This window comes from Helianthus annuus, chromosome 4 (genome assembly GCF_002127325.2).
Source record: "Helianthus annuus cultivar XRQ/B chromosome 4, HanXRQr2.0-SUNRISE, whole genome shotgun sequence".
Lineage (NCBI taxonomy): Eukaryota > Viridiplantae > Streptophyta > Magnoliopsida > Asterales > Asteraceae > Helianthus > Helianthus annuus.
In genome coordinates, this window is record NC_035436.2 from 138,262,985 (window position 1) to 138,335,073 (window position 72,089).

Consider the following 72,089-nt stretch of genomic DNA (forward strand, 5'->3'; position numbering starts at 1 on the left):
TTTTTAAGAGATTATCTTGATTATAGTGGCATGTCCCTCTTTTGGAGGCAACGCTACACTCGGCCATATTGGTCTGTGTCAGCAGCGATATAGTCCCGCAAGGCCGGAATATTGAAAGATAATTAATTTAGTTATTAATGCAAAATGTGGCATTTCCCTCTTTTGGAGGAAATGCTACCCTCGGCCATATTGGTCTGATTTAGCAAGGATACAGCCCGCAAGGCCGGTTTACAGTTTAATAGTAGTTTATTTATAAGGGATTCAAGTTGTTCTTACTTCCCCCGATTTGATGCTATCTGCCTCAAAGGAAGTCCTAATAAGCTTGAATGAAGTCCTCGCATAATCTATACAATGAACGAGACAAGAACTTTACCCAAACCACCCTTCTAACCCCCTTCCAGGCAGTTAACATGCTTTATATAGACCGTAAAGACACGAATGAGTGAACCAACAAAGCATGAAAAGATAATAGAATAAAGTTCATTTTCAATATAAAAAACTAGATATTAAAGTCATTAATACAAACTCAATTAAAAAGTTAACCAAAGCTTGGAAATCAAAAGTAATACATAAAAGATTTTCTCTTCACCAAGTGATGTAAGAGATTTGTCAGTCATGGCCTTTGTTTGACAAAAACTTTTACGAACAATCTTGGATCCCGAGACTACTACACACTCTAAAGATGGATGATGGATGAAGTGGTGGATGATGGTGGTATTGTGGTGGTGAAGTGGTGGCAGGTGTGAGATAAGTGGTTTGTCAAGGGATGGATTGCAATTGAAGCAAACACCCTTATTTATAGTTGGAAACATACTGTTTACACGGCTCCATGCCCCCCTCTTCTTTGTCTTTATTTAATGAGTTGTGTCAGTTCGTACGCTTGCACGGCCCCGTGTGTCAACGGCACGGCCCCGTGGCCATTCTATTTGTTGTACTATCCAAGATTCGCAAATCTGGGAGTTGACAACGGCCTGTGTCCATGGGACACGACCCCGTGTCTCTTGTCTGCTTCTGTTTGTCATTTTTTTTCTGGAATTTTGAGTGGGGCACGGCCCTATGATTCGTTGTTTTTGGTCTTAGGGTGAAGCTCGGGGGTTCGGTATGATGTATCAACTTCTCTTCTTTTGTATTTATGCTGCCATTAATTTGTTCTTTTTGTACATTTAAACTCTTTTAATCCTGAAATTCAAAAGTATACAAATAAACACACTTTTCCAACATTAGTACTAAAAATGTTGATTTTATATCTTATTTGATATAATTTATATGTTGGATTTGGTGCATATCATGTAACATGTTGCTACCCTGCCAGACTGGATCACCAGCTATTTAAACGACGATCAGTTTAAATTTAATATTCATTTTTCTTTTGTTTTTTTTCTAATTAATAAAAGTTCTGTATTTTTGTTTTTATAATTAATAAAAGTGTGTTTTAATTTATTTAGATGTTTAGTTTTTGTAGTTAAAAAAGTAGTGAGTACTTGGACTCCTCCAAATCTTATGGGGAGTTTGGTTTGCGGAATGATTTGGAATTGAAATTGGAATTTGTATAGGAATTAGAATTTGAAGAAATTGGATTTGGAATTTAAAAATTCCAATTGGAATTGGAAACTGTTGGAATTGGAATCTCACTTCCATTTTTGTTGCGTTTGGTTGTCAAATGAATTGGAATCCATCACCCTGGCATCCACAACCACCAGTTCAGGTCGAAACAGTACCGGTCAAAACGGTTCGCGTCGAAAAGGTTGGTGTCGAAACGGTACGGGTCGAAACGGTTCGATTCGAAATGGTGCGGGTCGAAACGGTTCGCTTCGAAACGGTACGATTCGAAATGGTACGGGTCGAAATGGTATGTGTCGAAACGGTACGCGTCCAAACGTTACGGTTCGAAACTGTTCGCGTTGAAACGGCCCGAGTCGAAATTGTTCGCGTCGAAATTGTTCGCGTCGAAACGGTTCGGATTGAAAAGGTACGGGTCGAAACGGTTCGGATCGAAACGGTACGGGTTGAAACGGTGCAGGTCGAAACGGTCGAAGATTCCAATGAATTTACTTTAATTACTTCACATATAGGAAGGATTTTGAATTCCTTTAGTTAAAGAATTTGAAGGAATTCATGTCTAATTCTAATTCAAATTCCATTGTCAACCAAACACATGAAGATTGGAATTGGGATTCCAATTACATCAAATTCTGCGAACCAAACATCTTAAGAGATGGAATTCAAATTCCAATTCCCTTAAATTCTATTGAATTCCTTCAAACCAAACACCCCCTTAGTACTTTGAGTAGTTTTGAGGTGACAAAATCGAAAATTCTTTGAAGTAATTTGTACTTTAAAGTGTCTTAAAGATAGATGAAGAAAACCTACATACAGGTTGGAGCACATGAGCACGAGTGGACCGAGGAGTGAGGAGGGTTGTTGCGCTAGATAGAGCAGCCGTTCAGGAGGAGCAAACAAAGGTGGAGAGGCGCAATGATCAATTTGTGTTAGGAAATGAGTATTACCGATTAAAATAGAGGTTTTAGAGAAAATGGGATTGTTAGGTAACTGGATTAACAACCGGGTTATCAAATATTCTAATTTTGAGTACGTGATCTTTTTTAATAAAAAGCTAACCTATTTTTAAATACTTCGATTTTGTTTACAACTACTATTAAGTCCCTGCGTTGAGGTGGGGGCGTAAAACCATGACAAATAGCAGCAAGGCCACAGCACCGCTAGCGACCACCAACACTGAAGTTGCGAGGTGTTAATGCGGAGAAATTAGACCGAAACATAAAACATAAAAAATAATAACTAACTCGATTTAGGACCCGTGTTTCACGATGAACCTATCAAACGGGAAAAAATAGACGACCATAAAAACGTTGAACCACACACGCACATTGTGTAATGTTCACTGGCAAAATCTAGAACGAAGTGTAAAACAAAACGTAAAACCGTTGAAACACACATGAACGTTGAGTCGTGTTAACTTGCAAAATTTAGAACAAAACGTAAAACGAATTTTTGCGAAATATGAAAAGTATAGGGTACCAAAGTTGAAAATAAAAAAGTTCTTAGGTTAAATTGAAAAAGATAAAAAGCTTTGGGGTTAAAAGTAACAAACCAAAATAGCTTTTGGTTAAAAGTGTAATTATATCAATTTTTTTAAATCTCCCTAAATATAGAGTACAACTACTCTATACATCAACATGTTGATAATTTATAAGGGTGAACGGAGTGGTGCGGTAAACACAGCGGCAAAGCGGTTTACCAAGCGGTAACACCACCACCGTCTGTGTTTACCACTCGGCGAACATGGATGATCGGTGAACCTTTACCGACTCGGTGAGCGGGAGGGAAAGGGGGAGAGAGAGCGTGTGTGGTGGGGCCCATTTCTTGTCAACCAATCACACATTTTTCCTTTTTTTTAATAGTCTACCTAAACTCCATTAGGTAAGCCACTGCCAACGTTTTTGAGCGTTAGATAACAATTTAGGTGAATTGACGTGACACTGTCTGATTGGGTGAATGAGGAGTTTACTTATTCTAAATAGGTAACCACTCCCTTCACTCTAATGGATAAATGAAAGCATTCACATCCAATCCATCAAATTGTGTGTGTGAAGTTTTTATAATGTAAAGAGTATAAAAAGTGGTTGTGAGTGGAGGAGAGAGAAAATGTTAGTGTTCATCTGTATATTTGGGGGGACACTGTTCACCCCCTATAATTTTTTAATATATTTTGAAAGTGATTGTGAGTGAAGGAGAGAGAAAAGGTAATGATAAAGGTATAAAAAATATTATTTAATTAAAAAGGAGAGAGAAAATATAGTGTGTTTTAGTGTAATTTAGGGTGAAGATATGGTGGAATGGATGTGAATGCTCTGAGACTTAAACCCATCAGGCCATCATCACTGATGAGAGATTACACCTTAACAAACATCATGGTACCATTAGCTTGTAAGCTCATCTTATAATTTTGGGTTATTTAATTTTGTCTGTTTAAAAAACAAATATATTATTTGTTCTTATACTTAAAATTTTAATTGCTCCTAATCTTAATTTTTGTGTCCATCTTTTAATTTTAATTTGTTAAACATTTATATTACAAAGATTGGGTTTAGAGGCTACAAAAAATTTCAGCAAGACTAAGGGGGTATGGAGAGCCTCATCCTCAAGGGGATGGGCCGCCACATCGGCGTCACGTAGGAGTGGCTTGGAGAGGATGGACCTAGGAGGTGGGGGATGAACCCCTTTGTGTATATATATGTATGTATGTATGTATAGGTATATGTGAGAGAAGGAAGGAGGAGGGAGGACTGGCTACCCCGGCTGTGGGGTGCCAGTTATGCCGAGCCAAGCCCCAGGGAGGCGGTGTGGAGGACCGGCGCCGATCCTAGCCGAGCCTCAGCCGGCCCCCATACCCTCTAAGGGTCACCATCCCAAAATGTCCGAGTCAATTAATTTTCATCATCATATGAGAAAACGTACAATCAATTACACCTAGACATGATAGGATTGGTCCATTCTTGGGTGCAGGTTTTCTAGTACTTAATAATGAAGTAGGGTCCTTGCGTGAAAGATGATGATGGTAAGGTTGGAGGGTGTGGTATAAAGTCATTAGGGGCTTTATTACGCCATCTCAATGTCATCTTATCGCCAAATCACACATGCCCCATCCTTTAACTTTCATGGTGTCGTTTAAAGCCCCTGTTTTAACTATAGCGCCCCCATCAACTTCGAAAAACCTCAAATGTCCTTGTTAACGTGCTGGCAGAAGGGCTATGGTGCCCCCTTTAACCGCGGCATGTGGACGATGGCGCCCCAGGGCGCTATGGAGGGTGATGTGGCGGGGTGGCGCCATGGCCCAGTGACGCCCCCAAACACCATTTCACCGGGGTTGACGTCGTCTTGTCCGGCTTCTGCAAGACGTTGAGGACGGGCGCTGCAGGACAAAAAATCATGCCGTTGACAACGACTATAATTAGAAAAAAAATCAATTTCCTAAACAATCAAAAAACCAACGGCCATATTTTTTAAAAATAAAAAAAATAATAATTTTACCTATAAATACACCAAAATCACCCCATTTTTTACATACTTCAACCAATTCTCTCTCTCAACTTTATAAAATTCTTCTACCTTTTATAAAATTCTTCTACTTTTGCCATGGATCCATACAACCCGAAAAATCCGAACCCAAACGCTAACCCAAACCCAAACCAAAACGTTTATTCGGTACCCGACTACTATCCTACGATGGAACCGAGTTGGTCATCCTCGCAATTTTCTCTCTACGCTCTCTCGGGTTTCCAACAAACCCCCAACGCTTTCTCGCAAATGAGCCAACTCCAATCAATGCAAAAAATGCAATCGTTACAACAAATAATGATGCGAAACCCGTTCAACTCGCAACTTCAATCTTAACCACAACCTTCGCCAACATCGGTAGAATCGTCTCCCCAACCACAACCCGTAGAAGATGATGTTGAAAAATGTGTTTCGGAGACACAACCGTAATCCTTGAAATGGAAAAAAGGGAAGCAAGTGGCGGGTGACAAAGATCAACCTTCGAAATCCAAGGCAAAACCTTGGACAAAGATCGATGAGGAGACATTAGCGAAGGCGTGGGTTAGCACATCAAAAAGCCCCATTGTCGGTATATTGTCGGTATGTAAAAATATATAAATTTTATAATAAAAATATAGAAAACCTCGGAGACTGTTAGTTATAGTGCGGGGGGCTCTGACGCACGATGCCAAATAAATATAAACGACGAGCCCGAATTTTACGAAGAAGAGTATGAGGTTCGAGAGGAGGAACGTCCCCCAGGCAAGGACCAATCCAAAAAGGCGGTGGCTGCAAAAAAAAACAAGCCACAATGGTGGATGGTTCCAAAATGGACGAGTTTATGGCCCAGTTCAAAGCGTACACCGTGGTCACGGCCCAAAAGGCAAAAGCGAAGGAACGTGAGATGGAAGAAGGGGTTCGGTTGAAAAATGAAAAGAATGAATATAAAGATTGGGAGATAATGACAACAGATATAAACTCGTATCCGGAAGAAGACCGAGCGATTTTACGTAAAATGAAGGAAAAGATCGCGAAAAAGTGGAGTGCTTAGGATTTTTATTTTTTTATATTATGTTTTTTTTAAACTTATGTAATGTTTGGTTTTTAATATTAATGATTTTATTATATATCTTGTTAAATGTTAAAAAAGACTAGATGAATTAAAAAAAAAAAAATTAACTAGGTGGGGTAGGGCCATCAAACATTTCCTTGGGTGGAGGATCCTCCAAGGACTATAACGTGGCGCTGAGGTGGAGGGTCATCCTCCAAGGACTAACTTCCTCCCATACTGAGTAGCCTTAAATTCGTTCAGACTACGTTAAATATGTCATGTGATAACTAGGGCTCGGAGGCGTCTCTGAGAATTCACATACCCTGTTCGAGCTCGAAAAAATGTGCCCTTTGGTAATGTTTTATTATTATTATTATTATTTTTTTTAAAGAAAATCAAATTGGCATTAGGCTCAATAAACCTAATGCCAAGTGGGCTAATATCTAAACCATAAAAATGATTCATAAATGGGCCTATATTGGAATTGGTATTTATTTACTATTAAAAAAAGAGTAAATTGTCATTTTTGTCCCTGAGGTTTGACCAAAATTGCCACTTTAGCTCATAGTTTTTTTTCTTGCCATTTTAGTCCAAATAGTTTTGTTTTCTGCCATTTTAGTCCCTGACTTTTGTCATTTTTGCCATTTTTGTCACGGCCCCCGACCTGGTTTGACCCGTTTCAGGAGCCGCGGGATAGAAATCCCGTGGTATTTATTTAAGTGACAGCGGAAGTCTTTTTAAGCAGGATCGTTTAATATTAAAACTGCTCGTTTATATATAATATAGGGATAAATCCCATAATTTACAATAAGGTGATTTCACTGGGAAATCTTTTATTTCTCAAAACATGTTTATTTATTTACATTGAGCCACTTTTCTAAGCTTGTAGTGCTCCACGGCACTTTTTCTTTGCTCACAACAGATCACCTGAAACATGTTTGAAAACGGTTTTGTCAGCAGGGAAATACTGAGTGAATCATTCATTTTACTGAAAACGATACATTTGTTATAATTCACAGTATTAAGGGTGATTACAATGTTTCTGATATCAAACCAACTACCCACAGTATTTGTCACTCGACTACCCTTTGGCTATCTCGTTGTCCAAATGGTGTCTGTGACTATGGTCAGATCACCCCTTGGCTAACTCGTTGTCCAATGGTGACGGGAAATAAGTAATGTATACAAAACCCCACATACCGGCTGTAATTTGGTGATTACATAGACTTAATCCCTGTAATTATAACTTTGAAAATAATTTGGAGTTTTGTAAAACAGTTTGATAAAAAGAGAATGACTCACATTGCAGATTTAACGAGCAGAGTATAAGCCTACTAATTAGCCTTGATTAACCTAATTTAAATAACAATGCACACAAACGGGGTTAGTAACTAATACAGCAGTTACGTCAATTCACGAGATTAAACCTTCACAACGATTAACAAAGTGCAATACTTATAAATTCAACGGATTCACAACGAATGACAGAGTATAGTCCGAGTTCGAATAGCACTCAAACATTCAAGTCGAAATCATGATGAACAACAAAGTATAAACTCAATTTGAGCAGCACTTAAACAATCATTGGATAGTTACAATCGATCGGACGTTGAATCGTAATAGCGATCAAGTTATTACCCTGATTACGGCAGCGATTCGTGAATCGTGTGTGTTTGTGCAGTATACAGGCGATATCTCCGTGTGTATTTTGAGTTTTAACGTTGTTTTTGTGCCAGAAATCAAGTGCCAATTCCTTCTATTTATACCCGAATTTTGACCCCCCTCGCGTGACGCGAGGGGTACCCTTATGGGCGTCGCGTGACGTGAGGGGTCACCTATGTTCATAGGGTAGCCCTTCGTGCATGTAGCTTTGCTGAGTCGACGGTTTCTTAAAATTCGAATTCGACAGATAGTTATTAAGATAATCGTAACTAGGGTTTTACCCCCCCTGAGTTTTAGGGGCCCTGATCCTGATTCTGATGATTCTGAAAATTTTAGGGTTTATGCAGAATTACTTGGGTTTCTCAATTAGGGTTTTCTTAAGAGACAATTAACATATTAAGTATTGGTTCTAGTGAGAGTTGTTACATCCTTCCCACCTTAAGAAAAATCTCGTCCTCGAGATTTACTGGAATAGATGAGGATATTTCCGCTTCATTTCTGATTCCAGCTCCCAAGTGTATTCTGGTCCTCTCTTTGAATCCCATTTGACTTTGACTAGCACTAGTCGCTAATGTACAAGAAACTTGACTTTTCTATCTTCTATCTGTAGTGGTTTCTCCATGAATTTCAGCTTTTCATTTACCTCCACATCTTGAAGAGGTACTACCAGGGATTCGTCTGATAGGCATTTCTTGAGATTGGATACATGAAATACATCATGTACTCCAGCTAGTTCTTCTGGTAGTTTTAAGCGATAAGCAACTGGTCCTACTCGTTGTATTACTGGAAATGGTCCTACGTATCTTGGACTCAGCTTTCCTTTCTTACCGAATCGTACTACTCCTTTCCAAGGAGAAACTTTCAAAAGTACCTTGTCTCCGATTTGAAATTCTAGTGGCTTGCGGCGATTGTCTGCATAGCTTTTCTGGCGATCTCTAGCAGTCTTCAGTCTTTCCTTGATTTGAGTTATCTTGTCTGTGGTTTCTTGTACAATTTCTGGACCTGATAATTGACTTTCTCCTATTTCTACCCAACAAACTTGGGTTCTGCACTTACGTCCATACAGTGCTTCGAATAGAGCATCTTCGATGCTTGAATGATAACTATTGTTATAGGAGAATTCAATTAAGGGTAAGTGGTTATCCCAATTACCACCAAAATCAATTACACATGCTCGAAGCATGTCTTCCAAGGTTTGGATCGTTCTTTCACTTTGTCCGTCCGTTTGAGGATGATATGCAGTACTCAAATTGAGTCGGGTTCCCATTGCTTCCTGGAAACTAGTCCAAAAATGGGAAGTGAAACGACTATCCCTATCGGATACAATGGAGAGTGGGACTCCATGTAAAGATACTACTTCATCTACATATAATTTAGCTAATCTTTCCATGCTAAAGGTTTCCTTCATTGGTAGAAAATGAGTTGATTTGGTTAATCGATCCACAATTACCCAAATCGCATCATTACCTTTTCTGGTTTTGGGTAACTTAGTAACAAAATCCATTGTTATGAGTTCCCATTTCCATACGGGCATTTCCAACTGTTGTAGTAGTCCTGAAGGTTTCTGGTGTTCAGCCTTAACTTGTGAACAAGTAAGACACTTAGATACGTATTCAGCTATGTCCTTTTTCATTCCTATCCACCAGAAATTGTTTCTTAAATCTTGGTACATCTTATTGTTTCCTGGGTGTACGGTATACCTAGATTTATGAGCTTCTTCTAAAATCTTATTTCTTAATTCTCCCTGCTTTGGTACCCAAATTCGTTTCTTGTGGAATCTCCAAATTCCATCATTTCTTTGCTCTAATTCCTTTATATAACCTTTCATTCCTTCAGCATCATCCTTGATTGCTGTTTCCTGAACTTTCTTTAATTGTTCCATTAAATCTACTTGTAGATTTAATCTAAGAGCACGGACTCGCTTTTGCTTTTCATGATATTTACGACTTAAAGCATCTGCAACTACGTTTTCCTTTCCTTCGTGATATTGGATATCACAGTCGTAATCGCTTAGGATTTCCATCCATCTTCTTTGTCTCATATTTAACTCTTTTTGCCCAAATATGTACCTTAAACTTTTATGATCTGTATAAACAGTAAACTTACTTCCATACAGATAATGTCTCCATATTTTAAGGGCAAAAATTATGGCTCCTAATTCTAAGTCATGAGTCGTATAATTTTCCTCGTGCTTTTTCAACTGCCGGGAGGCATACGCAATTACCATCTTGCGTTGCATCAACACACATCCGAATCCTAATTTTGAAGCATCACAATATACTTCAAAATCTTCTGTTCCTTCGGGCAATGCTAAAATTGGAGCATTCGTCAATCGGTGCTTTAAAATCTTAAAAGCTTCTTCTTGTCTATGTCCCCATTCATATTTAGCGGCTTTACAGGTCAACTTAGTTAAAGGTACATCTATCTTAGAGAAATCTTTAATAAATCGTCTGTAATATCCAGCTAAGCCTAGAAAACTTCTAATTTCCATAGCTGTTTGCGGGACCTTCCATTTAGTGATTGCTTCTATTTAACAGGATCTACGTGAATTCCTTCGTGATTTACCATGTGATCTAAAAATTGTACTTCTTGTAGCCAGAATTCACACTTCGAGAATTTGGCGTAAAGCTTTTCCTTTCTTAACAAAGTTAAGAGTGCATGCAGGTGCTTGCAATGTTCTTCTTGACTTTTGGAATAAATAAGTATATCGTCGATGAAAACGATTACAAATTTATCCAAATATGGTTTACAGATCCGATTCATCATGTCCATAAATGCTGCTGGGGCATTTGTTAGTCCAAAGGGCATGACTGTAAACTCATAATGACCATACCTAGTTCTGAAAGCAGTTTTGGGTATGTCTTCTTCTTGTACTTTCAGCTGGTGATATCCGGATCTTAAGTCTATTTTAGAAAAATACCTAGCGCCTTGAAGTTGATAAAAAAGATCGTCAATCCTAGGTAATGGGTACCGATTCTTAATTGTAACCTTATTTTGTTCCCTATAATCGATACACATTCTCATCGATCCATCTTTCTTTTTCACAAACAACACTGGTGCTCCCCAAGGGGATGAACTAGGTTGTATAAATCCCTTGCTTAATAGTTCATCTAATTGTTTCTTCAATTCTAGCATTTCCGTGGGTGCTAATTGATAAGGTGCCTTGGCTATTGGTGTAATACCCGGAATTAGATGAATTCTAAACTCTACTTCTCTATCAGGTGGTAACCCAGGTAATTCTTCTGGAAAGACGTCTGGGTATTCTGAGACTATAGAGATGCCCTGGAGTTCCTTACTTTTAGTGTTAATGATTACCGAAATCATATACACCATTTCTTGTTTTCTTGAATAACTAGCCAACTTCATTACTGAAATGAATTTCAGTGGCTTTCGTGGTTTATCTCCTGTAATTAAAATTACCTCTCCTGTGGGAGTACGGATTTCTACTGAATTCTTATCACAAAGGATTCGAGCATGGTTGGCTACTAACCAATCCATTCCTAACACTACATCGAATCCGGCTAACTTCATAGGTAACAGGTTTGCAGAAAACTTATGGCCTAATAGTTCTATCTTTCCTTCCTGCAACACCTTATTTATGTTAACAGAACTTCCATCTGCCGTTTCGACTGTAAAAATCTGCCTAAGGGTGGTTAAGGGTAAATTAAGAGCTTGGCAGAATGAAGTATTGATAAAACTTTGGTTTGCACCAGAGTCAAATAATACTTTTGCAAACACGTCATGAACTAAAAACGTACCGGCTATCACATCTGGGATGAGTTCTGCTTCCTGGGTGGTCAGCTGGAATGCTCTGTCATTCTTTTTAGTAGCTCCGTCAGCTGGTTTGCCTTTATTATCTGCTGGTCTAACCAATTTAGGGCATTCATACACACTGTTTATCTTACAAGGTCATATTTCCCTTTTTACAGAGTTATATTTTACTATTACTGTTATTATACAGACATACTTCCCAACCCCACTATTTCTTTGGTCAACTGGCCTTTTAGTAGTGACGCTCCCTCTCGTCGTATTTCCAGGAGATTTGTTCCCCCATTTCCCGGATCCTATTCCCTGTACCTATCAGCTATTCACCGAACTGACGAAGTTTGGCTAAGTTTTCGTTGCTCATTGGAGGATTGGGGATAGGTTCTGGATCAAACTGTGGGAGGAAGGAATAAGGACTGTTGATCATATTTTGGAATTGCCAGTCATTTGTCCACCATTCTTCCATTTGGCCTAAAGGTCGAGTGTGGATTAGTGGGTCTGGAATAGCTGGTTCCAGATTTACAGGAAGTTGGTTTTCGGCCGGGTAAGGATATAGATTATTGTGGATAGGGCTAATGACATCACAATTTGCCAGTAGACGATCTATTTCGTCTTGAAAGGTGATTTCTTCAGGTTGTCTAGAGCTCTCTCCAATTTCTATTCCTTTTTGTTTAGAATCTTTCCTGATTTCTATCCCTGCTGGCTTAGAACTCTCTCCGGTTTCAATTCCTTTTCCTTTGTCTATAGGGTTTTCTACTTTGGGGAGTTTCCTAGTGGCTGGCTTTCTTCTGCGCACTTTCCTCCATCCGACATATCTTCTTCTCTTTTTAGGTTTTGCTTTTTCCAGCGGTCGAGCTTGGAATTCCAAAGGTTCCTCTATGTCAGCAATATATCCAGTAAAGTCGTGGGAGACTACAATTGGTACTGGGTAGAGGTTGAGATTCTGAAATGCTTCCGATATCTCATTCATGCTGTATAGCATATATGCAAAATGCACAAAAATGCTAAGTTAAAACTTTGGAACAAAGTTTTACAAATAAACATTGAAGTTTTATTGCATTCTAATTTGTACAAAAGACAACAGGAAAGAGAACACACTAGAATTTATTTATTTACTGGGTAGGAATTTTCTACTAGACCAAGTTTATTGATAGTTTAGAGGTTTGGATTCTCTGCTATGGTACCTAGCATATAAAGATTTGCCCATTTTTCATCTAATTTGTCTTCCCAATGTGGACTATTGCCTAATTCCTGGGTTTCTGGATTAAACCTCACTTTCTTGACTTGAGGTTTCTTTATTTTCTCCTGTCCCTTCCTAAGAATCGAATTTCTTTTATCTGGGTGAGAGGATTTTCATAGTTTGCCTTACGGACAAAAATCCCTTCTTCCAGATTTGCTGGGTGTTTTGAGGAAGAGGTTCCTTTTTCAGTGGTTGCAGTATCTAATTTGTGGTAGATAGCAGAAAGCTTTTGTTTACTCATACTATAACTCAACAATTAATCAGTTAATAAAACATATTTTCACAGAATGGCAATTAGAATCCCTAAGTATCTTTCAATTACTTTAATAGGCTAAAATCAATAGTAAGCTTAAATCAGTGGCTCTGATACCACCTTTTTCTGTCACGGCCCCCGACCTGGTTTGACCCGTTTCAGGAGCCGCGGGACAGAAATCCCGTGGTATTTATTTAAGTGACAGCGGAAGTCTTTTTAAGCAGGATCGTTTAATATTAAAACTGCTCGTTTATATATAATATAGGGATAAATCCCATAATTTACAATAAGGTGATTTCATTGGGAAATCTTTTATTTCTCAAAACATGTTTATTTATTTACATTGAGCCACTTTTCTAAGCTTGTAGTGCTCCACGGCACTTTTTCTTTGCTCACAACAGATCACCTGAAACATGTTTGAAAAAGGTTTTGTCAGCAGGGAAATACTGAGTGAATCATTCATTTTACTGAAAACGATACATCTGTTATAATTCACAGTATTAAGGGTGATTACAATGTTTCTAATATCAAACCAACTACCCACAATATTTGTCACTCGACTACCCATTGGCTATCTCGTTGTCCAAATGGTGTCTGTGACTGTGGTCAGATCACCCCTTGGCTAACTCGTTGTCCAATGGTGACGGGAAATAAGTAATGTATACAAAACCCCACATACCGGCTGTAATTTGGTGATTACATAGACTTAATCCCTGTAATTATAACTTTGAAAATAATTTGGAGTTTTGTAAAACAGTTTGATAAAAAGAGAATGACTCACATTGCAGATTTAACGAGCAGAGTATAAGCCTACTGATTAGCCTTGATTAACCTAATTTAAATAACAATGCACACAAACGGGGTTAGTAACTAATACAGCAGTTACGTTAATTCACGAGATTAAACCTTCACAACGATTAACAAAGTGCAATACTTAACAATTCAGCGGATTCACAACGAATGACAGAGTATAGTCCGAGTTTGAACAGCACTCAAACATTCAAGTCGAAATCACGATGAACAACAAAGTATAAACTCAATTTGAGCAACACTTAAACAATCGTTGGATAGTTACAATCGATCGGACGTTGAATCGTAATAGCGATCAAGTTATTACCCTGATTGTGGCAGCGATTCGTGAATCGTGTGTGTTTGTGCAGTATACAGGCGATATCTCCGTGTGTATTTTGAGTTTTAACGTTGTTTTTGTGCCAGAAATCAAGTGCCAATGCCTTCTATTTATACCCGAATTTTGACCCCCCTCGCGTGACGCGAGGGCTACCCCTATGGGCGTCGCGTGACGCGAGGGGTCACCTATGTTCATAGGGTAGCCCTTCGTGCATGTAGCTTTGCTGAGTCGACGGTTTCTTAAAATTCGAATTCGACAGATAGTTATTAAGATAATCGTAACTAGGGTTTTACCCCCCCTGAGTTTTAGGGGCCCTGATCCTGATTCTGATGATTCTGAAAATTTTAGGGTTTATGCAGAATTACTTGGGTTTCTCAATTAGGGTTTTCTTAAGAGATAATTAACATATTAAGTATTAGTTTTAGTGAGAGTTGCTACAATTTTCATCGACCCCCACCACCACCTCCCACCACCTACCCCATCACAACCTTCTATCATCGCCACCACCAGCCTGCACTGTCACCACCCACCCACCCACCCACCATCACCACCCACCATTTCCACCACCACCTTCCACTTTTCCACCACCCACGTCATCAACCAACACCGCCGCCATCATCATAAAACCAACAACCACCGCTATCATCTTCACTGTAAATCGGCACAACATCATCCTCATACCATCGCACCTGCAAAAAAAAGAAAGAAAAATGTGGTTTGACCAAATACCGATTAAATTTAAAAATAATAATAATAATAATAATAATAATAATAATAATAATAATAATAATAAAACAATATGAATCGGTCTTTCTTAGGCGGCAATCAGAAATTGTTGGATATTGAAATGACGCACAAGAACACGCATAGCATATAAACATTGACGACCCATGCTCCGATGCAGTTGAACATCGTATTCCGACAGTCCGGCAGCACCACACTCAAATTTTGCTATGAACAGTTGAACACTGACCCAGGCACTGCGTTTGAACAGTTGAACATCAATCCCAGGCCCTGTTTTGGCTAATCATAGGTTTCGACTCGGCGACTCATAGAATTCTGATCATCGGTATGATTAATTGATTATTGATTAATGATTACTTGATTAGTTAGGACCGTTAGGTGTTAATTGTCTATTATTTCTGAAAATTAACATTAACAAGTGTCGATTATTTGCATTTTATTTGGCGTTAATTGTCGAATAGTTATTTAGTTAGGTGGTATTTGTTGTTAAGTGGCACATTTTTTGTTAAGGCTTAAGGGACACATTTTTTCGAGCTCGGACAGGGCACCTGAATTCTCAGGGTCAACCCTGGTAGTGGCGGCTGTGATGGTGTGCAGGGAGGACCTCCGCACAAGGCGCGTGATTTCGAGGGATACGCGATTTAAAAAAAAAATCCGATATATATATGTATGTATATATATATATGTGTTATTTTTATAGAGTAAATATCAATTTTAGTCCCTGAGGTTTGACCAAAATTGCCACTTTAGTCCAAATAGTTTTTTCTTGCCATTTTAGTCCAAATAATTTTGTTTTCTACCATTTTAGTCCCTGACTTTTGTCATTTTTTGTCATTTCCATCCAAACCAGTAACTCCATTAAAAAATTTTAGTTAACTTAGGTGAATTGGCTAACTAAACCTAATGGGGTAACTTCTAAAATTTAAGAATTGTTTTGCAAATGAGCCTAGCTTGTTGTTTGTATGGGTATACTATTTAACACACACACACACACACACACACACACACACATATATATATATATATATATATATATATATATATAGGGGAATTAGCCTGTAACAATCTCATCTAGACCTTATTGGCAATTAATAATCCCACCTCAGAATATTCCCCCCACCAGTCCCACCTTTCACCTATTTTTCCTACAATGGTCCCCCGTAAAAAAAAACTTAACGGAGTTAAGCTTTTTTCCAAATTACAAACAGAATTTTTAGGGCTTTTGATCAGAACGATGATACGAGTCCATTGATGTAAAACTTACTTTGAAATGGTGCTCCAAGTGACTTGATTTTGGTTAATTGGAAATTTAAACACCTGAATTGAAGCGCCGTTTTCATCGTTTGGAGCACCGTTTCGAGGCAAGTTTTACATCAATGGACTCGTATCGTCATTCTAATCAAAAGCCCTAAAAAATCTGTTTGTAATTTGGAAAAAAGCTTAACTCCGTTAAGTTTTTTTAACGGGGGACCATTGTAGGAAAAATAGGTAAAAGGTGGGACTGGTGGGGGGAATATTCTGAGGTGGGATTATTAATGGCCAATAAGGTCTAGGTGGGATTATTACAGGCCAATTTCCCCTATATATATATATATATATAGGGTAAGGTTCATGCGAGAACCACCTTTATTGCGAGAACCGCGAGAACCAATGTGAACACAACCTAAAATAGCTAAAAAAACCTAACCCCCCCACCCCCCCCAAAAAAAAAAAAAAAAAAAAAAAAAAACCTAAACCCCTTCCCCCACCACCCAAAAACCTAACCCCCCCCCCCCCCCCAAGCTAAAATGCTAAAAACTAAACCCTCAAAAAACCTAAAAAAATCTAAAAAAAGAATAAAAAAAACACACAAATATTTTTTTAATATTTTTTACATTAAAATCGCTACTTTAGTAGCCAAAAAAAATTGGCTACTAAAAGTAGGGATTTTTTATAAAAAGATATTAAAAAAAATGTGTGGTTTTTAGCTATTTTTAGGTATTTTTGGTTGTGTTCACATTGGTTCTCGCGGTTCTTGCAATAAAGGGTGGTTTCTAACGGATCCTTCTCCTATATATATATATATATATATATGACATTCTTTTTTTTAAACGTGCTCCTCGGAATCACGGGCCTTGGCCGGTGGTCCTACCCACCCACCCAGGGCCGCCCTTGGTGATAACTTAATAAAGTAGCATATAAATATAAGTTCATTGTTATACTTAGGGGCGGACTTAAGGCTAGCCTAAGGTGGGCGGGCGCAACCTCGGGAAAAAAAATTTTAGTGCTAAGGTCCATTGAAAATCCCATCCACACCCCTTGTAATTTTCCGTCCGCACCCCTTGGAATTTTTCGTCCGCACCCCTTAGGTAAAAAGTGTTATCAATTTATATTTTAAAGTTTTTTTTAGTAAACTCTTATTTTTTTTAGAAACACTATCTCAATTATATAACTTTTAATACCTAAATAACTAAACCCAAATACCCAATACCTTAAACTAGCCCACTACTAAGTCTTAGCCCAATAAACAAACCCAACAAATCAACAATATTTGAAACTAAAATAAAATAAACAAGCCCAAAACCCTTACATATTCTCTCCCGCTCTCTATCATCCCTGCACGCATGCCAGCAGCAGCCTCATACCACCGTAATCAGCCATCATACCACCGCCGATCGAACACGGGTAAGTTTCTTTGTTATTTTTGATTATTTTTTGTTGATTTTTTATGATTTTTTGGTTGATTTTTGGTGGGGTAGGACGGAACCGGTAGCCACCGGAAGTGAATTTTTGATGGCAGGAGATATGTGTGCTTCTTGTTAGTGATAATATGTTATTTTGTGGTGGGTTATATATGTATATTTTGTTAGTGATGATGATGATATTTTGTCTTTTTTTTGTGGGTTATATACGATCAGACCTGATCTTTAGGTTTTTTTGTTTTTTTGCTTTTTTTTTTTAATGGTGTATATGATGTTTAGATGATTTTTAGTGCGATTTACATTATGATTACTAGGGCTTGAATACTTGATACATTATGTAATATGTTATGAAGCCATGAACTTATAGATTAATTTGTTTGTGATAGTCGATAGGAACCATGAGTAGGGACGTTGTGGCGCGATTTCTCAAGAGGAAAGTTGATACATCTTCCGAATTCGTTGATGTGGATACTCTTCCTTTGGATCCTTATGATCCCAAGCGGATTGAATCATATAAAGTGAATCAACGAGATGAGATTAGAAGGGCATATCTACTAAGAGGATCATATCAACCAAGAGGTATCAAATTCCCACAATCAACATTTCAAGGTAACGAGTTACGAAAATTTACGAAAATTGACATGTTTTGATGATTATATAAATTTAGTTTGATGTTCTTTTGTTTTACATGACCCGACCCGACTCGAACCGATCTGATACGAACCAATTTTTTTACTTATATACCTTGGGACCTAAATTTTTTAAAAATATTCTGCACCACCATGAAAAAATTCTTGATCCGCCACTGGTGATACTCTTGCATGATTTTTTCTATACTAGAATATCTTTAATGAGTGGTTCATACTCTTGCATGATTTTCCTATGCTAGAATATCTTTAATGAGTGGTTCATATCGGATGAGAGTTACGTTTTTCCGGACCACTACGTTTAGTATTTGTCCTTTAGAAAACAATACTGGTCCGTATAACATTGTCTGGACCGTATTCATTTCAGATGAGAAGTTGTGATTCGTGAAAACGCTTACTTGGTCCGGTTGATAAGTCATATGTAGAGTTAATATCACGGTAAAAAAAAAAAAAAAAAAAAAAAACCTATATGAGAATGCGAATTATAAGTTGTGTGTGAGGTAGGTGTGTAGTATCGAAGGAGGTAGGTAGATGAATAATAAGTGAGTAGGTAGCAAGGAACATGATGCAATAATCAATCTTTCGTAGTATAATATAATCAATCTTTCCTATAAGGACAAGAAAGAGATAACCAATTATATATTGTGGCCTGGACCATGTGTGTGGTAGGTATAGGTTGATACGTTATAAAGTGCTAAGATTGACAAAGGTGGCACCACCTCATTGACAAACAAGAGATCTTGTGGAAGGACCCACAGCTCGGTAGAAAAATAAATCCAACAAATATTTAAAATTTAACGATAATACGTTGTGTAGTAAAATAGAGAAACTTTACAAGGTTAATATTTATAATTGTAATATAATTAATTTTTATTGACGATATGTCGATATAAACTATCCGTAAACTACTCACAAAGGGTGTTCAACATCGTATTTGATTCGTTGTTGTAAGAAGTTTTAATGCAAATATAAATATATATTATGATATGTCTAATTCCTTATAATAGTAACGAATACAATCAACTAAATACATTAGCATTCTCTCATGAAACCATAAGAAACTAATTGATCAAATTTTGGTTGAGTCACGTTTATTATGAGTGCGCATGACTCAAGAGAAACAAACAAGTATACCTAGCAAGAATCCTAGTTATAAATGTGCACAACTTATGACTAAATCCTTAAACTATGTAGTAGGTACACGCTATAACAAATATGATTCTTGATATGGTACATTACAATGCGATATATTTTTATACAACATTTTAGTGAAACAATTATCATGTTTATTCGAATTGTGGGTCTACTTCACTATACTTACTGGCTTGAAAGGGGTTCTAAACTTCTAATCCATAATCAATTTCTTGTTTCATAACACAACCCCAGTTTTAATGGTTTAGAGAATTCATAATATACAATTATTAGGATTTTTATATAGCTAATATATTCAAATAGGATGAGCATCATTACTGAACACTAAATATTGCGAGAACAAAAAGAACAACTTTAAAACACTAAATTTTGGGATTTAAGTTTCATGTTTTTTTTTTAAATTTTATGTTTCTTACATTCATAGTATTATATATACATAAAAAACCATATATTTTTTTACCTACACGTAGTTTACATACATGTTTGTAATTTAACCTACACATAACCTACATATCTGTAGGTTATACAAAAAGTGAAAATTTTCCATATTTTTTTTGAATTCTAATGTAACAGACAATAAATCTTACATTTGCAATATTTTCATTTACTTTTTAGGTTTTTAGGATTGAAAAAAATCGGTAATTCATTATATTCTGCGTGTTCTCGCAATATTTTGTGTTCTGTATAGAACCTTCCTCTATTAACGAAGGACGATGAATAGTAACTTTATTTTTATAACAATATATAGTTTTCTATTTTTCTTTTATTTAATATATTATAATATTTTATTATTATATTTACATTTAATAACATATCTTTACTTTTTTCCCTCTTTTAAAATCATATATTTTCTATTTTAATAATTCTTTTTTTAGAACATATATTAATTTATCGATTAATTTGATCTTTCTTTAATAATTTACGTTTATAATTTTTTTTCTAAAAACTTAACTACGTAGTTGTCTTTGATTCTTCCCCGATATTCTGTTATAAGTTTTGTTAAAAACGAAGTTGTACTCTAAATAAAGTATTTATATGGTATCTGTTGACGAAGGACAATGAATAGTAACTTTATTTTTATAACAATATATAATTTTCTTTGTTTTCTTTTATTTAATATATTAAAAAGTTTATTATTATATTTACTTTTAATAACATATTTTTAATTTTCCCTTTTTTTAAAACCATATATTTTGTATACCCTTTTTTTTAATAATTCTCTTTTTCTTTTTTTTTTAGAACATATACTAATTTATCGATAAATTTGATACTTCTTTAATAATTTACGTTTATAACTTTTTTCTAAAAATTAAGTACGTAGTTGTGCTTGATTTTTTCCCCTAACATTCTGTTATACGTTTTGTTAAAAACAAAGTTGTACTCTAAATAAAGTATTTATTTGGTATCACAAAACGATAAGATGATAAACTAAACCGTTCTAATGGTTTGGCTTTCTAAACAACATGCTTTATTTTTAAATTACGTTTGTTTTACATTATCATTTGCTCGGTTTCGCCGAAACGGTCGACCTAAAAAAACTAGTTTGGATTGATTTTCAACACAACAAACTTATAGGAAAACACTATTGTTGCACGAACATATATGTTTATTTAAAAAAAAAAAAACAATGAAACATAATAAAAGAAAGAGTGAATTCGTATCAAGTTAGTCAACAAGACCCAATCATGTTGTGAAACAATCTACCTAGTAATGGTTGTCACTTGTCAACTCAACTTGATAACCTCTAAGACGATCTCCAATGCTCCCACATGAGAAGAATTCATAGGACCTTGTCTGACATGGAGGAGAGAGAAAGGAGAAGAAATGGATTAGTACGTAAAATGTCACCCGTAAAAGTTTGTATCAAGGGAATAATACAAGGAGGAGAGAGAGAGGGGGGGTGCCCGTTAGTTTTTTTCACCGGGCATATGAAAGTCAGTGGCTGAAGAATTAAAGTTTCGACGTTGGTGATGGATGGCCTAAATGAAAACAAAGATTGGTTGCATTCGAAACGTTAAATTGATCAACAATCTAATTTTGTGACATGAATATGAAAAGTAACAATCCAACATCTATTCATTATTGGCTAACTCATACGACCTTTAATTCTACTCTACGGCTCGATCAGTTCTGAAATCGTAGTTCACTAGCATCACATATGGCGATAAGATCATTAATATATCAAACATTCAAACATAATATTTATTCAGTTCGGTATCAAAAACGCATACATTGGGAAAATGGACATTTTGAAGTTTGAACAACGAATTTTATAGCTATTACACACAGAAAATAAGGTTTACAGAATCATTATTAATACAATACAATGAGACAAAACTTACCAACTCTATAAATAAATCAATACATCTCAACTTTAATAATAATATATATAATATTTATTACTTCACTACACATGGACACCAGCCTTCACCATCTGAGTTTTTCTGGAAAATACTGAATAAAAACAAAACAAAACAAACAAAAAAATCAGTTAAAATATGCTCAAAAAACTCTTTTAAGAATAACCCAAAAAATATCTTCTCACCTTATTAATGAGGGATAGATAGTATGGCTTCACTTTCTCAACATCAACACGGCTTTTGCTTTTACTGTAAAGATCATACTTACTGCATCCAAACATATAATGTTATTATATATTTATTAACCTTAACTATATTCTAATCAAATTAATATATTAGCACGCTAGCTTACTTGAAGATTTGAAGCCACTTCAAGTTCTTAACATCCTCCTCATTCATCAAATGCTTATACGCTCCAGACCGGTGCAATGCTGGCACAACCAAAAGGAATAATTCATAAGGGTAAGATTCGAACATCTAAATCGACGACTTTAGTAGAATAAATTGAAGGTTTTAGTTGTTTACGATAGAAAGAATGGTAACGAATGATGAACAATCCGGCTTCGGGTAGAGTACTTCCATTTTCCTTGGCCACCTGAAAATTTTGAAAATTAAAAACTTAGTCTATTTATTCACTGTTTGCAAACATTTAGACAAACCCAGTGCACGAGGCTCCTGCATGCGCTAGGTGCAGTAGGTAGGTCACATGACAGTAACCTTACTCTTGCCTCAATGTTAATTTGTCCCTTTTGTATGCAAATAAATTAATGATGGTTAAAATAAATAAATATACCAAATACATGTAGTCATCATGTCCCCAAGAAATCATCACATTTTCTAGTCCACATCCTTCTGTATAAATTCCATTCTTGGTTTGATAAGCAGGATTGTTCATATCTGGATTTTCTTTGAAATACTGCACCATAAAAGATCAACCAATTGTTAAAAACATAAAAGTAAATAAAACAAAAGAAGCACATAGTTTCATCTAATTTGGCATGTAAGTGATAAGTATATATATATAACATACCTTATGGTGAACAATTGAGTCATCAAAAGCACAACCAAGAGGGTGTGTGTCACCCACAACTGCCCATTGTGGAAGCTCCCCAAATCTTGGAAGAAGCAGAACTTTTCCAAGGTCTACAATCCATCAAATCAAATAAAAATATATCTTCAATATGTATGCTAGGGTTCATGCGAGAACAGCAACATAACAGAATAAACCCACTACACCACCAAAAACCTAAACCACCCCCCCCACCCCCCCCCACCCCCCCCCCCCAAAAAAAAAAAAAAAAAAAAAAAACCTAAGCATGTAGATATACCATGGATAAGGGCAGTCAAATGGAGCCAATCTTCATCTGGATAATCTTTCCTAATAGCTTCAGCTGTCTGCAACAAATGCTCGATTTGCGGTTCATCCAAATCAGGATCACTTTCATCTACAACTTCATTTAACAGCTCACAACATTCCCAGATGCTCATCTCCAACTTATCCAGTTTCTTATACTCTTCTCTCATCTTCTTCACCTACATTTTCACCATCCAAACCAAATCTCTTTTATTTTCCAAAAAAAACTGCATGAAAAAAAAAAAAAAACAACTAAAAAACAATACACATCATACTTACATAATCATATGTTTGGTAAATGTGGTTCATCCTATAAAACTCCTCCACCTGCTTCTGTCGTTCATTCTCCACATCATAGTCCCTGAATGATTGACCGAATGCGTTGACTTCCGGTTGATCAAAATCGCCACCAACAACAGTTTGATCAGGCACCACCACATCTCCAATCAATACCAGCTCATTGGTATCACAATGGTTCTTGGTCTCCACTACCACCTCGGATTCTACAAACAAACAAGAACAACATGTTACAACACAAAAACAATAAGTGTTTGCATTGTATAGATACATGCATGCAAACAGTCATTTTACCGTGTACAGACTGCTCGATGCAAACAGTCATTTTGACCAAGGAGATCAACAACAAAATATTCGGTTTGTTCTGATGATTAGCAATGAAAAATGAAGGGTCTTTTATAGTGTGTAAACTGAGGGCTTCACTGATATTTTCACAAGTTTAGAGCCCTAAAATGAAATAAGTTTTGGAGTAAATTACAAGTTTAGCCCATGTACTTGTACCCAATTTTAGAATTTGTTTAAAAGTGAACAATTAAACTATCAAAGTTCCAAAGTGCTAAACTGATTTAACAAAATGATCATGTGCACAACACGTGAATTATCATGACATGTTGTTAACCTAACCAGGATTAAAGACTATAATTGGCTTTTAGTTGATTATGCAATTGGAATAGTTTAAGACTCAATTGTCGAATCTTCCCGCAAAAGCAGGCAATGGAGAATGGAGTTCATGAAAGCACGTGATACTTTTTTTATTTCAGTCTCCTTCTTTAAAAGATACACATGATTTGAATTGTTTACTCACGCTCACCCATGGCGCGTGCACAATTTGATAATCTTTTAACGTTCAACTAAATTACCAGATTAGCATTTTGGGATGTCCTCAATCGGGCAAATACATCCCCTCCTTCATAATAGTCAGAGTTGGATACATAGCCGAGCCACCAGTTGCGGGGAAAACTCGTCCGGCTGAAGGCCCAGTGTGGTAAAACTTGGTTCGGCTCGGTTTCAAACTGCTGACCTCCCGAGAGGCCTAGTCCTCTCACCGTCATACGGCGAATGGCACACATCCTTTCGGCTATGCACGTAACTCGAGTCGTTGGAATCCATCGAGACTTTGGTGAGAGTTTTGTAAAACCAACATAAAGAACGGAACAAGTCATCAAGATTCGGGTTTCACCCCTAACTTAACGACTACATTCCTGTTTGTGTGATAGAATCACGAGAGAGATAGGGAGATTTGCGTCGAAGTATGGATCTCACTCCTGATTCAACGCAAATTCTCGTGTTTATAGTAAAAATGCGCGACGAACGAGGGATTTAATCGAGAGTTTGCGGTTTTCACACCTAATCTTGATCCAATCACTCGTCTGTTTTCGAAAATTGTGCGTGTCGTGCTTGCCTTAAGAAGGGCAAAGTGATGGCGTTCCAGCCTTAGGAAAAGCTGGCTTGCGCGAAGCTGTAATATGCGGTGTTCACGCAAGGACGAGTTTGAGAAAATAACAAAAATATGCTCGCGCGGAACCCCTACTGGGTTCGCACAAGGCGGTCTGTTGGTACTTAGACTATAGACTAGGTCGTTCCTAAGACATCGACCCGGACTAGGTCGAGTCTTGCCTAATTCCCTATAGTTATGGCTCTAATACCAATCTGTCACACCCCAACCGATGGCGGAAAACATCGGGGTGAGGCACTGAGCGAAACAGATTGTCCAAGAGAATCCATAACAACTATAATTACCAATTATTTAACGTTATGTCCCATACCATAACATAATAAGCAAAACAGTTATTACAGACAAAGTGTTCTCAAAGACAAAAATTGTTCCAACAACTCATAAATTATTTAGTTTGTTTCTAGACTTCCCTAGCTCGATTCCACAGAATTTCAGCAACATAGCAAGCATCCTAAACACCTGTCACAAACGTTAAAATAGGTCAATACACATAGTGTAAAAGTGAGCATACAAGTTTAATAGTATAATAGTAGCAAAAAGCGATTTACGCGTAACCAGCATGTAACACGTAGAAATGTGAAGCATGTAAGCTATCGACAATGAAATATGCACAGACATGACTGTGAGTTGTAGAATGCGCAACACATATCGCCACTGCGACACGTGAAGTAATACCCTTAACAACCCCTGTCCACGACAGGTGCTGAGTCCAAACTATAGTACTATCATTGCTAAGGTGTCAGGCAACAATCACTGTGTAAACATAACATACAAGCATTCATCGAATAACACGTATAACATGTAGAGCGGTTAGCATATAAAAGTAGTTGCGTTGTGTGTCAAAGTGATTTGATATAAGTAGCGTATGTAACACCCAAAAGTGCGTTAAGCAAAAAGGGATGGAGTATACTCACAGTTCGTGTTTAGTGAATAAACACAAGCTTGGATTGAAGGGAGCGCTGGAGAGTTAGCCTGATTACAGAATGACAGTGTAAGCGTTGAACGGTGCGTTAAACAGTGTCGAGTGAGGTGAGGGACGGATAGTGATCCGATCGGATGATCGTCCGGACGGATGGTCATCCGGACGGATGACCATTCAGTCGGAGGGTCATTCGTTGGGAAGGATGTGTTTGTGTATTGTTTGAACTTTGAAGTTTTCGTTGTAGCATTTTTAAAAAAATGAAAAGTATCATTACATGTCCAGCCATCCGGTCGGATGGTCATCCGGACGGATGGCCGTTCGATCGGATGGTGATTCGCTTGAGTGGTAGTGACAAAGAACTACACCTCCGTGCGGATAGTCATTCGATCGGATGGTCGTCTGATCGGATGACTATTCGCTTGGGAGCTGATATTCCGTGACGTTTTTGCAAAATAGCTTAAGTGTTTGAAAATCACAAGTCACCTGGTCGGATCGTCGTTCGATCGGATGGTGATCCGATCGGACGGCGATTCGTTCTAGTAACTTGTTCGTCTGTAAACTCGTACAATTGGTTAAGTTTAAAAGTTTGCGGTTTGACCGAGACGGTTATGACAACGTGTTAAACAATGAAAACCACATCAGGTCCAACTCGTCCGGTCGGACGGGAATTACCCCATTCGATCCGAATCAGCTGTTCATGATGGTGTTTCATGTTCAACCCGTGAATCGGTTGTCTCTCCGAGAGTAATCCGTTCTCAGTCCGGCACTTCACCTAGAGAATGAGTAGGAGGCCTGAACGAGCTCCGATTCTATCAGTTTTGAGCAAAAGTGAAGAATGTTTGAAGAAAAGTTTGAAACATTTTCTAAATGTTTCTTATTTAGGTGAGTTTAGTGTAAAATCATGTAGAAATCTGTTAGATTCGGACCGTTCTTGTTGGAATGAAGTCATTCTCCGAAGTTCATACAAACCTATGATTACGTCATCATTGAACAACCCGAAATTAGGTGATTTCATGGTTAAAAATTGAGATTTGTTAGAGAAGATGATGAGAAAGTGTGTGCTGATTGTGAAAGTACAAGATTCGGAGTGAAAACTTACAAGAATCGCGAGAAATCGAGAGAAAAGTGGCATGAGAGTGCGTGGGTCGGAGGAGAGCTGTCACATCATGAACAGTGATGTGACAGATGAGTATTTATAATGAGAGGAGAGAAAGGCGGTGGAGGTTGACAGGTTGGACGGCCCTTCGATCGGATGGCCATCCGATCGAATGGTCATCCGGTCGGTTAACCATTCGATCGAACGGTCGTTCGATCGGACGGCATGTGCGAGTTAGTTTTCGACTTCCGTTTCGTGCGTTGAGCATTGCGAAGCATTTAAGCGAGTTTCGAATAAGCGATGCGATAGTTTTAAATAATAGTTACACAAATAACATAACTAACATACAACAACATAAGTAACCTTGTGTTTCCAGTTCGCGATGAGATTGCGTTGCGATAGAGTTGCCACTGCGTTTTCGAATAACACCTTTAACATATATAATCATGCACAAGTAACACATAATAACACACCCACATAGAACAACATCAGTAATTGCGATTCGAGTTGCGATGCGATAGCGATGAGCCGATGAGATAGCGTTAAGTAGATTAGCGATTTAACTGCGTTTATCGCATTGTTACTTCACAAATTAAAAATCATAAACAAATATATCGGTAACTAGCATACATCGATTATCGAGTCAGAGAGTACAAGTGATAATTAAGCAAGGAATGACAGATCTGATTAGCAATTTTTTCTTCCTTATACTTTGACTTTGACTTCAAAAAGTCGGGTTGTTACAATTCTTTTGTTTTACATGACCCGACCAGAACCGACCCGATATTAACCAAAAATTTGTTCATATACCTAAGGGCCTAAAATCTTTAAAAATATTCCGCATCCCTATAAAAAAATCTTTGATCTGCCACTGCTCCTTAGTAGAGACACAAGTTCAATTCTCTCTTAGGCCATTTTCAAGGAACATCTGGGTGAAGGGACGAATCGGGCTTTAATCCCGGGTTCGAACCTGAGTGGGGGTGAGGGTTTACGGATTCCATCAGGTTCTCGCACATCGGGGGGCGCGGTCTCATGGCGGTTGAGGAGTCGACCTTGGACATAACCCCGAACAGGATGGGTTTATATGTAAGATTCTTTACCTTTTAAAAAAAACTATTTCATTTTTAATGGGCTATTAGCATTCACATTAGATTATTTAAAATCTACATTCTATTTATACAAAAAGAGAATATAATCAAAATTCATTTACATTAGAGTCTGATAGCCATTACATTAATCATTATACAGAAAAAAGTTAGAGAATACAATCAAAACCAATTATTTTCTAATAGTTTTTTTGAACGGTCAATGAATCCTTTAAATGGGCTACTGGCGAAATTCACCACATCGGGATACACTCGCCTCCGAACCGGGGAAAACCCTCACCTAGGGCCGAAGCCCGTGAACACTCGCCTGAAGGCACGATAGTGTGGTGAGGTAAAACCCGCTCAGTTCAAGGATCGAACTAGCGATCTCCGCCTACTCGCCAAGTCTCCCATCATCACCAGGTGCCGCAGAAAATAATGAGGAGAGCAGGAATTCAACTTGGGTCCCTTAGAATGTGACACCCTGCAAAAACGTTTAACTACACTAGCTTTTTCAGTGGCTGCGCGCTAAATTTTGGGACGAAATTTCCTTCAACTTGGGGATAATGTGACAACTCGGATTTCTCTTCACAATTCACCTTACGTTGTAACCTTGTAAATATTTATGAACGTGATTAGTTTTGATTAACTGGTCCTTATGTAAAAACACTTGAATATATTTGATTAGTTGTATATATATACTGGAATGTTATTTGATTTGTGTAAATATAATGGAAGGTTGTGAAAATAAGAAATAATAATAGTAATAACATTCTGGCCGCACACTTGAGGTGTGTGCCCTCATTCATTTGCTTATTTAAACCGGCTGCACACCATGAATGCAAGTCAACATCTGGCTGACCGCATAATGGAGGTCGCACATCACTATGCGCCTCTACTCCTGACCACAAAATCTTCTGTTCGGCCCAAATCCCAAGGCCCATAGGGGTCGCACATGTTCCAAGGGTATTTAAACCCATACACAACCAAAACCTAAGGAATGTTCCACCAATCATTTTTTACGGCTGCACATTCTCTCTCTCTAGAATCCTTTCTTCCTTAGGAAATTCTTTCCCTTTTTGGAAGATTTCAAGCAAACAATCAGTAACCTTCTCCTCTTTGAAGTTCTTATCATTCTTTTGAAGATCTCATCTATTTCTACACACTTCCTTTCACCGATTCCAGGTTAGTGTTACACTGTTTGAATTATTGTAAATAAATGATAATGTGCTAGTGTGATGTGTTGATATTGATGACTGGATAATGATAGTTGTAGAAATAATAGCTTACTTAACAAGGATCACCTGATGTTAGGGTGTAAATATTGATATGTTAATGATATGAAGTGAACCTAGTGATTATTGTTCTAAAGATTAAGGATTTCTTGTGCTACAAGAGGTTGAGTTGTCAAGTCTGATTTTATGCACGTTTTGATGCTTATTGATGAATGAAACCCTAGATCTATTTTGATGATTCATGTGTTATGTTCAGATGTTAGTGATTTGTGTTTAATAAATAATTCATCTGATGAAAGTGCATAACTGGGAATAGAATCGAATAGGAATAATGAACGTGATGTTTGCATTAGAGTTCATAAGAATATTGTATAAAGTTTTTGTTTTGGTTGTTTGATCATGAAAATAGGAATACATACCGTTTGGGATAATATGAAGCCGCACACACATGCAATGTACAACTGGAAGTGCGTATTGTACAACCCAGCACAGCACACCGCAGACCTGTGTGCCATGTGTGCCGCACACTTGGAAAAGTACAACCAACGATACACCTCAAACACCCAAGTCATGCGAGACCGCACATTCTGTACCGAACACTCATGAGAGTTATTTGTTCTAATAAAGAATGTACAAACAAACAATGTATGGTCACACACTTCTGATATCACACACTTTCCACTGTACATGTAACACCCCAGTATCTCGAAAGTCAAAGTCAAAGTCAAGATTGAAGTCAAAGGAAGACAAGATTGCTAATTGTAATCTGTCTCTCCTTGCTCAATTCCTGTTTTGACTTCTTTGACTGATAGATTAGTACATTTTATGTTTTACGTTAGCTGTATTATGTGGAGTAAATGTAAAGAATCGCAATAATCAATGTATACTTATCGCTATGAATCGCCCTACGACTGTGAACAATAGGAAGTAACAATGCGATAAAGTCAAATAAACGCTAATCGAACTAATCTAATCAACATCGCGCTCGCAACTCGAATTACGCATTTTTGGTGATTGTTATACGTGTGTGTGTGCCTTATGTGTTACTTGTGCATGTTTGTTTATGATATGTGTGGTAATCAATCGAATCGCAATCGAACTCAATCGCAATCGAATCACAAACGCTAAACAAATACAAAATAAGGATGCTTGTATGTAGATATAGTATGATAATTGGTGGAGAAGAGATAGCACGAGATATGAGTAGTTGGGATTAAAAGTAATTTGACTAAGGAACTCTATCGCATCGCAACGCTCGAAATCGAAACCGCAAAAACTCGTCGCACCGAACACTCGAATCAGGCGACCGATCGATCAGGCAACCAGCCGATCGACCAGCCGTCCGCTCGGACTGCTGTCCGATCGGACAAGCTGTCCGATCGAGCTGCCTGTCCGAACGACCAGCCCTTTCCTCTTTGGGAAACTCTATAAATACCTCCTGTCACTTTCATTCTTTCTACTTTTGGCAACTCTCTGTCCGACCAACGCATTCTCCTCACTTTTCTTCAGATTTCTCTCAATTCCGGTAAGATCTCGTCCTAAATCTTGTACTTCCTTAATCTACACGCACTCCTACACCTTTCTATCTTTTGAAACTTAACTTTTAACCGTGAAATCACCAAGATTCAAGGTGTTCTAGGATGACGTCATCATGTGTTCTTGAAGAACTTCATGTTTTGGCCTCAGTTCACCAAGAATAACTTGGATCTAACCAATTTCCAAATAAACAAACAAAGATCTTTCATAGATCTGAACATTTTCACAAAGAAAAGGATTGAAAGATGGTTTTTCAACCTTCTTTCAACTCTTTTACACTCAATGCCTTCGAAACCGATAGAAACGGAGCTTGTGCCGACCTACTACTCAATCTAGTGGTTATGTGGCTCGAGATTCGGGTTCTATCCACGAGGTTCACCGATTTCGGGTTAAACATGAAACACCATCCCGAACAGTTCACTAATCGGATTTGTGTGATTCCTGTCCGATCAAAGAGTACCAAGTAATGATGAGGTTACTGTTGTTTTGCACGCTGTCACAACACCTCGATAAAAACGACAAACAATCAAACACCAAGGGTAAGACGAACAGGTCGACCAGGACGGAGTACTGTCCGATCGGACTGCTGTCCGATCGAACAGCCAATCCAATCGACTAGCCAAACCGAACGGCTTGCACCTTGGGTCCCACACTTAACCTATTCACCAACATTTGAAGTCTGATCGTTGAACGAGTTGTTGTCTGATCGAACTACCATCCGATCGGGTTAACCGCTCGAACGTGTGACCATTAGACTTCAACACTTAAACAATTTTCAACATGTTCAATGCACTAGGAATGCCACCCGATCGAACTGCTGTCCGATCGAGTGACATCCTGCTGTGAACTTGTTCTCACTGAAGTGCCCAACGAAACGGGTTGCCGGCCGATCAAACGACCGTCCGATCGACCGACCCGAAAGGTAGAGATACTTCAATGTTTTCAAATGCTACAACAAAAACTTCAAAAGTCAAACCATCATACACAAACACATCCTTCCCAAAGGAAGAAACAATCCACTCGAATAGCCATCCGAACGGACTATCACTCGCATGATCAGCTGTCCGATCGGACTACCATCCGATCGACCAGTTGTTCGACCTACCAACACTTGTTTTCGTTTTACGCGTCACTTATCATTATGCTATCAAACTATTCAGGCTAACCTTACTCCCAAGCGCTCCCTTCAATCCATCAACCGCTGTGAGTATACGCGATCCCTTTTTGCTTTACGCACTTTTGGGTGTTACATACGTTGCTTATACGAAATCACAATCGAACACACTACGCAATACTTTTAAACGCTAACCGTTACCGCATGTTATACGTGACTTAATGAATGCTTGTTTGTTATGTTTACACATGGAATGTTGTCTACCTGCCTTAGCAACGATAGTACTATAGTTTGGACTCAGCACCCGCTCACGCGGGGGTTGTTAAGGATAATTATTTGCATGGATTACAGTGGTGAGCATGTATTACGAACTGCCTTGGGCAGTCAACCCGCAGTCATTGGTATTGATAGGTTCATGTCGATAACTAACACGCTTCGTTTTACTTAGTGTACGTGCTGGTTATGCGTAAACTATTTCGAACTCTATATGCTATTATTAAACTTGTATACTCGCCTTTACACTATGTGTATTGACTGTATTTTAACGTATGTGACAGGTGCTTAAGGTGTCTATTTGCTTGGAAATCAAGGCTAGGAAAGAGTCTTAGAGACCAACAAATAGTTGTCTGTACTAATGAAACCTGAGTTGTCGGAATAGAATAATTTGCCTAGATTTGTACTATAATAATTATATTATATATGATATGGTATGGGACGTGTTACTTAAAATATTTGGTAAATGTAATTGTTTTGGAAACTTCTGCACAATCTGTTTCGCTCAGTGCCGCGCCCCGATGTTTCCGCCATCGGTTGGGGTGTGACAGATTGGTATCAGAGCCATAACTGTAGGGAATTAGGCAAGACTCGACCTAGTCCGGGTCGATGTCTTAGAGACCTAGTCTATAGTTAGGATCCATAGACCGACTCGTGCATGTCCAGTAGGGATTATGTATGAGCTCACTGTTATCTCTCGTTATTCTCGCCTACGCTACACTATCACTGCACTCGAAATTTCAGTTTTGGATAGACAATTAAGTCGATATTAGGTGTGAAAACCGCAAACTCTCGATTAAATTGCTTGTTTGATCTGTATTTATCTATAAAACGCGAGAATTCGCGTTGAACCAGGAGTGAAATCCATACTTTAGCGCGAATTTTCGTCTCTATTTTATTAAAATAGGAAAGAAGTTGTTAAGCTAGGGGTGAAACCCTAACCTTGACGACTTGTTCCGACTTTTTATTTGGTTTTTCCAAAACTCTCACCAAAGTCTCGACGGACTCCAACGACCTGAAGTCACTAAATGACTAAAGGGATGCGTGCCGAACGCCCAAGAATCGAGGCAGAAGCACGGTCCTGAAAGTCAAAACATGTCTAATAGCCGCAGACAATCTATTTCTCGATTTTTATGTGTTTCGATTCTGAGCCAGCAACTGCTGACTCTGATGATTCGTCGATTTTATAGGTTTATATGTGTATTTACCTGCTTATGTGTTTAAATTTTGGAGATTTATTCGATTTTTGCTTTCGCTTCGATCAACACACACGACTCGCACTGCACTTCTATCTCAAAACGCTAAAAAATCGCTGCTACTATAAGGAACCACTGTACGAAGCTCGCTATACCACACGCTTATGCTATACTAATCGCTATGTTAAACGCGCACGCTATATTCGAACGATCGCGGACTTTGAATGATAGGTTTCTGTATTCTGACTGCCTCTGTGATTACATGTATATGTGCTTTTGTGCTTCTGTGCCCTATGTGCTTATGTGTTTATGTGCTTATGTGCCTCTATGTGAATCTGTGATTTCGTGCCTATGTGCTTACATGATTATGCGTGCTCCTAAGCTTTAGTAGTAGACGTGAGAGGTGAGATTCTATTATGACGCGTCAGAGACCTATGACGATGTCTGTTGCAGACAATGTCGACTGGACCATCATCTGGACCTCGTCACCCATGACTCATTCGCCAAGAACAGAGGGACAAACGCCTTGCTGCCATCCTCGCTAAACAAGTGGCCAAGGTTGTGCCCCGGATCGTGAGTGAAATTTACGAGAATGTTAGCAAATCATCTGAGGAGTCTAGAACCGAAGCTCCTAAAGTTGCTACCAAGACTGTTTTCAGCTTCAAGCAGTTCAAGGCTTGCGGTCCAAAGGAATTCACTGGAGAAGATGGCCCAACGGCTATGTTTCAATGGTTTGATTCCATCGAAGTCACTCTGCGCCAAAGCGATTGTCCTGAAAATCTCCGTACCCTAAACGCAACCGGCATCTTCCAGTCCCGCGCATTAGACTGGTGGACGGCCGAGAGAAACAAATGCGGGAATGATGCAACTTATGAGCTGACCTGGGAAGAGTTGAAGGCCATCATGATAGACGAATTCTGCCCTCCCCATGAACGCCAAAAGCTGGAGGACGAGTTTTGGAACATTAAGCAGAAGGATGGAAACAACGCTGCCCTGACTGCTCGCTTTAAGCAGCTCAGCATCATCTGCCCCGACAGAGTGAAGACGTATGATATGGCAATCAAGAAGTACATCCGAGCTCTATCTGACTATGTTGCTGATTTTGTGCATGCCGAAAAGACAGCAACGATCGAAGAAACTTATCTGCTTGCCGCTGAGATCAATGACAAGCGGGTAAAAGCTAGTTTTTGGGATAAAGCTTCAAAGAGTCTCTACTAAGTCACCGCCGCACCAACCACTGAAACCGCCACCGCTCAACTGTCAAAGTCCTCACGCCGCAGGAAGAAGAACAACAACAGCAGCTCCAGCAACAAGAACTGTGTTGTCACCACCACTGCTGCTCTACTTCAAGCCGTATCGGCTCAACAGCAGTCTCACCACTGCCCAGCTCCAACAACTTATGCACCGCTAGAGAAGCGTGCAAACACAGGCCCCCACCCGGCTTGCCCAACGTATTCTTATCATCACCCGGTGGGTCTTGCCTGTCGTTTCGGCGCCCACTGCAACATGTACGACCACTTCACTTTCAACTGTCGTACTGGTCCTCGCAACACCGCAGCTCTTGCCACTGCTCATCAAGCTCTGCTCCCAGCCCCGCAAGGCCATCACGTGGCTCAGGCACCCGCGATAAACGCCCGAGTCTGCTTCGCATGTGGTGATCCCAACCACTTTGCGAACATGTGCCCGAACAGGGTTGTGAAACAAGAGCCCTAGCAGCAGCAGCCTCATCAGCAGCAACAGCCACAACAGCAGCAACAAGCCGCCCGCGCCAGAACGTTCAATATTAATGCGCGCCAAGCCCAAGCTGATAACAACATGGTCTATGGTACATTCCTTGTGAATGGTATTTATGCCTCATGTTTGTTTGATACTGGAGCCGATAATTGCTTTGTGTCGTTTGAATTCGAGAAGCTCCTTAGTCGTAAGCGCTCCTATCTCCCCTCGACATTTGATGTTGAAGTCGCTACCGGAAGGACTGTCGCCGTTAATTCTGTTCTTCACGATTGTACTCTTGAGCTCAACAATCACATTTTCCCAATCGACCTTATCCCGATGCAACTCAGAAGTTTTGACGTCATAGTAGGTATGGACTTTCTTCGCGAAAACCATGCTGAAGTTGTGTGCTTCGACAAGATGATTCGATTCTCGCTCGCGAATGGTGATTTATTGTGTGTCTATGGTGAAACTGCTTCGAAAGGCCTCAAACTTATGTCATGTGTCCAAGCTAGCAAGTATCTCCGCAAGGAATACAGAGCTTTCTTGGCTAACATTGTAGTAGCGGAGAAGGAAAAGAAAAGGAAGACAGGAGTGAAAGACGTTCCTGTGGTCCATGAATTTCCTCAGGTGTTCCCTGACGATCTTCCTGGACTACCGCCAAGTCGTGATATCGACTTCCGTATCAACCGCATTCCTGGAGCCAACCCTGTTGCCAAAGCTCCTTACCGACTCGCACCGTCCGAAATGCGTGAACTTTCGAGTCAGCTTCAGGAATTACTTGAGAAAGGTTTCATTCTCCTGAGCATCTCTCCTTGGGGCGCGCCAGTACTTTTCGTCAAAAAGAAGGATGGGTCGTTCAGGATGTGCATCGACTACCGGGAATTGAATAAGCTAACCATCAAGAACCGCTATCCCCTGCCTCGCATTGACGATTTGTTTGATCAGCTACAAGGTGTTGCGTGTTTCTTGAAGATCGATCTATGCTCAGGTTATCACCAGCTACGCATTCAAGAGGAGGATGTCCCCAAAATCGCTTTTCGCACTCGTTACGGCCACTATGAGTTCGTTGTTATGCCTTTTGGTTTAACCAACGCACCCGTGGTTTTCATGGATCTGATGAATTGTGTGTGTAAACCTTATCTTGACCGTTTCGTCATTGTGTTCATCGACGATGTCTTGATCTATTCCAAGTCGAAGGCCGAACACACGCAACATCTACGTTTGGTTCTTGAACTACTCTAGGGGAATCGACTCTATGCCAAGTTCTCCAAGTGTGAATTCTTGCTAGAGGAGGTTCAGTTTCTGGGTCACATCGTAAATAGTCAAGGTATTCATGTCGATCCTGCGAAGATTGAAGCAGTTAAGAGTTGGATTACACCTAAGAACCCATCTGAAGTTCGTTCCTTTCTCGGACTAGCGGGCTATTATCGATGATTTATCGAATGATTCTCAAAGATCGCTGTGCCGCTTACCGCCCTCATGCACAAAGAAAAGCCTTTGTTTGGGGAACCGAACAAGAGACTGCTTTCCAAACCCTCAAGCACATGCTTTGCAATGCTCCTGTTCTCACATTGCCTGACGGAAACGACGACTTCATTGTCTATTGTGATGCTTCCAACCATGGTCTTGGTTGTGTTCTTATGTAACGGGACAAGGTTATAGCTTACGCGTCTCGACAGCTCAAAATCCACGAGAAGAACTATACAACCCATGATCTCGAGCTATGCGCGGTTGTTTTTGCGTTAAAGATTTGGCGACACTACCTGTATGGTACCAAGTGTACGATCTTCACCGATCACAGGAGCCTACAACATATCTTTGATCAGAAAGAACCTAATATGCGTCAATGCCGATGGGTAGAACTACTCAACGATTACGACTATGAGATTCATTATCACCCAGGCAAAGCAAATGTCGTTACCGACGCTCTCAGCAGAAGGATTTATTTGCTCAGCATCCGTAATACTCAATCCCAACACGATCTCGAAACTCTCATCCGCGAAGCCCAGCATGCCTGTTTCAATGAACGCACTCTGAAAAAGGAGAGAATCTACCACGATGGAGCCCAGCTTGTGAGTAAATTGATGTGCACAAAATGCAACATATAAATTACATCAATTGTGGCATAAAACTAACCCTTTTTTAGTACTAATGTTGGAAAAAGTGTGTTTTTGTCTTCCTTTTGTATTTTCAGGATTTAATAAGCTCAAATGAACAAAAGAAGCAAAAGGCAGTTAAATCTAACATAAATACAAGAAAGGGACAAACGTGGCATGCCCGGCCTCCCCGACAGCATCTTCCCAAGCAAAACAAGAGAACAGAAGGCTGAACATGCCCCGTGCTCAATAAGCACGGGGGCGTGCCCAAGTCTCAGCAGAAAAGACAAAGTTGTAGAAGCTTCTATCGCCCACTACGGGGTCGTGCTCAGCGGACATGGGGCCGTGGTCAACTCTAAGATTTGTAGAATCTGGGGAAATCTTGATAGTACAGATACGCTTCTGCACACGGGGTTCTGCTCAACGGACACAGGGGTGTGGTCAACTAATACAGACAAACTGCAATTAATGAAGAAAGAGAAGGAGGATGGACACGGGGCCGTGCCCGAGCTACTGTTCAGGCTATAAATAGGGGTGCTTGGCTCATTTGCAAACCATCCCTTGGCACACCACCTCTCTCACACTTCACCCACCACCCACCACCATCACAACACCATCATCCACCACCATCACCCATCATAAAGTGTGTGAGTCGTCTCGGGATCCAAGATTGATCGTAAGAGTTCTTGACAATCTAAGGCCATGTTTGCCTAAGTCTCTTACATCACTTGGAGAAGACAAGTGTTTAGTGTAATACTTTTTACTTTTTTATCTTTTCGCACTTTTTATTTGGTTATGTATTAATGACTTTAATAACTAGTTTCTTATGTTGAAGGTGATTCTTCCTTATCGTTTGTCCGTGGTGTCTTGGCATTATTTTACTGTCTATATAAAATAAAAGATTTTCACCATTCATATCTCCACGGTCTATATGGAGATATGTTGGCTACCTGGTCGGGGGTTAAGGGAACGGTTTGGTAAGAGTCTTGCCATTGTTCAGTGTATAGATCTTGCAAAGGACCTGGGTCAAATTTAGTAGGACCTCCTTCAATACCCACCGGTATTGGATGGCGGGGGTCCAAACTCTTTGATCCCCTCATAAGTAAGCTACTATTAAAACTTTAACCCGGCTACTTTGGACTGTATCCCTGTTAACTCAGACTACTTAGCCGAGGGTAACGTCACCTTCAAAAGAGGGGCCTACCACAATATGCATTAATAACTTAATTAATTATCTTTCAATAATCCGACCCTTTAGGATTGTATCCTTGCTGACTCAAACTACTGGGTTGAGGGTAACGTCACCTTCAAAAGAGGGGCCTACTACAATAACTAAGATAATCTCTTAAAAAGTGCAAAAGTGTGGAAATAATCGAAGGTTACACTACACACGAGTCAGATCCAAGTGATTCATCTTGTCTATCTGTTTTTACTTTTATTTTCTTTTTCAGCATTTTAGTTAGTTTTATTTTTCTAGTATAAAACCTTTTTCTAACTTTTGATTTGATTAGACGTTAAGGATAAACCGGTACTAAAAGCTCTTGTGTCCCTGGACGACCTCGGTATCTTACCAACACTATACTACGTCCACGATGGGTGCACTTGCCCATATGTGTGTTTAGTGTTAGTAAATATCGTGTTTTATAAATTTAAAACTTGGCTAAAAAGTGTAAAAGGGCTTACACCAAAAATCTATAGCACCACGCAAGCATCAAGTTTTTGGCGCCGTTGCCGGGGACACAAGCATTTTAAGAAAGTTAGGAATCAACGACCTAATCGTTTTTTCTAATTTTTCTATTTTTTTTAGGATTTTCTTAATTTTTCAGCTTCTGCAGAACTCAGCACGGGCTGTGCCCGCTGAACACGCCCCGTGCCCAATCTTTGGAACTGGCAATCCTGTTTTAAGTCAGACAGTAAGCTGAACACGGGGCCATGCCCACTCAACACGCCCCGTGCCTAAGTTTCAGTTACTGAAAACATAACCGTAAGATCCCGACAGTTGGTAATTTTTGACACAAACATGAGTGATATTGATTTTTTTACTTTCGGCACTCTTATGGTACGTGGTGTCAAATATGTGGTGGCTCTTATAAAGAATTAGAATGTTATTTTCTAAATTATAAGCCCCATTATATAGACTCATTGTTTTCCTGTAGCCTTAAGAGGGGCGAAAGTAAAAATAATCCTTATCTCTCCCTCGAATGCTCTCAACCGGACCTTCTAGGAGAAATGCTTCTTGATGAACTATTCCAATTAGAAGATCTAATTCTTAATTGGTTAAAAGAGCTTAAGTTGGATTTTATCGATTCATTTCAAGGCGAAACCCAAGAAGAATTGTTGGGATCGCATTCGAATAAAAACAACTTCGTTGTTCTCGACATTACCTTCAACTCTACCGAATACTTGGGCGATAGTCGTCCCTGTGCTGATTGTGCCGTGAAGGACTCTCCATCGACTTCGTTCGGTGCATACATAGACCTGAGCGATTCGGCATACACCTTCTTTAACGAGAGCCCGGGAAAGGGTTGGACTTGTCCACCTACATTTAGCATAGGAATCACCCTCACCGACAACCTCTTGCGTTCTCGTCTTACTCTAGAACAATTAAGGTATCTTAGGAACTTTGGGGTTGTTCCATCCAGTAAGGAACCGCCCGATCTGGATAAATTCCTTAAAAATAGGAAAACTCCATAAGACAACTTCTGGATAAATTCCTTAAAAATAGGAAAACTCCATAAGACAACTTCTAGACACGGGGCTGTGTCCAGGTCAACACGCCCCCGTGTCCACCAAAAGATTCCTTTCTGATTTTAATCAGAATACGGACAAAATGTGTCAGGATTCTGTCTGCACACAGGGTCGTGTCCAGCCGACACGGGGCCGTGTGTAGCGTGCTGTCATTTTCGATAAATGCAGCAAGATTCCTGCTCATTTGGACCACTCCAAAGACAAAGATTTGCTGGAATCTTCACCCATACCATCCTAGGTATATTCTAAAGAAGGTTCTCAACAACCATCTTGTCTTTTCCACTTTTGTTCATTGCCTTCTTCTTCTTCAATTTTCACTCAATACCTCCATTAAAGCTTGAAATCTCCATGATCCAAGCTTTATTGTAATGTTTGTAAGGTTATTATTCAAGGAATCTTGTTTAAAATGAGTTGTACAACTTTGTTTTAAATTATTTATGCTTAAAAAGTACCTTAAAAATTGGAAAAAAATTTAAAACTCCAAGATTCCTTGCTCTAAAAACCTGCAGACAGCTGCACACTGGGTCGTGTTCATTGAACACGGGGCCGTGTCCGAGGTACTATCCAAATATAAATTGAAACCTTTTCGGCCTGTTTTCTCATAATGGCGAGCAGAACTAGCGGAATATCTTCGTCGCAATCAAGGAACAACCGGTAGGGGAGGAGGTCATCAACGGTAGAGGACTCTCTTGTAAACTATGTTTACGCTTTACGAGAGGCTATTGATGAAATGACGGGGGTGGAAGAAGCATTGGTCGTCCGTATCAATCACTTAACGGTGGGACTAGAAGGGTGTCTTCGAGAGGTCAACCTTTTGCACCAAAGGTTGAACATTCTCGCCTCTCCTCCTTTGGTTCCCATCATCACCCAAAGGGCATCGAACGTGGTGCCTGAAGTCATCATACCAGCCGAGTGGTACACCATACACCCGGGACCTCCTCGCGACATATTACAAGGGGTTCCGGTTGGTGTCACTCCCCCTCCACAAGATGTTGAGGAAAATGAAGCCGCCTTCTTCCTCCCAAGAGAAATAGAAGAATGGCATTAACAACGTCTGGGGAACACCCCTCGGCCCGGAGTTCTACCAAGCTTTTAGATACCGGAGAATTATTTCTGGAATTTTGGTTCTTAATGTAAAAGTAGAGCTCCTTAGAATGATTTTATGCATCACTTGACCTATCTAGTTTAACTTTTATTTTTCTTCTTTGTTTTTAATTTTCTAGGAATGTTATGTAATTCTCTCTATGACTTAAATGGAATGATGGTTTTAGTTAATTTGGTGTTTGGATGATGTTGTAATGGATAAAACACACTCGGGATGGTGAAGGATAACAAGGGAAACTTGAACCAGCACCCCATGCACAAAAACAGAGCCATCCGACAAATTTTCTTCATTACACCAAGTTCAGCACGGGTCGTGCCCGCCCAACACGGCCTCGTGCTGCACAATCTGCAAGAAATGCCCAGTTCAGGTAACTGGACACGGGGCGTGCTCACTGAACACGCCCCCGTGCCCAAGCTTCTGTTTCTTTTTACAAACTTTTGTTACTGGCGATCTGAACACGGGGCCGTGCCCGGTCACCACAGGGCCGTGTCCAGACGCCCAGTAACATAAATTTTTGCTTTTTACACCTTTTTACACATTCAATCAACCTAAAAACTTATTTTTGGGACAGATTGAGGACAATGTGTAATTTAAGTGTGGGGGGGGGATGCTAAAACTTTGAATCTTGCAAGTCCTAATTACAAGCCTTAAACAAAATTCTATTGGAACCGTTAATCACCCCAATTTTTTTCAAAAATTTTCATTTTTCTTTACTTGTCTAGGTTTAATTTGGGAATTTCAAGTTCTAAAAAGGTTATATTTTTAAAAAATTTACAACCGATAGCGTCGTGATAAAAAGAACCAACATAAGAAAATTATGAAACGGCATGACAAGTTTAGTTAAAATTTGATTATATATACTTGATCACATAAAAACCCAATCCCACAAAAGTGAGTTTTGAGCCTTTATTGAGTATACAAATACATATCTTTAAACTAAATGCTCATTTTTCGTTTCTTGTGTGAATAGTCGCTTGGTTCTTACGACTCTAGAACTTGCCACGACGATACATTCCCGGTCCTTACCAACTTAAACCCGAGTAAGTAAATGATGGAGGCATTAGGACTAACCCTTTTTATTTTCTACACCATTGTTTTTTCTTTTTTTTTTACCACCTATCCAAAATCCCCCTAGTTAACCCCTTTGAGCCTAAACCTCTTCATTTCTTAACCCAAAACAAAAAAATAATAATAAAAAAACCCTTTTACCCACCAAAACCTTTTTTATTTTAAACCCTTTGTTTTAGTAACAAGGCTCGGTTTTTCTTATGACTTGCTTCCTAAAAAAAATGATGATGATGATGATGAAGCCAAAAGAAATAAACAAACAAGTTTGTAAAAATAATAATAATAATAACTTTGTTTGAAAGAAAGGCTTCATCAAAATAAAGTTATGAAAAATAAAAAGTCTTCCGAAAAACCGACACTTTTTACGCCTTTCGCCCTTTTACTAACCACTAACCCAACCACCCACCTTTGGCCCAAGCCTAACCCTTGACCCCAAAATTCCTCTTGATATTTACAAAAGTGTATAGTTAAAATGGAGGAGGATTGATTGCTTGGCAAGCTTATGATAGGAGTAAGTTCCATGCCGCTCTCGAGTGATTCACTAAAAATACATTTTCGGCCGAGTGTTGAGTGATCCCCGGTGAGGTATGTGAACTTGTATATAAATGGAATTTTAAAAAGGCTTGTTATGCCCTAATAAGTAATTTATCTTGTGTAATGTTTTTAATAAATCATGACGAATAGGATTGTAAGTAAATAAAAATAAAACTTAATAAAGAATCTTGGAAATCCCGACACTCTATGACAAACCCAAAAACCGTCTCTTCTACCCATTCCATTTGGGAGTGTAAAGCCACATTATAAAGAGTTTTGCTTGAGGACAAGCAAAGATTCAAGTGTGGGGGTATTTGATGTGCACAAAATGCAACATATAAATTACATCAATTGTGGCATAAAACTAACCCTTTTTTAGTACTAATGTTGGAAAAAGTGTGTTTTTGTCTTCCTTTTGTATTTTCAGGATTAAATGAGCTCAAATGAACAAAAGAAGCAAAAAGACAGCTAAATCTAACATAAATACAAAAAAGGGACAAACGTGGCATGCCCGGCCTCCCCGACAGCATCTTCCCAAGCAAAAAAAGAGAACAGAAGGCTGAACACGCCCCGTGCTCAATGAGCACGGGGTCGTGCTCAGCGGACACGGGGCCGTGGTCAACTCTAAGATTCGCAGAATCTGGGGAAATCTTGATAGTACAAATACGCTTGTGCACACGGGGTCGTGCTCAGCGGACATGGGGGCGTGGTCAACTAATGCAGACAAACTGCAATTAATGTAGAAAGAGAAGGAGGATGGACACGGGGCCGTGCCCGAGCTACTGTTCAGGCTATAAATAGGGGTGCTTGGCTCATTTGCAAACCATCCCTTGGCACACCACCTCTCTCACACTTCACCCACCACCCACCACCATCACAACACCATCATCCACCACCATCATCCATAATCTATCATAGAGTGTGTGAGTCGTCTCGGGATCCAAGATTGATCGTAAGAGTTCTTGACAATTAAAGGCCATGCTTGCCTAAGTCTCTTACATCACTTGGTGAAGACAAGTGTTTAGTGTAATACTTTTTATTTTTTTTTTATCTTTTCACACTTTTTATTTGGTTATTATTAATGACTTTAATAACTAGTTTCTTATGTTGAAGGTGATTCTTTCTTATCGTTTGTCCGTGGTGTCTTGGCATTATTTTACTGTCTATATAAAATAAAAGATTTTCACCATTCATATCTCCACGGTCTATATGGAGATATGTTGGCTACCTGGTCGGGGGTTAAGGAAACGGTTTGGTAAGAGTCTTGCCATTGTTCAGTCTATAGATCCTGCAAAGGACCTGGGTCAAATTTAGTAGGACCTCCTTCAATACCCACCGGTATTGGATGGTGGGGGTCCAAACTCTTTGATCCCCTCATAAGTAAGCTACTATTAAAACTTTAACCCGGCTACTTAGGACTGTATCCTTGCTGACTCAGACTACTTAGACGAGGGTAACGTCACCTTCAAAAGAGGGGCCTACCACAATATGCATTAATAACTTAATTAATTATCTTTCAATAATCCAACCCTTTAGGATTGTATCCTTGCTGACTCAAACTACTGGGTTGAGGGTAACGTCACCTTCAAAAGAGGGGCCTACTATAATAACTAAGATAATCTCTTAAAAAGTGCAAAAGTGCGGAAATAATCAAAGGTTACACTACACACGAGTCGGATCCAAGTGATTCATCTTGTCATCTGTTTTTACTTTTATTTTCTTTTTCAGCATTTTAGTTAGTTTTATTTTTCTAGTTTAAAACCTTTTTCTAACTTTTGATTTGATTAGACGTTGAGGATAAACCGGTACTAAAAGCTCTTGTGTCCTTGGACGACCTTGGTATCTTACCAACACTATACTACGTCCACAATGGGTGCACTTGCCCATATGTGTGTTTAGTGTTAGTAAATATCGTGTTTTATAAATTTAAAACTTGGCTAAAAAGTGTAAAAGGGCTTAAAATATACACCAAAAATCTATAGCACCACGCACGCATCATAAATCAAATGGGATGCTTAAAATATACACCAAAAATCTGTAGCACCACGCACGCATCATAAATCAAATGGGATTTTCCATTTTCTGGACCGAATTTGGATCCCTAAGCGGACCGAATTGCGAAAGATTTTGATGGACGAAGCCCATAAATCCCTGTACTCTATTCATCCCGGTGCCGATAAAATGTACCAGGATCTTCGCTACAAATACTGGTGGCCGGGCATGAAAAGGGATATTGCTCTCTATGTTGGGAAGTGCCTGACTTGTGCAAGGGTCACGGCTGAACATCAAAGGCCCTCTGGCTTACTCGAACAACCCCCAATCCCTATGTGGAAGTGGGAGAGTATAGCTTTTGACTTCATAACAAAGCTTCCGCACACGTCTTCAGGTCACGACAACATTTAGGTTGTCGTTGATCGCTTAACCAAATCCGCTCACTTTTTACCAATACGAGAAGACTACAAGGTAGAACGATTAGCCCGATTCTACACCAACGAGATCATTTGTAATCATGGGACACCTCGCGACATCATCTCTGACCGTGACGCTCGGTTTACCTCGCGACTGTGGGAAACGTTTCAAGCTGCTCTTGGTACTACGCTTAATCTGAGTACCGCATTCCACCCTCAAACCGACGGTCAGACTGAGAGAACAATCCGTACTCTTGAAGACATGCTCCGTTCGTGTGTCATAGACTTCGGTGGTAATTGGGACACTTACCTGCCGTTAGTCGAATTCTCGTACAACAACAGTTATCATTCCAGCATTCAAATGGCACCATTCGAGGCTCTATACGGAAGAAGATGTCGATCGCCTATTGTATGGCACAAGATCGGTCACTCGCAATTAACCAGTCTTGAGCTATTGCAAGAAACGACTGACAAAGTCCTCCAAATTCGAGACAACTTGTTAAAAGCTCGAAGTCGACAGAAAAGTTACGCCGATAGACGACGCAAGCCCCTTGAATTTGATGTTGGCGACTACGTACTCCTAAAGGTATCACCTTGGAAGGGTGTGGTCAGATTCGGCAAGAAAGGGAAACTAGCGCCTCGATATGTTGGACCTTTTAAGATTCTAGAAAGGATCGGAAAAGTCGCCTACAAACTCGAACTACTGGAGGAACTTAGTAATGTCCACCTGACTTTCCATGTGTCAAACCTCCGAAAGTGCCTGACTGAGCATGATTTAATTGTACCACTCGATGACCTCCAAATAAACGAAACACTACACTTCGTGGAGAATCCCGTCGAAATCATGGATCGCCAAACCAAGCAGCTCAGACGCTCGCGCATTCCTATTGTGAAAGTCCGATGGGAAGGCAAATGAGGCACAGAGTTCACTTGGGAACTCGAAAGCGACATGAGGGCGAAGCACCCGCAGTTGTTAGTTACGGCTTCGGCCTAATTTCGGGATGAAATTCTCTCAACTAGGGGAGGCTGTAACACCCCAGTGTCTCGAAAGTCAAAGTCAAATTCAAGATTAAAGTCAAAGGAAGAAAAGATTGCTAATTGCAATCTGTCTCTCCTTGCTCAATTCCTGTTTTGACTTCTTTGACTGATAGATTAGTATATTTTATGTTTTACGTTAGTTGTATTATGTGGAGTAAATGTAAAGAATCGCAGTAATCGATGTATACTTATCGCTATGAATCGCCCTACGACTGTGAACAATAGGAAGTAACAATGCGATAAAAAGTCAAATAAACATTAATCGAACTAATCTAATCAACATCGCGCTTGCAACTCGAATTACGCATTTTTGATGATTGTTATACGTGTGTGTGTGCCTTATGTGTTACTTGTGCATGTTTATTTATGATATGTGTGGTAATCAATCGAATCGCAATCGAACTCAATCGCAATCGAATCGCAAACGCTAAATAAATACGAAATAAGGATGCTTGTATGTAGATATAGTATGATAATTGATGGAGAAGAGATAGCGCGAGATATAAGTAGTTGGGATTAAAATTAATTTTACAAAGAAACTCTATCGCATCGCAACGCTCGCAATCGAAACCGCAAAAACTCGTCGCACCGAACACTCGAATCAGGCGACCGATCGATCAGGCAACCAGCCGATCGACCAGCCGTCCGCTCGGACTGCTGTCCGATCGTACAAGCTGTCCGATCGAGCTGCCTGGCCGATCGACCAACCCTTTCCTCTTTGGGAAACTCTATAAATACCTCCTGTCACTTTCATTCTTTCTACTTTTGGCAACTCTCTGTCCGACCAGCGCATTCTCCTCACTTTTCTTCAGATTTCTCTCAATTCCGGTACGATCTCGTCCTAAATCTTGTACTTCCTTAATCTACACGCACTCCTACACCTTTCTATCTTTTGAAACTTAACTTTTAACCGTGAAATCACCAAGATTCAAGGTGTTCTAGGATGACGTCATGATGTGTTCTTGACGAACTTCATGTTTTGGCCTCAATCCACCAAGAATAACTTGGATCTAATCGATTTCCACATAAACAAACAAAGATCTTTCATAGATCTGAACATATTCACAAAGAAAAGGATTGAAAGATGGTTTTTCAACCTTCTTTCAACTCTTTTACACTCAATGCCTTCGAAACCGGTAGAAACGGAGCTTGTGCCGACCTACTACTCAATCTAGTGGTTATGTGGCTCGAGATTCGGGTTCTATCCACGAGGTTCACCGATTTCAAGTTAAACGTGAAACACCATCCCGAACAGTTCACTAATCGGATTTGGGTGATTCCTGTCCGATCGGGAGTACCAAGTAGTGATGAGGTTACTATTGTTTTGCACGTTGTCACAACACCTCGATAAAAACGACAAACAATCAAACACCAAGGATAAGACGAACAGGTCGACCAGGACGGAGTTCCGTCCGATCGGACTGCTGTCCGATCGAACAGCCAATCCGATCGACTGGCCAAACCGAACGGCTTGCACCTTGGGTCCCACACTTAAACTATTCACCAACATTTGAAGTGTGATCGTTGAACGAGTTGTTGTCCGATCGAACTACCATCCGATCGGGTTAACCGCTCGAACGTGTGCCCATTAGACTTCAACACTTAAACAATTTTCAACATGTTCAATGCACTAGGAATGCCATCTGATCGAACTGTTGTCCGATCGAGTGACATCTTGCTGTGAACTTATTCTCACTGAAGTGCCCAACCAAACGGGTTGCCGGCCGATCGAACGACCGTCCGATCGACCGACCCGAAAGGTAGAGATACTTCAATGTTTTCAAATGCTACAACAAAAACTTCAAATGTCAAACCATCATACACAAACACATCCTTCCCAAAGGAAGAAACAATCCACTCGAACAGCCATCCGAACGGACAGCCGTCCGAACGGATTATCACTCGCACGATCAGCTGTCCGATCGGACTACCATCCGATCGGCCAGCTGTTCGACCTACCATTGTTTTCGTTTTACACGTCACTTATCATTATGCTCTCAAACTATTCAGGCTAACCTTACTCCCAAGCACTCCCTTCAATCCATCAACCGCTGTGAGTATACTCGATCCCTTTTTGCTTTACACACTTTTGGGTGTTACATACGTTGCTTATACGAAATCACAATCGAACACACTATGCAATACTTTTAAATGCTAACCATTACCGCATGTTATACGTGACTTAATGAATGCGTGTTTGTTATGTTTACACATGGAATGCTGTCTACCTGCCTTAGCAACGATAGTACTATTGTTTGGACTCAACATGTAACGCCCCAAAAATGAAAACTCAATAAAACAAGTGAGGATAAATAACTGTAATGCCCCAAAATCTAATAGTTGATAAATAAGGCATTTACTAGATTTATGTGTGAAATAACTTAACTAGGATTAGTTAACCTAGTTTGTTTTTCTATGTTAGTTACAAGAAGGAAATAAATAAATTATCAAAACTACAAGGGTTGAACTTGTACATTTTAATTAAATTTTGGTTAAGTAGTGGAAGATCACAAACATCAGACATAAGTCTGATGTTGGTGTCGATGCAAGCCAAGGGCCAAGAAGGGTTTCTCATGATGATGAAATGTTGAAGAATTGAAGCAAAATCCAGCCTTGATTCTCTTGCATGTGTAGAGATTCTACATCAAAAAGCTATATGAAACATGTGGTAAGTTGTAATTTCAGATTTTATGATCTTATATAAAGTGGGTTTATGTTTAATCCACGAAATTGTGTGAAATTACTCATGAATATGTGTTAGAAGCATCAAATAGGACTTGAATTATGAAGGATTTTAAGTAATTTTGATGATTAAAGTTGAAACCACCATTGATAGTGAAGGTAGTAACATGGGTGAATCACCCATGTTCAAATCATGTGTAAATTTGATTGATTATGTTGTATAAGATGAACTCTTGCAAGTTAGGCGGAATATGGTATGAAGCTAGTTTAATGTTTTGGTTGTGTTGATGTTTGGAAGTAAGAACTTTGAAGATTAAGCATGAAATATTTGTACATTATGCTTTAAATGTGAAACCCGCCAAGTGTTTGATAAAATGCCTACAAAGTTTGTGTAAAATAGTTACTTTTGACAGCCTTAGATAGTCATCTTGTAAAGGCCGTATCTCATTCGTTATTAGGAGTTAGACAACGAGCCTTATATCGTTGAAAAGGTTGTTTCGCATATTACATTTCATATTTGGTCATAAGAGGCTGGTTATGAGATTTAGTGGGTCAAAACAGCATGAAAAGTTAGTAAATTCGTTTTGACAGCAAGCTGTTTGGAAGCATTTCAGCTTCTGTGCTGATTTTGTAAAAAACATATAAAATCATAGGAATGTCCGATTGCTACGATCTTTATATGCTTAGAAAGATCTCTGAGTGTAAATCATTTCATATTTGAACATGAAGAACTGAATCAGAAGATAAATGGGTTAAAATGTGTTGTGAACAGCTGCTGCGCAGAAAGTTGCTGCACATTTTTAGTATAAATATTAAGTAAAAATAGTTGTATTGTTATGCACACTTGTATGAATCATGAACTACTGATTTTAATAAATTATTAGTAAGTTATTTGATTGTTTTAAGTGTCTAAAACACTTACCAACTAGTCTATGCATATGATTGCACCAACGGGTCGAAACGGGTTGTTGATAGAAAATAGTAGAATGGATGTGTAAAAACCAAGGTGTTAAGAAATGGTATGAAATGTTTAATGTATGAAACAAGTTGCCTAACTTAGAAAATGTTATCATTCTAAGTATGGAATTTTGAAAGAATAATGAACATGATGTAAATACATAATTATGCATGCTAGAAGCTCATGTATGACTTTTGTGATGATGGAATGATAAATTGTTAGATTGATTAGCATTGTAGTATTGTGATACATGTTGAACTCGTTAAGCGATTGACACGTGAATAGAAGTGTGATTAGTGATGCGTATGATTACATATACTAACTATTGAATGGATGTAATGGAATGAGATAATAGGAACGTGTCAAGGAGAGCTCAAGCATAGGAGGATAACGGGTCAAGATAAGGCAAGGTGACAAATACACTTATTGGAGTACTCAAGGTAAGTGATTTCTATAATCACTTCTTTAGTTGTTTAAGTAATATAATGTTTTAATTATTAAGTTCATATGAAGTTGAGGTCAAATCAATAGATTATTTTGATAAATGCACGAATGGGTCGAATAATTCATAGATGAATAACAAGCCGAATACGTATAAGTTAAGAAATTCCTTAACTCGGATGTTGGACTTCAAGATCACATGATAGAATATTAAATTACAATCATATAGGAAGAAACGTGACGCAAAACGGATGAAAAATGAGAGAGTTATGTCCGTTTCGGTAAGGATTAATGGCTAGGAAAAGTGCAGAGTTGACACGGCCGGGTGGTGAACTGACACGGCCAGGTGAAGGTTCTGTCAAAAATATTATTTATGTGATTTATGCGCCGTAGGCTTCGGTATATTATCCGTGAACTACGACGGGCCTCCCAAACATGATTTCAAGTGTTTCCTTGATGATTATAAGTTGTAAACCCAAGTCTAAGCCTCATGTAATTTATATAAGAGTGTGATAGATGTATGTAATGAAGTTGGACATGTATTACATGTAAATGTATACAAAAATACGTACGGAACACGTAGATATGAATACATGATGGTAGGTATGATTAAATGTATATTAGGTATGTAGATGTGTATGATTGTAAGTTTGTATGTGTGCAAGTATGTGCGAATGCATGATTTGGATGCATTTGAGAATTAGCGTTACTAATAATGCCCTTGGGTTTGGAATATAAGTTAATTGGATGCATTTAAATGGTTGACGTCCTTTTTATGAAGATGTAGTAAATGAATATGTTGAGATTACGGGTTTGGCTAACCAAGTTATTATTGAGTATGTTTGAAAGTGCAGGTTATGAATGTCGGACTTTCGAAGTGTTGATATAATAATGAAACGGTTGAATGTTGAAAGGATAACCGGATTGAAGTAACTTATGCGGTTAGAATATGCTATGGACGTTTTAGTTTATACAACATTTTATGTTTGGTCGTCATCATCTACCAACGGGTTAGTTGTTTGAAAATATATGTCATACCCATTTAATTGGGTAATCGAATGCATGAGAGAAATGAAAGTACATACACGAATGGAACTAAAGTGACGATTTTATAAGTAAATAAGTAAATGACTAACTTTTTAAAGCTTTGTTGTTGAATGTAGGTAAATCCTCAATTCAGGCGACTTGGAGAATCGGAGCGAGCGCGTGTTCATGTTATGTCATACCAAACGCTTCCGCTAGCTTGTTCAAATGTTTTTGATCCAAAATTTGTTGTATTGGTTTTTAGTAGTATCTTGTTGAACAAATTGTAGAATTGTATCTAGTTTGTTTATGTTTAAAACAGGGGTATGCTCGTTTTATGGACGGGTCATGCCCGATTTTTGTTAAATTATAGTATGATAATATCACATTTAGGAAGATGAAATTTTGGGCGTAACACAACACCCGCTCACGCGGGGGTTGTTAAGGATAATTATTTGCATGGATTACAGCGGTGATCATGTATTACGAACCGCCTTGGGCAATCAACCCGCAGTCATTGGTATCGATAGGTTCATGTCGATAACTAACATGCTTCGTTTTACTCCTGTGTACGTGTTGGTTATGCGTAAACTATTTCGAAATCTATATGGTATTATCAAACTTGTATACTCGCTTTTCCACTATGTGTATTGACTTTATTTTAACGTATGTGACAGGTGCTTAAGGTGTCTATTTGCTTGGAAATTAAGGCTAGGAAAGAGTCTTAGAGACCAACAAATAGTTGTATATACCAATGAAACCTGAGTTGTCGGAACAGAACAATTTGCCTAGATTTGTACTGTAATAATTATATTATCTTATATGACAAGGTGTGGGACGTGTTACTTAAAATATTTGGTAAATGTAATTGTTATGGAAACTTCTGGACAATCTGTTTCGCTCAGTGCCGCGCCTCGATGTTTCCGCCATCGGTTGGGGTGTGACAGTACAAGTACCTGATACACATAGTACAACTGTTATATGCATGATCACACACCAGCAAGTAGTCGCACACCCCCAGGTAGGCCGCACACTTGCTGGTGGGCTGCACACTCACCATTGGGCCATAAACTGTTTTGGCCGCAGGCTTATATGCTGATGTAATGGACTGTCTAAGTTACTTGCATACAAATCTGATTAAACTAGGTAACCAGAATAGGACGTGGTTGACCAACTTTAAAACAAGTAAATAACCTACTATCATACCCCAACTGATGGCGGAAACATCGGGATGAGACGAACAAATCGCTCAAAGCGTCATAACACTATTGTGACAATATAATTTAAATTTAATTTCATAAAAATGCTAAAATGTCATACAAGATTCAAACATGAACATAATTGTTTCAAACATAACATCAAATAATTGTTTATTCTAGGTATGTTTATAAGTCCACCTAAATCTCGTTTCTTCACTAGCATCATCTCGTCTATCAACCTGCAACATGTATTAAAATATGATCAACAAAATGGTGGCGAGTATATAAGTTTGATACATAGCATAAATAGGGTAAAATGTTTAACGTGCTTATATCCAACATGAATAACATAGATACAAGTTACTAATATGCTAAAACGGTGTAAATTATATGTTCAAATCCGAGTGTACAACGCAATTTGCCTTTCCTTGAGACTAATGGGAGGTTAACATGTTTGACTTAACAATACCCCGAGGCTAATGGGCCGTGTCACACCCCAACCGATGGCGGAAACATCGGGGCGCAGCACTAAGCGAATAAGATTGCTCAAGAGATTCCACAACACTAATTGTTTCGATAATTGATTATCAAGTTTCATAAATAAATCTAAAACATCAAACATGTTTCACAACCACACGAAGTATCAAAAACAACATACGAACTAAACATCGTTCAAAATTGTCTAAATTGTCTAAGATGAGTTTCTAAGCATCATCCTAGCTTGTTTCTTCAGCATCCAAACTTATCAACCTGCAACATGTATTAAAATAATATCAACAAAATGTTGGCGAGCATACAAGTTTGAATACGTAGCATAATAGTTTAAAAAAACTCATATCCAACATGAAAACGTATAATAAGTTTCACCATGCTAGTTTACGCAGTCCAAGTGATAGCCAAGTTTCCAATGCGTTAAGTGCCTTTCCCAAAGACTAACGGGAGGTTATATGTCTCATCCTAACAATACCCCAAAGACTAACGGGGAAGTGCATTACCCCTATAGCGCTACCATTGTTAAGGCGGAACTACACACAAGGATTAAACGTTCACATAGCATAAAAGTCTCAAGTATCACAAGTTTCATGTTTCATCTTTAAATGGATAAAGTATATTTCAAATAAGTTTCAAGTGTCAAGTGTCTTGATATAGAATACATGTTGCATCCCAAAAGTGTTTAAAACAAAAAGGGATCGAGTATACTCACAGTGGGTGCTTAAACCAAACACTGCTAAGATTGGATCGAAGGGAGCGCTGGATCAGCCTGCGTGCGAGGAACAGAGCATAAGTCCTCTAAGTGCTGACCCGGTTGGGAACATAGTGTCGTACAGTGCGAAATCGAGTAAAATTGTCTGACGAAATACCTGAGCGGATGGTCATCTGAACGGATGGTCATCTGGTCGGATGACCATTCAAACAGATGGACTCCATCCAATCGGATGGTCATTGGAATAGTGGATGTTTGCGAACTGTTAAAGTTTCAAATGTTGTGATCATAGTGTCCTGTAAAACAAACAAGTGTCATGATAATCAGATCAACTAGACGAATGGTCATCTGATCGGACGACCATTCGGACAGATGATCAGTGAGTGTAGTTTTCGTGAAATTTGCTAAGTTTTGAGTTAACGGAGGCGGTGCAACATCGCGTCAAACAACGGAAACGTACCAACCTAGCTCATTAAGTCGGCTAGGAACCACCCCTTCTCGAACCGACGAACTGTTCGTGGTGAGGTTTCATGTTTGGACCCGTCTATCGGCCCATTTTCCGGTGAAAATCAGTTTTCAAGCCGGCTTTTGACTAAGGAATGAGTCAATAGCCTGTTTGAGTCCGATTCCACTACTGCTTTGTATAAAAATTGAAGAATAGTCCGAAAATAGGCTGTAGAACGTGATGTTTATCAGATCTAAGCTGGAAACGTATGAAACTCCATCAGATTTGATGTAAAAGTGTGAGATTTCCATAGTTTTTGTATAAAGGTAGTGAAAATCCTTTAGATCTAGGGCCGATCTTGATTGAATGATGCTCCACCACAGTTTGTACCAACAACTGAGAGGAAAACATCTTCAAGAGACCCAAATCAGTTGGTTTTCATGAAAAAGTAGAAGTGTTTATGTGATTTTGATGAAGAAAATTGAGAAGTGATAAATGATGAAGGTTGTACAAGAATCAGGGAAGAATACTTACAAGTTTACCTTGAATCTTGATAAAAGTGCTTGAGAGTGCGTGTGGTCAGATGGCAGAGAGTAAAGTGTGAAATGAAGGATCAACAGCCCTATTTATAATTGATGTTGACAGCTTAAGGCGGTGTAAGTGTGCAAGGGGTCGGATGGCTATTCGGTCGAATGGTCATCCGATCGGATGTCCATTCGGACAGCCGAGACTCATTTGCTAGTTTTCCGACTTTGGTTCGTTTTACGAGCTAGATTAAGCATTGTGTTGCGTATTATTGTGAGTAACCATTACATGGTATAATTACACGATTAACACAAAAGTTTCCATGTTTCAAGTCTGCGTTTAAGCTAGTATCTCGTTCAATAAGTATCAAGTATCAAAGTCTCTCGTTCAATAAAGAATCAAAGTTTCTCGTTCAACAAGTATCAAGCATAGCAAGTGTCAAGTTTCAAAGTATCACATGAGTCAAGATTCATACTTGTTCATGCATGAAGTGATAACAAAAGCATCATAGAGTAAAAGTTTCACATAGTTTTGTTAGGATCTGAGTTTCTTTTGATTGTGTTCGTTTGATTAGAATGAAGATGAAACAGAGTAAATTGTAGCGAAAATAAATGAAATAAACTTTCAACACACAATCAATGGAAGAAATAGTTTTAAGCAAACATGTTTATCACATAATCGAATGATTGTATTTATTACAATAATCAATTACAATGCATGCATGCACTAATCTCCCCCTCAGCCTGAGCTCACTTGATTGTTCGTACAAAATGACTTTGTGTGAAAGAGCTAATAGAACAGTACAGAATATTGTTCTATTTATAGTACAGAACAACCACTGACCATCTTTGGCTGATGTCACCATGAAAGTGACATCTAACCTCCTAACAACCTACAACCACTGACTATTACAACCACTGATGCAAACTACTGATTAACTAAACAATACAAAGGATAAACTAAACTACTTATTCTTCATTCCACTGTTATAGTTCCACCAGTGCTTTGAGTCTTTAGCAGTACTTGAATCATATCAGCAGATTGAGCATCAGTGCTTTATCTTCAACAATCTTTAGATCAGCAGCAATTGTAAGGGCAGTGTTTTGGGTCATCAAATGTTAGGATCACTTTAAAGGGGAAATATTAAGTACAAACAACTGCTTATTCTGGATCCACTTTTCTGCACCATTTTTGGCTTTATCAACTGTTCCTTTGTAGGGTTCAATCCCAACAATCTCCCCCTGGAACAAAAGATGCCAAAACCCTTCATTATTAAAGATCTTTATTATCTCATCAAGAATTCCCTAACTTGCCCTTTGAATTGTAATTCAAAGTTCATGGAATCCTCATCATCTTCATCCCTGCATAGTGGAAGCTCAAGGAGATCCTGTAGATCTTCTACACTCACACCAAGTGCATTTTCCCTTGATATGTGCTTCACTTCACCACTGGATTTGAGAAGAGTCAATACGTGGGTCTTTTGACCAGACTTCCACTTTAGTTTTTTTGAATCTAGTGGGTTTCTTGGGAGAGACTTTATTTTTGATGAGTTTGGAGATGGAGGCCTGGTGATGACAACTTTGGCAGGGTCTTGAGATTGTGCTAAGTCTTGATTTTCTGCCAACATACTGAAGAACCATCTTCATGATGTATTCTTCTTGAGCCTTGTCTTCTTTTGTTTCTGCATCCATCTGCTTTTGTTTCCTTCTTTGATAAAGGATGGCAACAGGTGGAGCAATCGATCTTCTAACTGGCAAGTCCTGTTTGACTGGAATTCTTCTAGATAATCACCTTTTTGGGAGCAGTGTGATCTTTCTTCCTTAACACTTTCACCTCTGACCACCTTGTAACCTGATTCCTTGACCCATAGCCTGTAGCTATAAGCTCTTCTTTCATTCTTTTCAGCTTCAAAGTCCTTTCTGGTACATTCTTTTTGTAATTGGACCAGACTGGAGGAGTTTGCTTTACTTTGTCTTCAAGCATCTTTTGAATTCTTGCTATCTCCTCTTTAAGTTCACTAATGGTCCATTCCTTGTACTGATACTTCTCTTCCTTATATTTCTTGTATGCCATGATGTATTCAATGTAGTCTTGTCTCAAACTTTCATCATCATTTTCTGATAGTTTCTGACAAAGGTCTTTTGAGAACTGTTCTAAAGTTCTGACTTTGGTGAGCAGATATTGCAAATTCCTCTGAATGTCTTTTTTAGACTTTCCCTTTGTGTCTCTTTGTGATATATCCTCTGCTTGTTTGGGCTTTAATTTCAGATACTCTTCTATGTTTCTTGGCAAAGGATATCCTTGAAGAGATGGGAGTTTCCTCTTTTTAGGATCATCTTAAGAGTAGAAGGATTTGATCTCCTCCCTGACTGCTGGAAGATCTAAAGGATATTGTACTCCCAAAGGGACTAGGGCAGTGTTTGGATCAAGGGCTTGAACTGAAGAGATTGGAACAGGGTTTGGAATAGTGGCTAGGATCAGAGGCTGTGAAGATGTTGGAAGTGGAGAAGTGTCATCTACCAGTACAATGTTTGTTATCCTTCTCCTTTTGTGCTTTGGAGAGGTTGGTGGTGTATTTGTGGGATGAGTGGTGATGTTTGAAATGATAGGTGACTGACTAACAGTTGTTGAAACAACTAGTGTTTCAACCATTGTTGTCACTACAACTGTTGATGTATCAACTGTTGTCTTCTGCTTTTTGGTAGGTGGTTTTTGTGATGGTGGTGTTGTTTTTGGTATGGCAATGGATTGAGTGTTGGTTGATGAATTGGTGAGGGCAGTGGATGAAATAACATTTGCTGAAACCACTGAAGTATCAACAACTGTTTATACAACAGGTGTCTCAACATCTGTTGACTTGGAGGTTTGATGTGAGGAACTTTTGGGGATTTGAGGAGTATGCTTGGTGGTTTTGGGTTGGCTAACCTTTCTGGTAGGCTTTCTTCTTTTAGTAGTAGAAGTACCATGTTCTTCCTTTTCCATCATAACTTTGTTCTTTTGCTCAAATCTTTTTGACCCGTTTATTTCCATTGTCTCTTTCTTGTTTGCTTTTAGATCAACAAATGCATTTAGAGTCACGTCAACTTTTTTAGAACCATCTGGCCTTGGAATTTCTACCACAAGTTTAGACATTGGATCTGGTGGCATATACAAACCTTCTTTTCCCTTTTTACCTTTCTCCCCCTTTTTGGTATCATCAGGGTTTTCAACATAAATGATGGTAGGAGGAGAAGTGCCAGTGGTTTGACGCAAATGGGCCTTGATTGCCTTTATATCAGCTTGTATATCTTTGTACCTAGCTTCCATTACATTTCTGAACATTTGAAGCTGAATCTCATGTTGTTGATCAGCATACTGTCTCTGTTGATGAAGCATAGGTTGAAATAAGTGCCATAGCTCAGTGGGGGATGGAGCAGATGGTGCAGCAGTGGATGTAGCCTTTTGAGATTGTAACAACTGTTGCAGCATATTTTTGATATCTGCAACAGATGTTTCAATTTTATCCACTCTCTCCGTCAAATCTTTGTATTTCAAACCATCAACCAAGTGAATGGGATCATCTGATTTCCCACTAGCAGTGGGGTTGTATCAATAGTTGACTTAGGAAAAGTTTCCCAAAAGTCATCCACTGATGCCCCTTTGTCTTAGTACTGGGGACTTCTTTCCTTAGCATTGGTTACCATTGTAAGTACACCAGTGAATAATGGAAATACACCAGTGGTTACTTTGGTTCCCAAAGAGGAAATTGCCTTCAAGGGAGGCTTACTAATGAAACTACTGTCCAGGTATAAATCAGTGGATTCAACACATGTAGTAGCTGCTCCACTTGAACTACTGACAGGAATTACATGTAATTCCTGTAGTGCAACCTCCTCAGCTGTTGATGGGTTAGCAATGGCAGAGGAATCAGACTCAGTCACTTATTGAGGTATGTTCTCAGTGATAGGTTGTTGAGAAGAACTGATTTGTGTCTGATCCATGTCCAAGGCATTCAATAGAGGTAGCAAAGGTGGTGGAATTTGTGAAGTAGGGATAGGGGTTAAAAGGGAATTTGCCCTGGGAGCAGGGCTGTGGAAGATGGAATCAAGTGATTCCAGAGCTTCATAATGTGGGTCCCTGTGGATACAACGTGATCCTTTTGAGAAGATGCAAGAGGAGTTTGTGGCTCAGGTTGAGATCTTTCATCCATCTGCTGTGAGGAAGTAGCAGCAGTGGTTATTGGTGACTTTTTTTTGGTCACAGGAGTTACTTCTGGGATCTCATCTTCCAAAAGGCCCTTTTTAGCAGGGTTGGTGGGCTTTTTAGATTTTTTCTTGATGGTCTTTTTGGTGGGTTTTGGTGGGGGGGTTTCACAGCAGTGGTGGTGCTGCTGTGATCACCAAGAGCGGTGGGCTCAACAGCAGGGACCTGAGGAGCAGTTGTTGCAGCTAAATTCTTCTCAGGTTCCTCTGTTTGTGTTTGAGAAGGTTTTGACAGCCTTGTAAATGTTTCAGAAGAAAGGCTATTTATTTGAAAAGGATTTCCTTGGATAAGCACATTTGCACTATCCTTTGGAATTTTCTTTTGTAAATAAAAACTGAAAAACCTTGGAAAAAGTAAAAATGGTTTCTTTTTATTTTTGATATTGTTGACATTTTTAACCATGTCATTGAAAATCTCCTGGGAGTAGTTAAAATCAACCTCAGCCATTATAGCATAACCCAGATATTGGATTTTCAATGGTATTTCATTAAAAGCTGTTGTCTTATTAGAAACACACATGAGGAGGGTATGGAATAAAAATCTCATTGGAGGTGGAAATTGTTGGTGCATATGTCTGTCGACTTCGTCTTGTATCGAGTCTTGTTTTAGATTAGATAGATCAGGGCACGTAGTTCGAGAAATAGTGAAAAATATAAGAAACTTCCATTTCGCACGAAATGAAAAGTGCTCATTTCGCACGAAATGAAAAGTGCTCATTTCGCACGAAATAGCAATGGCTATTTCGTACGAAATAGCATGTTCATTTCGCTTGGACTGTTTCGTGCGAAATAGGTTCACCTATAAATATCTGTCATGCCTTGTCATTTGTAACTTTCCGGTTTCAGTGCCGAACTGCTGCCGAAGTGTCAACTCGCTGTAAAACGTTGTTATATCAATCAAAAGACAGTTTAAAGTAAATTGCAAGCTGAATCACCTCAATACGTTTGTTTCCGCCTCTCGTATTGAGCAAAAACTCTTCTGAAGGACTCGTTTGGGTCAGAAAACGATCCTACAAGTGGTATCAGAGCACAAGAAGAAGAGTTCTTATCATTTCAGCTGCAAATTCTGATTTCTACACCTTCTTTTCAAAATTAAACAAGTTTTCATGGTTAAAATGGCTTGATTTTCTCACATTATATGCGAAACTGAGTTTTAACAAAGCCTTGAAAGAATTGGACCTAAAATCGGACTAAAACTTGATCAATTTGACAAAAACATGGCCGAGATGATGACATCAGCAGCATTTCGCACGAATTGAACATTTGGTTTTGCACGAAATCACTTAATTTCATCTATTTCGCACGAAATTGTACATTGATTTCGCACGAAATAGCTTGAGTTACTTTCATTTCGCACGAAAACACTATTTCGTGTGAAACTGCTTCAAAAGTTCATTTCGTACGAAACATTATTCTCATTTCGCTTGAAAGATTTTGTATTTGGTACGAAATCAGCTATTTCATATGAAATCACTTCATTTCGTACCAAGTTGGTATTTCGTTTGACTATTTCGCACGAAATCATTCATTTCGTGTGAAAGTCTTTATTTTGTGTGAATTCATTTCGTTTGAAGTTGTTTTGCAGGTCATTTCGTTTGAACAATCTGGTTTTGTGACATTTTGATACCAAATCATGGAAGAAGAGTTTTACAACGCCTTTGCTACTCCGATTAGTATTGCACATAACATAATGTTAGAAAATGAAACGGGTACTATGTAAAAACCGCCAAAGCTCATGAATATTGAGGAGTATAAAGGATGAGAGGAGCGATTCGAAAATTGGGTTCAATCAAATTACTTGGATGCTTCGGAATGTGTTGAAACAAAATATGTTAGACCGGTGAATGATGATGAAGAGGTTATTGCAATTAAAGATTTAAGTGTTGAGGAGAAAAAGAAGTACAAAGATGAAAAGATGATGACTAGTTTGTTGCATCAAGCGGTTAAGGAAGATATCTTGGTTTTATTGCAACACAATGGAAGTGCATATTCAATTTGGAAAGCATTAAAATCAAAATTTGTTGGAAGCAAAGAAATGATCAAGAACAAAAAATCGCTTATGAGGAAAGAGTTTGATCTATTTCGTGGTTTAAGAACTGAAAGCACCAAGCAGATCATAGAAAGATACTGCAATTTGATAGTTAACATGAAGAGGTTGAGCATCACAAAAGATAATGAAGAATTGATTGAGAAGTTGGCTGATGCGTTGCCACATGAAACTTGGGGGGCGTATCTTATGATGTTGAGAAATAAGAAAGATTTTGGGAATCTAACACTGGGAAAGTTTATTGAAAAACTTGAAGCTCAAGAGATGGAACAAAGGAAAATCTCAAGAATGAAGGATTTTGATGGTGAACAAGATATTGGGCTTTATTATAAAGGAGGTATCAATGATAAGACCAACATGTCACCAAAGATCAAAACTGCTTTCAATGCTAAAAGTTCGTCTGGAGGGTCTTCTCAAGGGTCTAGTAGTAAAATTGGATTTTCTTCATACCCATCGTTTGATCCAAATTTTTCAAAGACAAAGAATGGCAAAGTTCTACAATACAACATTGCACTGAATCTTGAGAATGATCAGAATTACTCAGAAGAAGTTGCAAAAAGTCATATGTCCTTATTAGTGACTGTATTAGAGTCATATGGGAGCTTAGTTGCAGGAAGGATCGGGAATCCAATGTTAACGAAAGAGGATTACGATCAGATTGATGCTGAGGAAATGGAGTTGATGGATATAAAGTGGTGTATGGCGAGTGTACTAAGAAGAGCTGACAAATTCAAACAGATCACAGGAAGAGATGACTTCCGTGGTGCTAATGTTTCTACTTTAGGTTTTGAGAAATCTAAAGTTACTCGTTTTCGTTGCAGGGAAAAAGGACACTTCAAGAGAGAGTGTACAAACCGCGAAGCAAGTGGAGCTCAAAATCCGTTCAGCAACAATGATTATTATTGGAAAGCAATATCATCAAGTTGCTCAACAACAACAAGAACCACAAACTGCACATGCTAAGAAGGCGATCGAAGAGTCATCAAAGAAAGCATATTTGATGAACAAATTGATAGATCAAGATGATGAAAAATTACCAGAAGGTTTTAGCTGGGAAAATTTTAGCTGGGATACTTATTGCCCGGATAAAGAAGTTGTAAAAGCCAAAGCTTTTGTTGCTCGAGTTGCTGAAGACAGTGATAATGATGATGATTATTATGCAAACAGAATGAAAGAACACTTAAGAATGCTAGAAGAGAGTGACAGTGATGATGGAAAAGTTCGAAAGAAAAAGAAGAAAGTTAAAAAACAAGTTAGCAGTGGTGATGAAGAAGTTCGTGTGATAAAGAAAAAAGTAAAAGAAGTTCCAGCTTTCAAAGTTGAAGCAGAAGCTGATGCATAAAAGATTCCTGTGAAATGTGAAAATTGTGAAGCAGTGAAGAAGCAAAACAGTACTTTGATTCATAACATGAACAGATTGAAAGAATCGTATGATGTTCTAAACAAAGCAATGAATCAGTACAATCAATCAAACAGTGAACAAGCAACAGCTATGAAGACACTTCAAGGAGCTTTCATGACAAAGCAGAAAGTTGTCAACAATTACATTGAGATGTGTGTTGTGCTGGAACAAAAATTGGAATCTCAAAGGATTGAAACAGAAAGAGTAAACAGGTTGTTAAAAAGTTACTCATGTACTTCTTATGTTATTGACAGGATTTATCCAACTGTTGAAGGCATGAAGGCATTTGAAGAAGTCATATCTGAAGAAAAGACTTCTGAAACAAAAGAAGAAACTGAAGTGAAAAATTCCGGTAAGAAACAAAGTGTCAGTTACAACAAGTGTCCACCCCCGCTTGAAAATGGATATTCGCCACGAAATCCAAATTCAGAAAGAGTCGAAAAGACAATCAACTTAGTGTGGGAATCTGATCCATCAGATAATTTGCCAGAAAACATTGATGTCCCTTATACATCGTCTGACACTGATCAACAATCTCAATTGATGAAGAAAGTGGTGGATCATGTGTTAGATAAAGATGAAACCGAGGAGTCTAATTCAGAGTCAAAGTCTGTGTCCGGCACTCCTAGTCCAATAGTCAAAAAGGGCAAACTTGTTTACAATAAAAAATTTTTATTATCAAAATCTAATTTGAATGATGAAACATTCAAAGTAGCTTATACTTTGAATAATTCTGACAAATTATATTCTGATGATGAATTTCCAATAAGAGGTGTCAAAACTGAAATGATCAACAAGGTTTTCAAATTAACAGAAATTAATATTTCTGAAATAAAAGATGAAAATCTTTCTAAAAAACCTAAAAAATACACCTTAAGAGTTCAACAAAGAGAAAACAAGAAAAAGGGTTACAGTTCTGGTTCAGGTTATCGAAAGAAACCAAACCATAACGGTAATTTCAAAAAGAAAGGATTGGGTTTTATTCCACCTGAAAATTATAAAAATGAGAAAATTTCTAAAACAAAAACAGTATTTGTTTCAGGAGCAAGCTCGGAAGAAGAGGAGAAGAGTTCATTCTAGAAGCAGAAAAACAGAGAATTCCTTGCAAAGAAGCAAGAAGAAATGAAAAATGGAACTGTTCAGAAGAAAGAGACAAGAACTTGTTTTCAATGCAAAACAATTGGTCATATTGACAGGAAATGTCCAAAGGCAATCCAATCAAAACAGGGAGTGTCTCTTAAAATGAAAGAAAAGATGGTTGAAGATGAATCTCCAATCAAACCTTTTATAGTTTTCAAAAACTCAAAATTTGAGGTTGGTGAATGTTCAAAAAGGTTTTACAAGAGAAAAGCAAATCTTGACAATCAAAAGTGGGTTGTTAAGAGATCTGATGATAGTTCTAGCAATGATTCTGATTCATCAAAATCAGAGGAGCTATCTTCTGGCGATGAATCTGATTCCACAAAGTCAGAGGAGCCACAAATTGAACCTAGAGTTGAAAAATTAGTATCGCCAATGGATGATGCAAATTTTCCACCATTGAGGGCTGAAAATTTTAAACAAAAAGTTAGAAAAGTTGAGATTTCAAATCAATTCTTTTCTGAAAAGAAAGAATTTGATGTTGAAAAAGCTTTTAACCCCACAGTTCATAATATTTTTGGAAAAATGATTGACGGAAAGGTGAAAGGGGTAAAGGAATTTTATGAGAATAAGAAAGGTAAGAAACCGAGTGTTGATAACTCGGATTCTCCCAAGGACTGTCAGGCTTGGGAGAATCTCTTTAACTGAAAATCCTGACTTGCCGGAACTCCTAGGTTGGTAGTTGGGGAGTAGGAATCGGCATCTTTCTTGAGAAATTCACATCTGTGATATTTCGACCTACAAGTGGTAAAATTCAAAATTGTCATATTTCAATTTGGAAGTGTTATGGTTGAAGAGTAAACTTACAAGTGGTTTATGGGATCAACAAAACTTATTTTTCAGAAAAACCATTTTTATTAAAACAAACTTAAGTGTTTTGAAATCATAATGGGAAAATAGTTTGTTGTCAGGGGGAGTTCTGATTGTTTATGCCAAGTGAATGGAGAATTTAAGCAATTCACATTGGTTTGTCGAATTTTCTTTTAAATGGTTTTGAATTTTAGGGGGAGTAAGAAATTTCAGAAAATCCAAAAACTTAAGAAAATTTGAAAAACGACAAAAAACATGAGAAAATGAAAAAGAGTTTTGTTGTGAAAAAAGAGGAAATGATAGTACATCAGTGGACTATCACAGCACGCTAAAGATTTGGAAAGTCAAAATGTGATAAACGATCTCACTGAGGATGTGTTAGTAGATTTTTACACGCTTAGTAGATTGTTTTCGAGATATAAATCTAAATATCATACTTACTTATCTCGTGGGGAACATCTCTCGGATATATGGGTAACCCCCGAAATCTTGTTTGAAGGGCTTTCTATTTCTGACATACTAGGTCTTTGTACGTGGTGATATCTGGGGTATTATACCAGGACTTCTGATTTTGCGGGAGCAATAGCCTAGTCCAAGTATAATACTTTGCATAAGCTTTAATCTTAAAGCCAGCCCTCGGTATAAAAATGATGAAACATTGAAAAATGCTAATCATGTGATGTTGAAGAAAAGATCCCCAAACGGGACACACCTAAAGACGAGCCATCATCTCTTTGTCTAAACGGAAGTTCTAACCTGAGCTCTCATGGTCTCGCATTACTCGTTTACAGATATCATTAGTGTACATTCACTTGTAATACTGAATATAGAAGTCTAGATACGGGAGTATATTCTGAGGTGGGACACGCGAATAAGTTCAAGTTCTTAAAACACTAATCTCGTATCTTGAAATAGTTGAACTTTGTGTGAAAATTTAAGTGGATCAGTATACTAACAATCTAAGTGAATTGTTTAGAACTTAAAATGTTTAAAGCTTAATGGGGTTAGTGATTTATCTCATAAACTGATATGATCCTCTTACACAAACTCACAAAAATATTGTATGTAAATATTTTTATTGCATCTTGTTAAAAAAACAAAATACAAAAAGATTTTAGTGTGTTTTAGCATAAAGTTTTGAAAATTCAAAAAGATTTTATTTCATCTTATTTTCGACAACTGATGTTGGCAAGCTGATTTTCAAAATTCCAAGTGCTAAGCATGACAACAATTGGTTTGGGAAAGATTTGTTTGAGATGAAAAATTGTTTGAAAAGAAAAATGTTATTTCTACAAGTGGTTCATCAGAGATTAATATTGTAAAATCATTTGTTGATTGATATCTGCCAGTGGTATATAAATGTGTCAAAATTTTAAATTTGTGAAATTTATTGTGAAGTAGAGGTTGTGCAGGTATGAGTAAGAGCCAGGTTTCGATCTTGAACCTGTGAAAGCCTGACTATGATCCCAAGCTCAACTTAAGGGGAAGTCTGCTAGCAAAGGAGAGTCTGTAGGTGTAAAGAGCCAGGTTCTGATCATGAATCTGTGATGCTGATAAACTTAAGGAATCAAGAGATCTGATCAAGAGAATTAGAAAGTTTGAGAGAGCCAGATTGTGATTCTGAATCTTTGAGGATCAACATCCAAGAGGAAGATTAGTTGATGAAAAGAAGAGAGAAGATTGAGGATGCTTTACATTGTTAGATACTTTGGAGAGAGCGAGAAGACTGATAAAGACTGAAGATTGAAGACTCGACACTGAAGACTTCGTCAACATCCAAGGGGGAGTCTGTTGGTGCATATGTCTGTCGACTTCGTATTGTATCAAGTCTTGTTTTAGATTAGATAGATCAGGGCACGTAGTTCGAGAAATAGTGAAAAATATAGGAAACTTCTATTTCGCACGAAATGAAAAGTGCTCATTTCGCACGAAATAGCAATGGCTATTTCGTACGAAATAGCAGGTTCATTTCGCTTGGACTGTTTCGTGCGAAATAGGTTCACCTATAAATATCTGTCATGCCTTGCCGTTTGTAACTTTTCGGTTTCAGTGCCGAACTACTGCCGAAGTGTCAACTCGCTGTAAAACGTTGTTATATCAATCAAAAGATAGTTTAAAGTAAATTGCAAGCTGAATCACCTCAATACGTTTGTTTCCGCCTCTTGTATTGAACAAAAACTCTTCTGAATGACTCGTTTGGGTCAAAAAATGATCCTACAGAAACACCCCTTTTGTAAAGTATCTTTTTTCATTTGTTCCTCATACCCCCCCCCCCCCCTCAATCAAATCAGTTTGATATACTTCCTTTGGGAAGGAAGTTTTACCTGTATGATCATTTATTTCGAAAACCTCAGAGATGGTTTGAGGTGTGACAATAAGCTGAATTCCCCCAATTATTGAAGTAATAGCCTAGGGCTTGTTGTCCTGGCTTTCAATTTTTGCATGTTTCCCGAAATCACGAAGGGTATCCAGGTAAATTGGTGCATTACAAGTCAATAAAGTTTTGTACTTTGAAGAAGAAAGTGCATCAATCAAGGAGTGAAAGGTTGTGTTTTGACTTGTTTTTGCAAGTGTACGCAGGTAGTTATGGGGGGTTTTTAGTGGGAGAGCCATGGCGAATCGAAGGTGGTTGAGAGCGAATGAAGACGATGAGTGATGTTGAGAAAATTTGATGGAAACTGCTTTGGAAAGGAATTTTGAATTCGATTCGACAGTGAAAACCCTGTTTGGTGTTTTGATCAGGGTTTTATAGGGTGAAAAAGTGAATGCTGACGTGGCAGCGGTTACAAAAGATCTAACCGCTAAGTATTGTCCACGTGACAACCTCTGATGAATAATGGATGACAGTTGTTTGGGAAACCACTGATGGATCAATATCAGTGGTTTACAGTGGTGAAAATGAAAACAGTGGCTGACTTTTGACTATCAGTGGATAGCTTATCAGTGGATTAAAACACTGAGGTTTAACAACAATGATTAACAAGGAAAATGAGAGAACAGAGGTTGACTTTCAGCAGTGGATAAAATTCACCAGAATAGATGTTTGAACCAAAAAACAGTGGTTATGGCAGACTTTTAGTATTAATGAAATTTTTCATTTTTAACTATTTTTAAGGATGAATTTTTGATTTTCTGAAAACATTTTAATGCTTTTTATTCATAGAACAACAAGATTTTGCCTGTTATTCCATGTTAAGCATGCCAATCCTTGAGATCAAGCTTTCAAAGGTAGATGTGTCTAAAGCCTTTGTTAGCACATCTGCCAGCTGATCTTTGGTATGAACATGATGCAGAGAAATCAAACCTTTTTCATAGCAATCCCTCACAAAATGTGTCTGATGTCAATTTGTTTGATGGTAGAATGTGAAACTGGATTTTTGATGATATTTTCTGCTGCCTGACTGTCCAACATAAGAGGTGTCTTTAAGGCAGTGATACCAAAATCCAGCAGTTGATTTTGAAGCCATAACAGTTGGGCTATACAGCTTGCAGCAGCTATATACTCTGCCTCAGTAGTGGATGTTGAAACAGTTGCTTGCTTTTTGCTTTGCCAAGATACTAAGCAATCACCTAGAAATTGGCACCCTCCTAATGTGGACTTCCTTGTTGCATTACACCCAGCAAAGTCACTATTCGTGAAACCTGAAAGCTTAATATTCCCATTAGTAGGGTACCAGATACCAAGTGTGGGAGCACCTTTTATGTATCTGAGTATCCTTTTCACAGCTATTAGGTTAGACTTTCTAGGGGCTAATTGGGATCTTGCACAAACACATGTTGCAAACATGATGTCTGGCCTAGATGTAGTTAGGTAGAATAAAGATCCAATCATGCTTCTATATAATGTTTGATCCACCAAATCATCCTTCTCATCAGTCATGACTAGCTTGGTGGTTGCCATGGGTGTACTACATAATTTACAATCATTCATCTAAAATTTGTTTAAAAGTTCTTTAGCATATTTGCTTTGATGAATGAATGTACCATTTTGCAGTTGTTTCACTTGGAGACCAAGGAAACACTGTAGTTCACCCATTGCACTCATCTCAAACTCAGCTGTCATGAGTTGTCTGAACTCTTCACACATTTTAGAACATATGCTTCCAAAAATGATGTCATCCACATAAATCTGGACAATCATCAAGTCTTTCACTCTCCATTTTAAAAATAGTGTTTTGTCAATTTTACCTCTTGTGAAACCAACAGAGAGAAGAAAGGTGGAAAGAGTTTCATACCAGGCTCTAGGTGCTTGTTTCAAGCCATACAAAGCTTTATTTAGCTTGTAGACATGATCTGGATTAAATGGATCCTCAAAACCAGTAGGTTGACAAACATATACCTATTCTTGAATCTTACCATAGAGGAATGCACATTTGATATCCATTTGAAACACCTTTATGTTGTGGTTGACAGCAAAGGCCAAGAACAGTCTGATAGCTTCCAATCTTGCTACAGGGGCCAAAGTTTCATCATAGTCAATGCCCTCTTCCTGTCTGAAACCTTGAACCACTAGCCTTGCTTTATTCTTGATAACAATGCCCCTTTCATTAGTTTTATTTTTGAAGACCCACTTTGTGCCAATAGGACTCACACCCTCTGGCAGTGGTACAAGCTCCCATACTTGTTGTCTTTTAAACTGTTTGAGCTCTTCTTGCATGGCTTCCACCCAACTGTTGTCTTTTAGTGCCTCTTGGTACTTGACAGGTTGATGAAGTGAGAGAAAACCAGCAAAAAGACAGATGTTTTGGGATTGACTTCTTGTGAGCACCCCTTCACTGATGTTGCCAATGATTTAGTCTGGTGGATGAGACTTCAAGAAGATAAGATCTCCTTTGTATGGAACAATGACATTTAAGGGTGAGGGCTGCAGATGTGAATCATCTGGGCTGACAACGGTTGGTAACTTTGATGATCCAACAGTGTCTTGAAATGGAGGTAGAGGAATAGGAGGAATTGGTGTGGAAACATGTTGATCTTTATCCACTGTTTGAGGATTTTTATCAACAGTGTTTGATGATGTGGAAGCAGGGGTTAAAGGGCTACTTTGGTCAACAATTGTTGATGTAGCAGTGGTTGAGCTTTGACAACTGTTTTGAACATCTGCTGCTCTGGAAATGGATGTGAACTTTTGTTGTGGAATGAAGGTTCATATCCATTGTCTGATGGAGGTGGTTGAGATGGACCTGCACTGTTAGTCTTGACAGAAACATTTTCAAAATTGAATTTATCAAGATCAAATAACTCAGCAGGGTTTGCAGGGATTTTCATTGAAAAAAGTTCATTGAACTTTACATTCAAAGTCTCTTCCACTGTCTTAGTCCTAGTGTTAAACACTTTGTAGGCCTTAGCAGTGGTTGAGAATCCCAAATGATATCCACTGTCTACTTTGACTGCAAATTTTGAAATTGAGTCTTTTAGGTTTAAAATGAAACATGGGCAGCCAAATACTTTAAAGTATGAGATCAGTGGTTTGATTCTATACAGAATTTCATAGGCAGTCTTTTGATGCCTGGGGTTTATCAAAACTCTGTTCTAGACATAGCAGGCAGTGTTTACAGCCTCTGCCCAGAAAGTTAATCGCAAACCTGAATCAGCAAGCATGGTTCTGGCAGCCTCTATCAGTGTTCTATTCTTTCTCTCAACAACCCCATTTTGTTCTGGTGTCCTTGGAATGTTGTACTGCCTTACAATTCCTTTTGACATACAAAACTCATCCAACTCCCTATTTCTGAATTCTGTGTCATTGTCACTCCTAAAGACTTTTACTAGCAAGTCAAACTGCTTTTCAACCTGTTTGACAAAGTCTTGCAGAATGCCTGCAGTCTCATCTTTAGAATGTAAGAAATAAGTCCATGTAAACCTAGAAAAGTCATCTACAATTACCAAACAATATCTTTTCTTTTTGAGACTCATGACTTTTACTGGGCCAAACAGATCCATGTGCAACATTTACAAGCACTTGGTTGTTTTGGACTCTTCAATGGACTTAAATGAGCTTTTATGTTGTTTTCCTTTTAAACAGGAAACACAATGCTCAGGACAGGTGAACAGTTTTTGAGGAAGACCTCTTACAAGACCCTATTTTGACAAAGCAGTGATTGTCTTGAGATTTGTGTGTCCCAATCTCATGTGCCATAGTTCTGTCTCTTTGTTAGAGGCAGCTGAGAACAGATAGGCATCAGTCCCGGGGCTTTCTTTTGACAAATCAACCATAAACATTGCCACTCCTTTGAGCAACAAGTTGGGTTTTTCCATTTTTTTATTATTTCTTCAATCTTTTTGACCATTTCTGGGCCAACAATCCTACAACAATCCTTAGTGAAGAATGAGCCATAACCTTTATCACTCATTTGTGAGACACTAAGGAGGTTGAATTTTAGATTGTCAATGTAATGATCATAACTCTGATCCTTACTACTACCAGATTCTTCCTAGCCTAAAAGAGCTGTGTTGCCAAATGAGTAGTCATCTGCAACCTTCCCAGTTTCTTGTAACTTCTTTTTCTGGTTCAACTCCCTTTCATAGGTCCGGAGTCTACCATGAAGTTGGGTCAGGGTCAGATCTTTAAACCCAACTGAATTTCTGGTTACAAAAGAAATTGTGTCCCATTTTTCAGGAAATGACCTAAGAAACCTATTGTTTTGGGTTGCTTTAGCAAATTCAACCTTAACAAGTTTTAGTTCACTTATGAGACAGCTAAAACGTTCAAACTGTTGTGTTAGTGATTCACCCTTAGTGTGACAAAAGGTTTCATACTGTTGGTTCAAAATTTCCCAGTTATTTTCAATTACTTCTTCAGTCCCACCAAATTGTTCCTTAAGTGCATCCCATAATTCCTTGGCGCTGTTACAGTGTAACAACCCATCATAAATTTCATTTGGGAGTGCAGATGCAACGATGCTAAATGCCTTGGCATCCAGTTCAATTTCTGAAAATCCTGATCAGTATAGTTTTCAATTTTCTTAGGTTCAAAAACTTTTGGATTCTCAGCACTCGGCACCATTGGAACATGTGGTCCAAAGACAACCGACTTCCAACATCCGGTATTATGTTGAACTAGGATGTGACCCATCCTTTGCTCCCAGATGTTCTATTCAGATCTGACCAACATAGGTGGTTTGAAAAGAGAACCAGTGTTATTAGTGTTATCTTGTGATTGTGTAGCCATTTTGGTTGTTTCACAGGTACTGAATAATCAACTTTTATAGTGATTAACCCTAACTCTGTTTTTCAACTAAATATGAACAATCGAAAGTATCAACGAAATTGAGCTGAACTTTTACGTCAAAATGATTGTTAGATCAAGTTTGACTGTCCTAGCTCTGATACCAATTGTTAGGATCTGAGTTTCTTTTGGTTGTGTTCGTTTGATTAGAATGAAGATGAAACAGAGTAAATTGCAGCGGAAATAAATGAAACAAACTTTCAACACACAATCAATGGAAGAAATAGTTTTAAGCAAACATGTTTATCACATAATCGAATGATTGTATTTATTACAATAATCAATTACAATGCATGCATGCACTAATCTCCCCCTCAGCCTGAGCTCACTTGATTGTTCATACAAAATGACTTTGTGTGAAAGAGCTAATAGAACAGTACATAATACTATTCTACTTATAGTACAGAACAACCACTGAGCATCTTTGGTTGACGTCACCATGAAAGTGACATCTAACCCCCTAATAACCTACAACCACTTACTATTACAACCACTGATGCAAGCTACTGATTAACTAAACAATACAAAGGATAAACTAAACTACTGATTCTTCATTCCACTGTTATAGCTCCAGCAGTGCTTTGAGTCTTCAGCAGTACTTGAATCATATCAGCAGATTGAGCATCAGTGCTTTATCTTCAACAGTCTTTAGATCAGCATCAGTTGTAAGGGCAGTGCTTTGGGTCATCAGATGTTAGGATCACTTTCAAGGGAAAAGATTAAGTACA

General features: G+C 38.5%; 1 protein-coding gene and 1 long non-coding RNA gene across 3 annotated transcripts; one reads left to right on the plus strand and one right to left on the minus strand.

Moving 5' to 3' along the window:
- Window positions 1-21,614: 21,614 nt before the first annotated feature.
- Window positions 21,615-23,830, minus strand: LOC110936771 (inositol oxygenase 2). The gene is made up of 9 exons (XM_022179175.2): window positions 23,688-23,830; window positions 23,376-23,599; window positions 23,071-23,275; window positions 22,773-22,885; window positions 22,536-22,658; window positions 22,268-22,337; window positions 22,095-22,173; window positions 21,928-22,009; window positions 21,615-21,836 (listed from the first exon to the last, which is right to left on the minus strand). Exons 1-9 carry the CDS (start codon window positions 23,716-23,718, stop codon window positions 21,810-21,812), a joined length of 954 nt encoding a protein of 317 aa, XP_022034867.1. The 5' UTR covers window positions 23,719-23,830; the 3' UTR covers window positions 21,615-21,809.
- A 24,696-nt stretch (window positions 23,831-48,526) lies between these two features.
- Window positions 48,527-51,526, plus strand: LOC110936774. 2 transcript variants are annotated; one of them, XR_002590276.2, is made up of 4 exons: window positions 48,527-48,687; window positions 50,015-50,099; window positions 50,955-51,110; window positions 51,264-51,526. It is a non-coding gene; the product is annotated as an uncharacterized LOC110936774 (long non-coding RNA). The 2 variants fall into 2 exon arrangements; XR_002590275.2 differs by lacking the exons at window positions 48,527-48,687; window positions 50,015-50,099 and having other exon boundaries at window positions 50,106-51,110.
- Window positions 51,527-72,089: the final 20,563 nt, after the last annotated feature.

Excerpts from the sequence above, each read along its gene's own strand:
- LOC110936771 (XM_022179175.2), bottom strand. The coding sequence starts at position 23,718 with ATGACTGTTTGCATCGAGCAGTCTGTACACG. Across the intron at positions 22,659-22,772 it reads ACTCAATTGTTCACCATAAG|TATTTCAAAGAAAATCCAGA; the intron begins GTATGTTATATA and ends TTTATGGTGCAG. Across the intron at positions 21,837-21,927 it reads ATCTATCCCTCATTAATAAG|TATTTTCCAGAAAAACTCAG; the intron begins GTGAGAAGATAT and ends GTTTTTATTCAG.